The 72,089-nt window shown below is 35.5% G+C and overlaps 2 protein-coding genes across 14 annotated transcripts; one reads left to right on the top strand and one right to left on the bottom strand.

Annotated features, from left to right (window-relative positions):
- Window positions 1-28,759: 28,759 nt before the first annotated feature.
- On the bottom strand, window positions 28,760-47,253 carry LOC127877749 (S-acyl fatty acid synthase thioesterase, medium chain-like). Of its 5 annotated transcripts, none has more exons than XM_052423955.1 (8): window positions 47,172-47,253; window positions 42,128-42,292; window positions 41,627-41,765; window positions 41,216-41,315; window positions 39,953-40,028; window positions 39,153-39,246; window positions 32,057-32,145; window positions 28,760-29,185 (listed from the first exon to the last, which is right to left on the bottom strand). In XM_052423955.1, the coding sequence occupies exons 2-8, from the start codon at window positions 42,258-42,260 to the stop codon at window positions 29,061-29,063; spliced, it is 756 nt and encodes a 251-aa protein (XP_052279915.1). In that variant the 5' UTR covers window positions 42,261-42,292; window positions 47,172-47,253; the 3' UTR covers window positions 28,760-29,060. The 5 variants fall into 5 exon arrangements, with proteins under 5 accessions (XP_052279915.1, XP_052279911.1, XP_052279914.1 ...); XM_052423951.1 differs by lacking the exon at window positions 47,172-47,253 and adding an exon at window positions 44,101-44,236; XM_052423954.1 differs by lacking the exon at window positions 47,172-47,253 and adding an exon at window positions 43,917-44,013.
- On the top strand, window positions 43,466-68,798 carry LOC127877748 (nucleoside diphosphate-linked moiety X motif 6-like). 9 transcript variants are annotated; one of them, XM_052423947.1, is made up of 8 exons: window positions 44,153-44,291; window positions 47,414-47,570; window positions 49,449-49,653; window positions 50,334-50,540; window positions 51,088-51,146; window positions 51,354-51,405; window positions 57,096-57,143; window positions 68,424-68,798. In XM_052423947.1, the coding sequence occupies exons 3-8, from the start codon at window positions 49,461-49,463 to the stop codon at window positions 68,756-68,758; spliced, it is 894 nt and encodes a 297-aa protein (XP_052279907.1). In that variant the 5' UTR covers window positions 44,153-44,291; window positions 47,414-47,570; window positions 49,449-49,460; the 3' UTR covers window positions 68,759-68,798. The 9 variants fall into 9 exon arrangements, with proteins under 9 accessions (XP_052279910.1, XP_052279909.1, XP_052279908.1 ...); XM_052423945.1 differs by having other exon boundaries at window positions 44,166-44,297; XM_052423946.1 differs by having other exon boundaries at window positions 44,195-44,332.
- Window positions 68,799-72,089: the final 3,291 nt, after the last annotated feature.

The raw sequence follows: 72,089 nt of genomic DNA, 5'->3' as shown, positions 1-72,089 counted from the left end.
TCAGCATATGTATAGTTATAAAAAATATAATAAATGAAAACACATATACACTTCTCAAACATTATCTTGCACAATTTTTATACTTGATTATCTGCGAAATATTTGTATCAGTGTATGATTCGTAGACGACTTCCAAAAATGAAACGCTTTTTCAATGACCGAAATTTACTATAACGATACAAGCATTATAGTTATCAAAATGTTTTATAGTGGGGTCATATGGTGAAATGATTGTTGACTTTTTGATAAAAGCAACAAACTTGGTACATTTGTAGATTTAAGTATTTTGTTCAATTTTAGCTATGGACCTATCTCCAATTTTCAAGATGGCCAGCATTTTCAAGATGGCCGCCAAAATTTAGGAAATTACATGTTTCTGCCACATATGATTAAAATATTCTGTTTTTGGCATTGAACTTAGCTGTTTTATGTTATTAATTAATTAAAATATGTTTCTACATGAAAAAAAAATAATTAAATATTGCATATCATTCAAAATGGCTTCCAAAATGGCCGCCTAAAGTACAAAATATAGGATTTTCCTACTCAAATCGATTATTTCAATTCTCATTGAACGTATGTTATGTGAGCAAGTGTTTTTCTTTCTTTTTTTTGTATTTACAGAAACCTTCATTTGTATAATATTCTCAACATATTGTGTCAGTCCTTAAAAACAGAAATAACTGCATTCAACGAGCTCACACTTCCAGACCTTAAAGCTGCCTTTAAATCTAACCGCGGTCATCGCGGTCACATCCTCCACCACATATGGTGCTTGTATTCAGTGTGATTGTTCACTTTTTGATTAACGCAATACACTTTGCTCATTGGTAGTTTAAAGTATTTAAGACAAAATAGGCTATGGACCCCAATTCATATTTTTTTCAAAATGGCCGCCATTTTCAAAATGACGGCCAACCTATCAAAAAAAAGAGAAAATATCGAGGTGCGCATTTTTTGTTGCGATCTTTTACAAATCGAATGAAATATTACAATACTTTATTAATTATGCTGAAATTGAGGAGTGATGTTCGGCTGATCGCAGCTCTGTGTAAATTGCCTTTTATTATAGGAAATAGTGACATAAAATAGTGAAAATCGGTACTAAGCAGTGGGTAATTGTGTCAATAATACATGGAATAAGTTATTGACCTCTTAAAGTGGACGTAAATAGTGATTGTTAGCAAAATTGTGGAATATTCTGTATCAACAAATTGGATCTTTTAGTGCATTGAGAAGACCCCCGGTCACATTGAAACTATTAGAGCTATTGGACCTATTCAACAAACACAGTAACAAATTGGATTAACATTTTACCTGTTGGCAGTGAACCGTTTAATAAACGCAATAGTTACTTTGTTTACCTACCATAATGATTGGATTTTAAAATACTATAATCTGCAATACAGTTACAGTGAAAATATAACAATACCCCATTAACTATGAGTAGTAACGGTAAACTTGAGCAAACCAAACTTAATTTCAAGGGAAAAAAGCCCGAGACTAAACCAGCTAACAAAAACCATCGCGCCGACTCAAGTAATAGTACCAATACGAGCATGTACGACCTGTCCAATATAAATACACTGCTCGAAAATATGACTGAGGGGTTAGCGGAATTGAGGGAAAATTTATTTCAAAAGTATGCTAAAAAGAGAAGAGATAGAAGATCTTATAAAGAACACAGTCTCCACCATAATGAACAAAATAGAAATAAAAATGATTTAAACAATCGAAACTGAAGTCATGAATAGGACCAAAATATTAAATGAAAAAATAACAGGTTTGGAATTTGAAAATGAACAGTTGAAGCAAACGATGTCTGATCTAGAGAAAAAAAACACCAAGTCAATAACTGATAAACAAATTCAAATTGAGAAATACTATGAAACTAGCAGAGAAGCCCTTAAACTGGCAAATTATAACGAACAGTACTCAAGAAAGAACAATGTCAAAATCATGAACATTAAGGAAACATCCGAGGAATCTGAAACAAATCTCATTCAAACAGTCTCAAACATCTTGAAGACTACAGCTGACGTTGACCTGAAACACGAAGACATAATTGCAATACATCGCATTCAATCCAAAAAGGGGATACAAATTTAATTAAAAAACAACAATGCGAAATCAGCCATCATGAAGAAACGTACTCCAATGAAAACAAAAGGGTACAAGCTTGTAGATGATGTTACGAAACGAAACCAAGGACTAATTAGCAGGCTTCTCCTTCATCCGGACATCAAAAACGCCTGGTTCTTCAATGGTGCGGTATTCGGGCAAACCACCGCAGAGGAAAGAATCAAGTTCGACATATTTGACAATATAAACGACACTATCAGTGATTTCCGGAACAGGACCAGGACATTGTAGACGGCAGTCAGTGCTTGAAAACGGTTGGAAACTATGACATTATGTTCACAGAAGGGTATCCTACACAACTTTGGAATTTTTACTTGTCTACCTTTTATGCGGTATGAAATGTATTTATTATCCAGCTGTCTACTATACTATCTCTTACAACGATATTAAGCATTGTTTTTTTGTTCCTTACGCAAAATAAACTAACTTACCGTTCTATAGTAGAGTGGAACCAACTTGGCTGTTGTATTACATTTTTTAATATATAATCTCTATTTACAACCTTATATAGTAAATACAAACATTGGTTTTGGTCCTAATTAGAAATAATATTTTATTGTATATATCGAACCTATTTGTGACCGATCGATACAATTTGTAACGTATCTTCTTTTCTTTCAAAACCTAATATAGATAATAAAAATAAAGACGTTCAGTTTTCTACGTAAGAGGTTGTATTTTATGTGTCGTATATTCCATCGCATGTTCGTCAAAAAGTCAATTATTGTTAAAACTATTGCAGACTCTTACCTTTTATCTTGACTTATATATCTATTATCTAATTGAACTATAAAAGACGTAAACTGACGAGAAATTCATGGCACACGGCGTTTTCCTTTTTAGCACAACCTTCTGTTTTCTCAACGCATTATATTCTTTAGATGTTAATCCCAATTGTTATAAACTAAATGACTTGCTAATCTCTCGGTTAACTCCTTTTTCCCCGTGGCGCACGTGCATAGCTGGTCAGTTTAATAACAGTTAAATTATGGCTGTTTTAAACGATTTATACTTAACATGCTTATTAAGTACCACAACGTCTAGAACATTAAAATACATACTTAATCATTAATTCTTTTTAAGCTAGACAATATTAAATATCGCTTGTTAAAAACAATATTGTCAAATCGTGATTCTTAATTATCTGCAAGCATTATGTATCCGTGTATGTTTTCTCAACGAATTACGAAATGGAACACCTCCTCAATCACCACAATTTATAATAACAGTAAAAATATAGGGCGGGAAATCAATAGTTTGAGCTGTTCAATTAGTTATGCTTGTTTTCTCACTTCAATGCTAAAGTGCTTTTTGATAGCTTTTGTTTTCTTCTCTGTTTAATTTTTGCTTAATTTGTCTGAAAATTTTTCTCAATAAATATTGAAATTATACAGCCTCTAGATAAAGTCTCCATACCCAAAACGCACTATTGACGACAACTGACAGTCTGACACTTATTATTAGAATAGGATAGATGGTATAAACAGAAGGGACTGGTTTCTATATGAAAACGTATTTCTAATCTGAGAAAAATAGCTCGAGATCGATGCGACGTATACTGAGTTTCTTTATTCAAAGTCACAATGCATGCCCACCTGAATAGTATAGAGTGTTCCAACTAGTTGAAAGCAAAATAACACCTATTAATAGTATGTGGTACGTGTATACATGTGTTTTGTTTGATGTATAGCTTAGTTATGATTTTAAACATGTACTTTTGTCGCTAGTCGTTTGCATACCTAAGCTTTCACTTTATCTGTGTTACTTTGTATTTTCCGATGTAAGCCAAAAAGCCGAATTAAACTAAAAAGCTATTTTAAGGACTTAAAACATGTTTTTTGTCACTAGCCGTTTGCATACCTAAGCAATTACTTTATCTGTGTTACTTTGTATTTCTGATGTTAGCCAAAAAAGCTGAATTTAAATAAAAAGCTATTTTAAGGATTAATGTTTGCCACAAAAGCGCGATATTAATTATCTATAAAATAATGGTAATGATATTTTATCTGAACAATATAACCTGTTTCAACAAGCTGAAAGCAAATAGCACCTATAAACAGTATGTGGTACGTGTTTACATGTTTTTGTTTGATGTATAACTTAGTAATGATTTAATACATGTCTTTTTGTCGCTAGTCATATGCATACCTAGGAATTTACTTTATCTGTGTTACTTTGTATTTCTGATGTAAGCGAAAAAACTGAATTTGACTAAAAAGCTATTTTAAGGATTTATATTTGCCATAAAAGCGCGATTTTAATAATAAATGTAATGATATTTTACTTTTTGTTAAAACTTAGCACTGTTTCTAAACAAATTAAACAAATTAATTCATGCGGACAGTCTATGATATATACACAGTTTATTTTGACATTGTGTTGAACCAATACTTATTAAACAGAATCTGACATACCACAAAATGCAATGATATTACTTTATTGTCTAATGTGTATGTTGTTTACACTTACATTGATATTATGTTTTGACAAACACCTGTTTAAACACGATCAGGTATATCAACAGCTGTATTTGTATTGTTTTCATGTTTTAACTCTTTTATCTATACAAACTAACACTGATATTGGGTTTATAAATACTGGCAAACCAGAACCCGGCTTATCACCAAATACATTGTTTGCTTTTTCTTTTTAACGTTTTCTGTAACGGATATAGCATAAATATGTATATTCAAATTATGTATAATCCCTTAAATATGCTATATAGCTAAAACATAGAATATCCATATTACTTTTCTATGTATACATAGTTAACATTGATATTTTGTTTATCAATATTTGTTAATCGAAACCCGGCTTATCATTTGCACTTGCATTGTGTGTGTGTGTGTGCGTGCGTGCGTGCGTGCGTGCGTGTGTGTTTTTAAACTTTTATGTAATGGATATAGTACAAATATGTACATACATTTTATGTATAAATCCTCAAGTGTGTTCCTTTGTTAAAACATATCATATACCTATTATAATATCACCTTTATTATGTATATCCATAAACCTAAAAAATACTGTGTGCATTTTCAAATCGTACATACCGAAAAGTAACGTCTTATACATTTGAGTGACTTAATTACTCAAACTTATATAATACATACTCCAGTGAAATCATTCGTTTAACTCATATCCATATTTTTTGTTTTAAATTCCATTTTGAGAACATTAGATACCGATAATTTATGTCTCATATTTAGGGCAATTTACCTTGCACAGGCACATTTGCTTGTTGTTGTTTTTTTTCACATGGTGTATTTTTTATTTTCTCTGTTTGTATGTTTCTTTGTTTATTTGTATGAAGACACAATGTATTTTGTACATCTTTTGTGTATATGTATATATATTTACAGTAGAGGAACCAACTGGGCATGTTTTAAAACAGAAACTAACTGGACAAGCACACACAAATTAGCATTTACATCACCCTTCACCTCTTTAAATGATTAAATTATGTACTTTGAATGTAAAATGGCTAAACAATAAAGACAAACGCATAAAAATCTTCAAATGGTTAGACGAAAAAAAATATAGTATATGCCCATTACAAGAAATTCACTTGACACATACTTTAGCAAAAACCTTAAAAGATGAATGGGACGGAGACATCTATCTCAGTGGACAACATACTAATAAACAAGGCATTGCCTTTCTGATAAAAAATAATGTAGGGATCACAGTCGATAACTTTAACGAAATAATAATTGGCAGACAAGCAAGTATAGATATCAAAATACACGAAACACAAATAAAATTAATCAACGTTTACGGCCCTAACATAGATGATTCCACTTTTTACGAAACATTACAATCCTTTATAATCAATAACCAAGATAAAAACATTATAGTCGGTGGTGACTTGAATACTGTTCTTAACCCATTATTAGATAAAAAGAAGGGAAACCTTTATACTCATCCTAAAAATAGAAACATTTTAAATAACATTATTCAAAACTACAATATGATAGACATCTGGCGTACACTATATCCAAACGAAAGCAAATTCACCTGGCACTCAAACACAAAACCAACAATATTTTGTAGATTAGACTATTTTTTAATATCTGAGTCTCTTTGCAACATTATTGACACATGTAACATAAAACCAGGATTTATGACTGACCACTCTCTAGTTGAACTTAAACTGCACAATATACAACCTGATAGAGGCCCAGGATACTTTAAAATTAACAAGAGCATCTTATTAGATACACAATATCAAACACAAATAAAACAAGAAATATTAAATACAGTTCAAAATAATAAAGATGCAAACCTAAACACCTTATGGGAAGTAATTAAAGGAAATATACGTAACACAACAATCAGATACACATCATTTAAACAAAAAGAAACACACAAACTTGAAAATGAAACCATCAAAACCATTGAAACACTTGGAAAACAATTGCATCAAACAAACACAAATGATACCACCGACATTGAAAATGAAATAAAATTTAAAAAAACAAATATTAGATAAAATCTATCATACACATCTCAATGGAATAATACTAAGAGCGCGTGCACAGCAAGTTGAACACAATGTAAAAAATACAAAATACTTCGCAAACATTGAAAAACGTAGAAGTGACCAAAAAACTGTACACAAATTAGTAGTCAATGGCAAAGATATAACAAACAGAACTCAAATACTAGAAGAACAACGTTTATTTTTCGAAACCCTCTATAAACGAAAAAATGTTGAAAATAACACCCTTTTTAAAAATGCACATCACGCTTTAAATCAAGAAGAAAAACTATTGTGTGACGGATTACTAAATGAATATGAATGTGAATTAGCACTAAAAGAAATGCAAAATAACAAAAGTCCAGGATCTGATGGCATCACCATTGAGTTTTATAAAATATTTTGGAATGATATCAAAACACATTTAATTAATTCACTAAACTATTCATATAATAATGAAAACCTAACTACGCTTCTAAAACAAGGTATAATATCACTCATTCCAAAATCTGGAAAAAAATTAAAATCCTTATCGAACTGGCGCTTAACTAGTTCACTAAACAATGATTATAACATTGCAACTAAAATATAGCAAACAGAATTTTAAAAAATATACCATCAATCATTTCAAAATCTCAATCTGGTTTTATAAAAGGACATTACATTGGTGAAAACGTTCGTCTTATCCAAGAATGCATAAACTATTTCAACAATTCAAATAATCCTGGTCTAATATTCTTTGCAGACTTTGAAAAGGCATTCGATTCGCTCGATCATTCATTTATGTTCTCTTGCTTAGAAAATATGAACTTTGGTGAAAGTCTCATTCAATGGGTCAAACTATTTTATACCGATATTAACAGTATAATCATTAACAATGGCTTCTTTTCAAACAGTTTTAACATCAAACGAGGGGTTCGACAAGGATGTCCACTCTCATCATCGCTATTTATTATTTGCATCGAGTATCTATCACATCACATCCAAACAAATAAATACATAAAAGGAATATCACTAGAACCTGACGAAGAAATCAAACATTCCCTATTAGCTGACGATACAAATTTTTTTTTAAACGACAATTACGATTCTTTCCATAACCTAATAGAGTCGCTAACCCTTTACGGAATGACATCGGGTCTTAAACTAAACAAAAGTAAATTTACTGTACTACGAGTAGGTAAATTAAAACAAAGTAATGTCCAATATAAAAAAGAAATGAAATTTATTTGGACATCCGATGAAGCCACAACGTTAGGAATTACTTTCACAAATAATGAAAAGGATACAGTTCTTAAAAACATACTACCTAAATTACAGAATTTTAAAAACTGCTTAAAATCATGACATCACCGTAAACTTACACTAATCGGAAAAACACAGTATTGAAAACGTTTGCACTTCCTAAATTAATTTATGTATTAACAGTTCTCCCAAATCCACCAAATGATGTTATTAACGATATAAAATCAGCAATATTTAATTTCATATGGGACGGTAAGCCTGATAAAATAAAACGAAATCAGTTAATTCAATCTTTAGAAAATGGAGGTATCCAATTAACGAACATTGACTCATTCTTAAATGCAATCAAATGCAGCTGGGTTAAAAGATACCAATACGAGTACATGGAAATTATTCTACCAGAAAATCCTAAAAAAATATGGTGACTCCTTTCTCTTTGAATGTAACATCAGCAATACTATCTTACATGAAATGCAAACGAAAACATATTTCTGTCTGACGTTCTATCAGCATGGAGTGATGTCACTCACAACCTAGAAACCCAAACCAGCAGTAAAACTATTTTATGGAACAATAAAGACATAACTTCAAACAATAAGACGTTTTTCTATAAAGATTGGTTTGAACGAAGCATTAAATATGTCGACCAGTTATATGACTACAGAATTAAGGATTTCTACTCTTTTGATGATATATGCTACATATACGGAATACCTTCAAATAATTTTCTGAAGTACTACACACTAATCAAAAGCATACCCATACATATTAAATCTGAAATCAATACAAATAATACACCATGTACTCAAACAACATTCGTAGAAAACATACTTGGAAGAAAAAACAAAACGAATAAAATATTTTACACACTAGAAATTAAAAACCCTACAGAAAACTCCAAAACCCAAAACAAATGGCAAGTCCTTTTCGGAGAACATGAACTTAATTGGAAACACATATTTACCGTGCCATATAAAGCAACTTTTGAAAGCACACTGAGAAACTTTCAATATAAATACATCCATAGAATTATAGCTACAAATAAATACCTCTTTAAATGCAAATTATCTAACTCAAATCTGTGTGACTTCTGCGGTGAAAACATCGAAACCATAGAACATCATTTTTGACGATGCTGGAACAGCAGCGTCCAAGGTTTGATAACCAGTAAAAAAAATCTTCACAATGGCGACCTATGTAAAAGACCGAGCCAGTCCGATTGAGAAAACTCGATTTTCAGTTACTTCCCTTGGCATTCGCCACTGCGTAGGAGATTGCTCGTTGATTTTCATTGATAACATTCTCCTAGCAGAGTTGTCGTTCGTGTTGATAAAGGTAAATATTAATAGAACAGCATATCCTGGGGAAACAGATTCAATAAGTGTATCAGAACGTTAATTTCAAATTAGTAATTTTACATCCATTTTATTTTATGGACCAATGAAACAACTATATATTTTCTCTATTTTGTTTGATATTTGTTCTCGATTTAGTAAATAAATTGCGAATAAAAACATGTAAAATTAACTTTTTACGTGATCACAAAACTAAAGAATGCGAACGATTTCGAACCTGCAAATTGAAAACGCTGCACTGCTATGATATATATAGATAAAACAACATTTTTTTGCGTAATTGTCCCTCCCGCTAGCGCAGTGGTAAGGACGTTCGCTTTTTCACCTTTACGACACCGGTTCGATTACCGCTCCCGGCGCAACGTTATATTTTGTATGTTTTGTGGTCACCATTTCGGACAGGTGTTTTTTTTCCGGATAATCTCATCCTCCCCCCCCGCAGCATTTGACCATATAAAAAAATTAAAAAAGTATTTCAGTACAAAACAAATAGCTGGAAATTGCAGCTTTCATTCAAAATACGTCCCAACTGTCGTCAATCTAATCTTATTAGGTAGGAGTGCTGGACACACTCCGGGTCCCAACATTATGCAGCCTCAGCGCGGAGGTAACTCATTACCTTGGAAAAACACAAGTACACACACTGGGTGCAGCCTAGGCGCGTATAGACTCAAACAAGGCAACAAACTCAAGTGCGGGCACAATCATTTAAAATTTACATATTGAATACGAACAGAAATTACACAACCACCTAAGTGTACATACCATGTTTGATATTTCGTTCGATTGTTAGATTTCAGCATATACATGTATAAGGTCATTTCGCTATTAGTTAACTTATCCATATGTTCGTGGGCGAACTCGGATAGTCAAGTGCTCATACGAATGAGCTCACATGGTCCGGCTATGTGCTCATACCTACTTTCGAGAATCATCATGAAGGTATTGCCATACTTAATGAACAAGAATGTGACCCGCCTCCCAGTTTCGCTCAATGGGTCAAGTTACCCACGGGTACTACTTCCCCGTACCCCTAAACTTTTTTTCGTACCAAAATTGTTTCGTACGCAAATTTTTTTCGTACCAAATTTTTTTTCGTACCCAAAATTTTCGTACCCAAATTTTTTATCGTACCCAAATGTTCGTATCAACATACACAATTGTGGTGATATAGATAAACTTAAATTGATGTTTTATATCCATCCTCTTCAAAAGCATCGTCACACCAGTACTGCCAGTACTTTGCTTGGGAGTGCAAACACATCCAGGCTATTTGGAATCAATTAGTATCTTTTCTTGAACAACAGCAACTAAACGTTAAACTATCTTTCTTAAATGTAAGTTTCGGAATGTACTCATCGAAATCAATAGACTGTAATAATATTGTGAATTTTATTCTTATATTGATGAAATATTTTATCTTTAACATGAAGTACAAAAAACAAGTACCAAATTTTAATTGTTTTGTCCATAGTCTTAAACTAGAAATCCAGATTGAGAAAGAAATAGCACTCAGTAATGACACATTACAAATCTTTGAACAAAAATTGAATCGGATTAAATTCTCATAATGTTTGTCCACTTATATACATTTCACTCTAATGTTAGTTTATCTTTCTAAAATATTTTTGTATATTTTTTTCAATCTTATAAGATCATTGTGAATATACAACAAAACACACAAGTCCAGTATGCTTTCTTCCCACTTTATACAACTCATCATTTTTATAACTATTCTTCTGTTGTTTTTTTCTTTCCTCTTTTAAAAAAAACACCTATCACAAACAACCAAAGAAAAAACATATTAACCCAGTTTTTTTTGTTTTTTTTGTTTTTTTCTTAATCTTAAGGACACCAAAAAAAGTATATATATTAGCATATCTTGTATAACATGTCTGAACTTTATTGCTTTGTACAATCACTTTGTTGTATGATCATATACATGTATACATTGTATGTATTATATTGAATAAAAAACATAATTATGCTGATAATCAAAAATCTTTGCATGATAAACATTTATTAACAAAGTATTTTGTTAATTTTGTACTTTTTGTAAGGTCAAAAGGTCATTTTTGGGGAGAGAAATTATGCTTTTTTGGCAAATATTCATTTACTTTAATAATAAAGCAGATTATCATGGTCGAGAGTCCACTGGTGTTTATTGCAAGTTTTGAGGTCAAGAATTGTTGTGTATATTTGAAAAGAGAATTTTATATCCTTCCAGAAAACCCATTTCTTAAGTGTCACTGCCGTGCACAGCTATGATTTGTTTGAGTAAAATCACTCAAAATCGAAAGTTTTCCCCCTGATTTCTGGAATAATTAAATAAATATATATTTCAGTCATGGGAATTAACCCAGGGTTTCAGTTTTGGGGTATGTAATAGGTATCAGAAACCCTTCTGATAATTCAGTAAAAATAAATTAATTTTCCATGTATTTTTTTTTAAGTGAAAAACCACCAAATTTCTCATTTTATTTTTGCAAATTTGCCCATTTTTCAAATTTTAATTCTGCGAATTCTTTTACCAAGTTAACAATTTCCAACATATTTGTCTAATCAGCGTTTTAAAAACACACATATGGCCTCCTTGTTTCACTCCAACAACGACTTTTTTTATCAACATCTATTAGTGATTTTGGGTGGAAATGAATAAAATCACACACTGCTGATTTCTGGAACAATTTGATTTAATTACATTTATAAGACATGTTGTCATTATAATAATCAAATATTGTTCGCATATATACACTTGCATATAAGATCACTCTAAACAAACAATGCAAATAAGATCACTCTAAACAAACAATGAAATGACCGCAGTGTTATAATAGGTCAAAACCACTATTTGTTACAGTTCATGTAAGTTAAAAACCACTAACTTTTAACTATTTTAGCTGTTTTAGTCCATTTTTCAGGTTTTAGTTCCTCGAATTTTACTCAACTGAAATAATTTTCGAAATAAAAATCTAACTATTGTATTAAAAACACACAAAAGGGTTTCCTGATTTAACTGAAACATGTACATTTTTGAATGACGACTTTTAGTGAGATTTCAGGAACAATATACGAAATTAAACACAAAACTGCTGATTTCTGGAATAATTTGATATGGTTAGATTTATAACACATGTGATCACGATAATAGTAAAAACTGTTCGTCTTTGTACATATGCGAATAACATAGCTCAAAACAAAACATTCCAATGAGTACAGTGTACTTGTAGGTTTAAAACCACTAACTTTTTTACATTTTCTTGCTTTTTGAGTCATTTCACCTGATTTATTTGTGCGGTTTTCATACAACAATTGCAAATGTCGATATCTATAGATTGGAGTAGGAAAATCCTATTTTTGGTACTTTGGGCGGCCATTTTGGAAGCCATTTTGACTTATATGCAATATTAAATTCATTTTTTTCATGTAGAAACATATTTTAATTAATTTATTACATAAAACAGCTAATTTTAATGCCAAAAACAGAATATTTAAATCAAATATGGCAGTAACATGTAATTTCCAAAATTTTGGCGGCCATCTTGAAAATTGGAGATGGGTCCATAGCTAAAATTGAATAAAATACTTTTATCTACAAATTCGCCAAGTTTGTTGCTTTTATCAAAAAGTGAACAATTCCACTGAATACAAGCACCATATGATCCCGCTATTAATGATACACGAGGGGTGGGGATTTTACTTTCAAACAGATAGGATGTCAAGGCCAACCAAATTTGTACAGATGAGAATCGTAATTAGTTGATCTTGAATCTTAATTTACATGGACAACAACTTAAATTTATAAATGTGTATGGACCAAATAATGGTTGCGCCGTTTTTTATCAGCACATTTTTCTCTATTAAAAATATATGGAACGGTTTATTTATATATGGTGTGGTGATTTTTATTAGTGCACCGTCGCACATATGCTCATAGCTACCATGTGTGTAAGGTTCGAGGTTCTAGTGCTAATAGTGTAGGAGGAGATAGTGGAGAACCACGACCACCCACAATTTTGTTTTAACATAACTTCTTCATTTATTCACCAATTGACTTCAAATTATTACTGAACATCTCTTATGACAACACGGTCTATCTCGACCATCCATTTCCACATTACCCACCCATGGCCCCACCAACATAGGCCTTGCTTACCAAAAATTGCCTTTTAATATAACATCTTGGCGGCGTGGGGATACGCGTCGGCCTCTGCCGCGCCATTTTCTAGTTATCGTTGTATTATGTGACACGACGAGGGTTGCTTATATAAAGTATAAGGTTACAGTATACTTTTGGTGTTCAATCCTATACCCTGTTAAAAATGGAACGTCATTAATTTGAAGACACAATTCTCTGTATGTGCACTTGCCATGACTTTATTTTTGAATATTTCTGTGTGCATGTGGTAGGGAAAACATTGTTGTATACCACAAATTCAGTGTTTTGCTTTTAGGTTGGAGACTACATGAGATTTTGACAGATGGTGGGAAACCATCATCAACTGGAGTTAAGCCGGTAAAAAGATGGCCTTAAAACAGTGACCGCTGATTCGCGTCGAGTTCTTTCTAACATATCACATGACCTAATTTTGTTATTGTTTAAATCAATTCGGCTTGGAATGCTCTTTAAGAAAATGTATGGTTATGAGGGTGTCTACGCGCAAAATTTTGACTTTATTTTTCGTTGAAATTGTTGGTTTTACATTGAATTTGTGAAGGAAATCTGTTGGTATATTGTGACCATAAAATAAACCACTCTCTGAATGAGCACGGATGGCCGAGCGGTGTAAATGCTAGACTTTTACTCCAAGGGTCAGTGATTTGAAGACAGTAAATGATTACTTGGTTCTGTTTCTTTTTTTAATCACTTTTTTACCAGATCAATTGTAGGTACCAATTTTTACATTTATCAATTTAAAGCATTTACTGACAAAATTAAATACATTAAAAAATCTGTGAAAGGGTCCCTTTAACAAACTTTCTCGCTGATAAAAACAAACATGATCCGTTCAGTCAAATACATGGGGATCGACGACAATCTTCCTGGCGTTGAGCAAATCCTTTGCAACAGACAATTCTTGAATTGTTTTTGGGCACGCAAGACTTGGTTCCCAATAAAAGAGATTCAGGGTACAGGATCAGGTGACTTTGTGGGGTTCCCATTTAAACGTTAATGGACGTAAACACACCGGTAAGTGGTGCCTTTTTATCAAATAACGTTTTAAAACAATCTTTCTTAAGAATTTCAACTAGTGCATTAAAGACAGATTTTCATGCTGCGTATGGCAATGTGAAATACATCGGAATTACTTTATTTAATAAGCCTGTGCTCTTGTTCAAAAGTTCATTGTGTACTGCACGGTTATGCTTCAAGCAACGTGAAATGTCGTCACCGATTTCATACGTATTCAAGGATTTATTCTTATACCTTAAGATATCCAAACAAACTGCTAGATAAACTGTCTTTTATGCACTTAACATTTTTGCAAATGCATTTCAATAACTTGAGATTAATGAAAAAAAGTTCTTAACGGTTTGTTTACATTCTGCCCAGCCCGTTTGTGAAACCATATAAACCCCGTTGATTCTGCACCCTGAGATTGTAAAATCGGAAAAAGTTATCCTTCGGACCACACCGTTTTCAATCTCATCTTAGACTATGAAAATATCCCACATGGTACAGGGCTTTGAACATTTAACAAAACCTTTCTTTTAGACAAAGACTATCTTGATAACATAAATAGTAACATTTAACAAATTCAAATACAGTATGCTCTACCAGCGTATAACTTCAAAAATATAATCAGTCTGATATGCGGATATACGGTTTCGAATTGACGACCAGCTTTTTTTCGAAACACTATTAATGGAAATCAGAGGCTCGACGATTTCAAGTTCATTGTTTAAAGTTAAATGCCAAATTAATAATGAACACGAGGTTATACAAAAATGAAATTATTGAGAATAATTTGAATTATAATGAAGAGTTATTGATCACTCTCCAAAATGAATAGCTCTTAATTATACTAGTGCATTACGAGAAAATACGAGCGATAGACGCTGATATAACATCTATTTGTGAAACCCACTTAAGTGATCGAAATGTGATACAAATCAACGACTATATATGGTGTGATTATAACAGGGCTGATATCCATATTAATGCTCCAAAGGCTTCCGGTGGAGTTGGCTTACTTGTAAAATCAAAACTGTGCTACTTATATGATATCCATATTGTTGATAAGTCTTTTGATGGTATTCTATGTATGTGTTAAATTCTGTCACAAAATAACAGGTTCGGATTTTGTTGTATTTACCTGTTATTTGCCTCGAAAACACTCTAAGAGAGGCCGTGATGCTCAATCTTTCTATGCTCTTTCTATTACTTACACAAAAATATACTCTCAGTAATTGTGATGCTATGTTCATGCCGCTGATTTTAATGCTAGACTCGGAAACTTATCAGATATTTTGTTTGAACGTGATTTGATACCCACACGCACCATTATTGATAAGTCTATTAACCAACATGGTCATGAATTTGTTTACTTTTTGAATGAAGCAAAATGTTGTTGTTTAAATGGTAGACTAAATGCCGATCTTGATCATTTAACATCCATCTAAAGAAAAGGAAAGCCTGTGGTTGATTATATTTGTGTTCCACATGATATATATGAATCTTGCAAAACATTTAAAGTGCTGACTATGCAATCACTGGTTGATTCATTTCAATTGCACGGGTTAATCGGCAATGGGTCGCGGCTCCCTGATCATTCTGTTTTGATAACGGAATATGCGACGGACTATAATGATCACCGCCCTACGAAAGAGACGACCACCAGCAAGTACCGTTATAAACCTGAGAAAAAATACCTTCTGACTTAATGACCAGTGACTTAATATCTTGGCGAGCCATTTCAAATTTAATTACAACTATAGAAACCACTAGAGAAAATCAGATAAAGTGTGGACTGTGATTGTTTATCACAAAACAAATGCGCGCGAAACTGCCGGTTATGGCTCTACGAAAAATACGCAAAAGCGTTTTAAACACCAGAAACAATACTGGGAAGACGCACTTCAAAATCTTTGGAAAGAAATGCGGGACAAAGAAAATGCATTTTTAAATTGCCAGAAGGGATGTAGCAGGAAGGTTTAGAGCCGAATATATACGAGCGAAAAATAACTTCGGAAAGTTGCTAAAGCAAAGTGAACGCTCATATAAACGGGCATTTGCATTTGAAATAGAAGATATGTCAACATCAAACCCAAATGAATGTTGGCGGAAAATAAAAAAGTTGGGACCGCGGAACTCAAAGACGATACTTGTTCAAAGTGTAAATTAGAGTGGGTCAACTGTGCGAGACGAAAACTTGGTCTTTGAAAAGTGGGAACGGGACTGTCACAATCTAAATAATTGTGATGACACGTCTGATTTCGATGAAATTGTGTATGAACGTGCAAAAGTACAAAAACTGCTAATCGAAAAAAATATTGAGGACCCTTTGTACACGCCAAACCCTGTACTGAACTCCAATATTACGCTTGAGGATATAACCGTTATCGTTCAAAAAGCAAAAACCGGATCGGCGGTGGGATTTGATCAAATACCGTATGATGTAATGAATCAAAGCGCTGAAGGCACTGAATTTGTTCGCTGTTGTATAATTTAGACGCAACTCAGTTTTCAAAATTATGTTATAGCTTTTTATATCGCAAGTTTGAAATTACCACAACCCATTCAAATTTATAAAGAGTGTGTCTTAAAGATGTGTGTTGTTGTTTTTTTCAAATCATTGATACAACTAATCAGTGTGCACAGGCTAATCTTATTTGACGTGCATTAAGCCCCGTTTTTCCTGAAAGCAGCCAATATGTACAGATTTCAATGATAAACACTAGACTGGCCAACGTTGTCTTACAAGCTGTTAAATACACTGTGTTGTGTACCAGTGAGAACAGGCAGATGAGGTGGTTAAACCAAACGCTTTAAGCATTTGTCGTCTGCTAAATTTAACTAGAGTTATCCACACAGGCAGTCATGGGTTACGGGCCCTACCGTAGCTAATGCATACTGATTTGCTAAATTGCGTCTGCATTATTTGTGAGCTTCGCTCACAAATAAAAACAAGGCTGCAACCTGTCGCCGACCTTATTTGCAATTTTCGCGAACGACCTTGTGCAAGGGGTTAATGACTTGACATTGGTATGAAGGTTGAAGAACGTAAACTGTCAATTCTGATGTATGCAGATGATATAGTACTAAAGAGCGACTCGGAAGAAAAACTTCAAACTGTGCTTTACACAGTGAAAAATTTGTGTAAGCGTTGGAGAGTGTTTATAAACTGCGACAAATAAAAATTGCATGCATTTTCGTCAAGGTAGAATGCAAATAACTAATTTTGCCTTCAAAATAGGAGACACTATTCTTAAAACAGTCGACAAATACAAATACCTTTTTATACTTTTCCACGAGAAAAGGACTTTACCCATAATTGTGACATTTTAGGTTAAGCAGCTGGACGCGCACTTGGTGGAATTATTAATAAAGTGCATCACCTTAAGGGCTTGAGTTTCAAAACGTTTGATAAACTATACAGCTATTGTGTCATACTGATTATTGATTACTGCTCTTCAGTTTGGGGTTATGAACAGTATTGGCAACGTCCAACACAGAGCCATGCGATATTTTCTCGACGTTAACCGTTTCACGCCGAGTCTAGGAATGATTGGAGACACCGGATGGATTCCAAGTGTATAACGACGTTGGCTTTCCATGCTAGAACAAGCTCGTGGAAATGGACGATCACAGAATCACCAAGAAAATGTTTATTGCTGACTATAAAAGTCACAAGGAAAACATAACTGGACAAAAGATTTGAAAAAGATACTTAGTACTCGGTCTCTCAAACAACTTCGTTGATAAAACAGTGGTAAATATTTCACAAGCAAAAGATCAGATTCATCTTTATTATGCCAATAAATGGAGCCAGGATATCCAGCATGTTCCCAAATTAAGGACTAACCGACTCTTTAAGAGTACATTCAAGACAGAGAAATACATTGAACTTAACCTTAAAAAGAATGAACGACCAATGGTGTGCCAAATAAGAGTGGGTATTCTGCAATTAAGGCTTGAAACTTGACGATTTGTTGGAGAACCTTTAGAACAGAGGATTTGTAGATTGTGCCACGATGATCGTATAAAAGATGAAGTACACTTTCTGTTTGACTGTGATACTTACAATTATTAACGGCGCATACACTTGGCAGATATATCAACTGAGCTGACGAACAACAATTCTATCAGTTAACTTAATATACTAATGTCTTCGTGTCCATGTAAACTTGCTTAATTTATTGTTAAAGCGAATTTTAAAAGACGTGATGTTATATATGCCTAGTTCTGAATGAGTATATCATCAACATCAAGTCTTTTACTTGTCTTTTTCTTTCTTTTTTCATATTCATATTCGTAATATATTTTTCACAAGTATGTGTGTATGTGATGCTATTGTATATAATTTGAAATATTATGTTTTGGTGACTCTTAGGCACATCGGGTCGGGTGCAAAACACTTGTATATATATTATTATGATGTTTTGTTATATTGCACATGTCACTATAATAAACAATTTACATACTTACTTACTTACTTATAGATGAAAGAAAAGGGAATATAATTCGTTCAATAGCGTATTGGAAAGAAAATACAGAAAGAAACGAATGTATTTTGCAACTTTGAAATGTACAATTACACTTATAATTTTTTACAATTTATCGAAACTTTTGATGGCAAGTTTATATGAGCAATCAGAGATTTTAAAGAAACGGAATCATTTTTTAAATATATACTAGGTCAATAGTAATTAATAATCTTGATGTTTTTAGCTTTTTTAAATATGCTTTCACAAATAAATTTAGCCCGGAACAATTTTCATCTTTCGAAAGTCTTCTTTTATTTTTAGAGGTTTCCAACACTTAAAAAAATGAAAAATGACAAAAGTCCCGACTCAGATGGATTAACCTCTAACTTTTTAAGAGTATTCTGGGCAAAATGGGCTATTTTGTAGTAAGACCTTTGAATTTTCCTTTTATAAAGGGAGAACTGTCAATAAATCAAAAGCAATGAATTATTATATATATTCACAAAGAAAACCGACCAAACCAGTTTTTTAATTATTGGAGACTCATCATCTTGTTAAATATTGTATATAAATTAGACTCTTGAACTATTGCTTCAACACTTAAGTCTGATTTTGAATATATGACAAATAAAGATCCAACAGGTTTTGTAAAAGGAAGATTTACTGGAGAAAACATTCGCCTCATATATGATATTATGCAATTCACAGAAAAACATAATATACATGATATTGACGAGTATTGACTTTGAAAAGCATGTGATACTCTATCTTTTGATTTTATTATTAAAACGCTTTCTTTTTTAAATTGTCCCAATTTCATCAACTTGATATCACTGATTCATCATAATACTTCTACTGCTGTGCAAGGGAATAGTTTGTTTGTCTAAATTCTTTAACATATGCCGTGGCTGGATACAGGGGGATCCCATCAGTCCATATTTATTTATTTATTTATTTATGTACTGAAATTGTATCTTTTAAGATAAGAAATAACAAAAGCATCACATGTATTTTATCAATGGCATTGAATATAAAATAACACAGTATGCAGATGACACATCATTACTGCTAGATGGAAGTGAAGACGCAAGTAATATAAAAGAAACCCTTGATATCCGTCATCAATGTTCTCAATACTAAAAGGTAAATTTCGATAGAAACCATGTTATTTGGATAGGCGCCTTAAAATATTGCACTCGTTCGATAAAACGATAGAAACGAAATGAAAATGTTTTTGGGGTATCAATAATTTGAAATTAATTGGTATACAGTTTCATATTGACTTGGAGAACATGGTGCCCTTGAATTTTAACTGTAAAATACACAATATTGGAAAATGTATAAAGTTAAAGTAAGGCGAATAAAACAACGCTAATGCCTATTGGTAGAATAACAGTTGTAAAATCACTTTTATCACCGCTTCTAACTAGTTGCAATAATTCAACTCTCATCTTTTTAACCCAATGGGTTGCTGAGAGTTGCAATGCGCTCTCTCTTGTCCATGGGTGCAAAATGTTATCAACAATGCAATGGTTAAGGAACACTGAAACTACAAGAACTTATTAAAGTTTACCTGTCTAAACCACAAACTCATCCAAATGGTACCATTAAAGCAAGAAATAATTTCTTTTTATTGACTTAGTTTTTATTTCGTACGCTGTATCCGCCATATTGGAAAATTGACCAGTACACCAATATTCTGCACGTCGGGTTATGTGATGGAGCCTATTAAAGCCTATTAAAGTCGATAACGATGTGGTATTCGATACAGAATACACTGTTTCAAATTTAAACATAAAAATGTCAGCGAGAAAAGTGTGTTGAAACATCGTCGTGTTTTTATAGGGTGCATGCAAATGATAACATCCGTAGGTTGCCATTCATGTAAATTTAACATGTTTATGAAGTTTATTCATTATTTTCCTCAATTTGTCTCGAACGACGTCTGTTTAGTGAAGCGCACGGATTCCGTGCGCTGAACTGCACCCATGTTTATGAAGGGGTGCATATGGACTCACAGAGCCGCCATAGCAAAAATTAGCAAAGGCTCTGGGAGTCCGTTTATATGGACTACGCTTCTAACTTACTTAGATGCACCAGTGTGGGGCCTCTTAAGATATGTATTATGTAGCACAATATTTCTTTTTTGTGTTATCGGGCCTCTGATTTATATCCAATAGTAGCGGAGCCAATCACTGGCTTCTTTCTGTTTTTTAAAACCGTGTCACGTTTTCAAGCTCAAATTACCGTATGTTTATACCCTGCACAATTGTGTTCACGCAAAACAGTCTACTTCGATAAGTCTACGGACAAATAACTTCACTAACCTATAGGATATTTCACTGACTTATCAGATTACTGACACGAGCCACAAGGGTATCTCACAATTCCAGTTATTAACTGTGAAAGTGAGAGGTCATCTTCAACATTATCACGCGTGAAAAACTATCTGTGTCAGGAAAGGTTGACAGCATTGGGGCTACTGTCTATTGAATGTAAAGCCTCCGAGAACTATACTTCACACAGTTTATTTATGACTTTGACCAGCTGAAGTGTCGTAGAAGAGACTGGAATCTGTTACATGTAACATGTGTGTTTTAGTTCAGTTTATAAAATAACTATACATGGTTTAACTTGTTTTGCTATATATATTATGTGTCTGTCAACTGTGAACAAATGCAAGTTTTCTTATTTTTGTAGTATCAACTGTGCTTTTTAATATACAGAAGGGGACCAGAGGGAAGGGAGTCCCCCGTAACATGTGCAGCCTTGGGCCCCAAAACAACTTAATCCGGCCCTAAACATTAATACAATCAAAGGTTCCAAGTTAGACTTATTCACAATATACTAAATAATTTGTTTAAAAATGAAAATGTGTGACTCTGACAAATGTACTAATCTTAAACAGAAACAGAATTATTGTTCATTTATTTTGGAGTTGCAATGCCATGCAAGGGTTTTGAACAACACATTACAACACACACATTAGTGTTATTGCGTTAAATGTTTAAGCTTTGGCAAGCACTGTTTTATCATTACTACTTGCACTTTCTGACTGTTCCAGGGAAGATTGTATGATAATATAACATGCATATTGGAGGATAGAAAGAATTCAGGAAAAAATAAGTACGTGCATTATATTGATAAATAAAGAATGTAGCTTCGTCACTAGCATTGATATGAATGTTCATTTATTATAAGACGATTTGCACCAAGTGTGGGACACTGCTTGAATCACTTTTTGCGTTGGTTGTGGTATTGTTAGGTAAGGGCATTTTGAAGGATAGAAACGTTCCGCGCGTTTTATGATCTTGTAGAAGCATCTCTATCTTTTTAGATATGGAAGAGTATACAAAAAATTACTATTTTGTCACTGGAAATATACATGTATATAAAAATTATTTACTACCTTTGCTTTACATGGTTGTGAGAATCATTCATATTTATAATAATGTCATTGGATTTAACAGGCTAGATACTTGGCATTTTCCATGTTCACTTTGCTGCCAATGGATAACCATGAAATACTGGCAATGGATAAGGCTCGATAACATGGCAATTGGCGAAACATGTATACAGACATATTCGATACATATGAAGATTTAGCACATTTAAATATATAAATATGCATATCGTTTGTGCAAATGTTTACAGCGTATATTTGGAACTCATGTGCGTATTAATAGTATATTCTTATTGTTTTACAAGAACACTCGCCGTGTTTTGTTATGTTCTCCGTCCTAAAGGACTAATATCAAGCAACAGCAGCATATTGAAAGTTACACGATTATTTTCAGTCCATCTCTTTAATATGTTGGTTTCTTTGAATAGGTTCGAAAAAAGACATAGGACATACGTTGGGTGTTTTAGCTCATGAACCTTTCACCTACCAACTTTATTGTGAATTTTGGTTAACAATTATAATAAAATACACGATATGCCTTATAGTTTGCATGGGGCTGTCTCTTGGGGTCGGGGTGGTGGAATGTTTTAGCTATCCTCCATCAACCAACGCCAAGCTTTAAAGAGTGTGAATGTGGACATACTTAGTCACTACGCCGCAAGTAAGCTTTGTTTGAAGTGGTATACGAATACGGTGTTTTCATGAATCTAGACATATTTCCTGGTACGGCACTAGAATATTCAACTAGAATAATACATGTACATCAACTTTAAAAAGAAATCATAAAATATGCGACTCATGCGAAAGACGTTATATATTAGACTCTATATAACGGTAATATTTCTGGAATGTTCGGACCTTGTCTCGGACAAAAAATGTAAACCTTTGGTTAAAACTGAACAAAAATCTACAATAACGTATATGTTTCTTTTAAATAGATAGAATATTTAACTTTAAAATAAAACGGATTTTTACAACCAGTCTTATCTTCGCTGGTGACGTAAATATCTCCAAGCGCGATTCTTAGAACCAATCAAATAATGCACAGTTGTTTCACATACATTACTTGTAATGTAACCAAATGTATAAAAAAAAATCAAACGTTGTCAGCACTTTCAATTAAAAGTTATTTTTTCCATACGTTATCATGAAATTAGTTTTTATTAAGTTGTTATGTTATTGCATTTAGAATTGGTTTACATTGTGAACGTGCTAATAATATAATTAAACGCTATATAATGTATTGTTCTTGTTAACGTAGAACGAGGTCCGGTAACAAATCAAGTGAGGGCCGGTAAGTTTTAAAGTGATATTATGGACATTTTTCACTGTTGATTTGAGCTGAAAAGAATTAATAGGTCAAAAGAGTAGGTTAAAATATGGTAACTGACCAATTATCTGCAACTCATCTTGCTACCAGTTGTTTATAAAAATATATATTATATTAGATATTTTACATGACTCACCCAGTCCTCTAAGCCGAAATGATCCGTAAAACAAAAGTGTGTCTTTGTGTCGTATGAACGAATGCACTAAAACTAAATTAAGATTCACATCGTACATCGAATCATTTATGTCGTCAATTGTCGAAAAGAAGTACGCTTGATATTCAAATAAATTATTTTTCTCTCTCCGGGATATTGTTTTAGTATGTTGATGCTGCATTAAAAAATATAAGTGTATATGAAGTGAAAACACCAAAAATAAACAACGGTTGCGATAGACACTTATAAACATAGCATATACTTTAAGATGCACATAATAGAATTTGTTGCCTTTCGCATAGCCTGAATTATGTCATTATGTCATAAAAATCACCATGTTAATGACCCTTTTCCTGATAAGGTCGAGAAATTTTTATCTGGGCACTCGTATTGACAGAGTGGCCGAATATGATGGGCGTTAATAACAATCCCACTCAATTAACAAACATCATTGATGGATTTGACGTTGAACGAGCAACCGGTTTTTTGTATGGTTAATCTCGGTCGAAATTGCTACATACATTCATGGTAATGGCTACATACATTCATGGTAATGGCTACATACATTCATTGTAATTCGATAACGATCTTAATGTACGTTCCAATGATTTTCGTCACTTATTCCATAAGTAATATGTTAAAACATATTTATTTTAGCTCAATTGCAGTTTAAGTACTAACTACTTATTAACAACGCTTGAAGTCCGTTTTCAGGCCTTAGCACCAGTAATTGGTATCTTTAGGCGAGATCTAACGAATGATCCCACATTTGGTATCGAAGCCGTTACCTCCCGGTCGCTAGGCGGACACCATATATATTTCACCACGGCGACCTCCGATTAATCAGTAGTACAATTATTAATGTGTTTTGCGTAGTGATATACTAGAAGTCCGAATAAAAAAAATTGTTTAAAGTAAAACCTAAAACAACTATATGAACGGTTAAATGAATTGTATAAAAAAAAATTAACTAGTATGGGCAAGACATGTTTCGTATTTTGTATAAGTAATGCTGGAAATTATTAAATGAACTTATTTTTAATGACATGTAGCATTAAGACGTAACAATGATAAACAACAAGCTTGGTTTGATTTAAACTTAAGTGTGAATCAATACTCTGTCTTAAAGCAAGAACATGTTCGTTGTTCTCTATTTTTGGTATACAGTTGGTCTCATGATTCATTATCGAGACCCTTATGTAAAAAACCAGTACTTCAACGCCGAAATTGTCTGTTTTTGCATACTGTCCACCTCGTATATATACCGTGACATCACTACCTTTGTGTCACCTGTACACGGATAAGTCAGCACACTTCTACATCTTCATCCACTCAGTGTAGTCCGCGATTGAATGAAATCGTTTCTAAACAAACTGTACTTTAATTTGTAAAGTGGCATGTTTGAAACACAGGTGGTTAGCGTGTGACTATGCTATTAATTAGTGAAAACATCATTTTGAATGATAAATAATCATATTATAACAAAAAATTAACTTTTCTGAAAAAAAAAATTTCACTATCAAATATATATATAACAAGGTATGCAACTCAAAATCAGCCCAAAACGGGGTGCATCGCTTTGAACAGCCATATCTTCATCAATTTTGCAGCGATTTTCACGATCTCGGTCTTATTCAACGCAGAAATGAATTTCCTTTCTGGAAATGTATATGTCTTGCAATATTTTTACAAATGCTGGGTCAACTTTTAAGAAATAACACGATACACAACACGCATGACCCAGTTGACAGTGATCATGTATTCTTTATGAATGAAATCTCCAGTTGTAAAGACACACCTCCGCATTGGACCAATGAAATCACTCGTATGTTTAAAATGTCAGTTAGTTGAAATGTATGTAAACAAAGGTTTCAAACGGCGCTGGACAGTTAGTCTTGATGCAGAATGTTACGACAAGAACGGTAATAATGTTTTTTCATACGTTTTATTGAATTATGGTATCGAACTACATGAACTTTATAGGGAAGTTGCCCTTTACTCCGTGAAGATTTCAGTCTTAAAGACAGCATGATCACTGTCAACTGGGTCATGCGTGTTGTGTATCGTGTTATTTCTTAAAAGTTGACCCAGCATTTGTAAAAATATTGCAAGACATATACATTTCCAGAAAGGAAATTCATTTCTGCGTTGAATAAGACCGAAATCGTGAAAATCGCTGCAAAATTGATAAAGATATGGCTGTTCAAAGCGATACACCCCGTTTTGGGCTGATTTTGAGTTGCATACCTTGTTATATATATATATTTGATAGTGAAATATTTTTTTTCGGAAAAGTTAATTTTTCGTTATAATATGATTATTTATCATTCAAAATGATGTTTTCACTAATTAATATCATAGCCACGCGCTAACCACCTGTGGTTTGAAATTGGCATCGTTGTATATACTTCAAAATACCAAACACAATATCTGTGTGTATGTTCGATCAACAAAGAGGGTGTGTACTTGCGTTATCATGTAATGTGTGATTGTGTCATACCTACAAGGATTGGTGTGCTATTTCTAAGGTAAATATGTTGAGTAACAACGCATATAACTTATTTAAATGCTGTTGTTGTGGTGTGTTTTTGTTCACACGTTTGTGGCTTTAACTTACCAACAAAGTATAGTGATGTATTAAGAGTTAGTATTGAGTTACCCCTTTCATAAGTCTGCTTTATATATAATTATTTATTACTATAGAAAAAGTTCATATTGTTCATTGTTATAGAGCATCTAAGTTTTTTACGTTGTGTACCGTTTAGCACGTGATGTTATATACATGTTTTCGAATAGCTATTAAGGGCGTGTTGTTACCGTCCATTAAAATGACTGTCCAACAGATTAACACGTCGTTCGACGCGAATCGATATTTGGTGAAACTACGAGAATTGCTTATATAGCTGGGAAATACCTCCACCTATGACGTGAGCGTGGATGGTCGAGCGGTAAAGTCGGGTGACAATTTACTCCAAGCTTCCATGACTCTAGGGGTCAGTGGTTCGAGCCCTGTGCAGGTTAACGTTTTTTCTTCTTTTTTTTATTTTATAATCTTATTTTTTACTGGAGATTTTTAGTTCCAATGTTTAAATTTACCAATATAAAGCATTTAAAGCAGTTAATGACAACCTTTAACACATGCCAAAATCTGTTGGCGGCCCCTTTAAGCAATTCAGTAAAATATATGTTCTATTACAATATATTTTTAGAATATTAACATAAATGCCATTTTTAAACTACCGTATTCTATGTGTTATTTTCTTCATGACATACCAGTCCATAGCATATTTCCATCGTATTATGTGTGTGTATTTCGAAAATTATTATGTCTTTCCGCACCTGAGACTGGCTTATGTGAGGACTAGAATGTGTCCCCGCATTACATATTACCTATTTGATTCACGAAATTTGGGACGCGTTAAGAACTAAAGCCACAATATCTAGTCATTAGCGTTTTACTTAATGGTTTTTTTTTTTTTTTGGTCTTGCTTTGTTGGTGGAAGCCGGATTTACCGAAGAAAACCCCGCATGCCCGGTATGAAGACCATCAATCGGACAGCCACCTTCTTATTTCCACCTAGTTCAGTTAATAATAATTGTGTTGTTTTTTTTTCATATGTAATCCAGTTTGGTGCCGAATTTCCCGTCTTTGTTGTAGATTATATCCACGCGTGTGTAGTTCGGCAATTACAAATGTGTGTGTGTGTGTGTGTTTGTTTGTGCAAACAAATTGTTTATAATCTATTTATTTATTAACTTCATAAATGGTATGAAAAGTCATGATATGGTTGTCACATGTTTTGCAAAATTAGCAGAAGTTAAACAATTGTATATGTCTTCCAACATGTTCTATTACACAAGTACACTTCATAACTCAAAACTTGAATAAAATATAAATCCGACGAATTAACTAGTATGACATCGAGATTCGTACATGTATTATGCATGTATTTTATAGACGACGATAATTGTACAAATACAAAGTTGCAAGTCATATTGTATTGTCATTTTATGTAAGAATTCGATAATCGTATATGTTCATTTTATAGGGGCTCTAAAATCTCCATCGTGACTTTTAATTGGTTATCATTATCAATTTAACTTTTTCCAAGTGAAAACAAGAGAGTGCCAAACTGTCACAAGACACGCCTGTTTGAAGGTTTTGGACAACTTGATAACTTTACCATGACCCATATTTGAACTTGACCTACATATCATCTAGACACAACTTCTGACCAAATTTGGTGAAGATCAGATGAAAACTACTTCAATTAGAGAGCGGACACCATGCTGAATGCTTGAAATGCACTAAGTGACCCCGTGATCTAGTTTTTGACCCGGCATGACCCATATTTGAACTTGTCCTAGATATTGTCTAGACACAACTTCTGACCAAATGTGGTGAAGATTGGATGAAAACTATTGCAATTAGAGAGCGGACACCATGCTTAATGCTTGAAATGTACTAAGTGACCCTGTGACCTAGTTTTTGACCCGGCATAACCCATTTTCGAACTTTATCTAGATATTGTCTAGATAAAACTTCTGATCAAGTATGGTGAAGATCGGATGAAAACTATTTGAATTAGAGAGCGGACACTGCTGTGGACGCCGCCCGCCCGCCCGCCCACCCGCCGCCAAGGTAAAACTATAATACGTCCCGTTTTTTTTAAAACGGGCGTATAAAAACACACAGTTGTAAACATTCTAAAATGATTTATACGTTAACACAATGTTATTTTTAATTATAAATAAAAACGATCTGGTACGCTGACGTACAAAACATGAATATAAAATCAGTTGAAGAACATAAGCTATTGTTTAAACCAAAAACCATTGTGAACGTGACAAATGTACGGTTGCGCTTACCCAGGCCTTTTGATTGCATAAAACAACAGTTCATAATGAGAGCAAATAAGTATACATAAAAAAAGTTCAGCTAATAACAATGTAAGACGAAAGTTGTATAAGAAAAATAAGTTTGGCTGCTTTATAAAAAAAAAAATTTTAATTTATAAATGTTGTTAATTATTTGAATACAGTTTACTAAAATTAAACAGAAAAGTATGAATTCATTACGGATCATTTAACGTCACAAATACTTGCCAATGTCATGAGTGGCGAAAAGGTCTATGAGTAAACTGTCGTCCCTGATTAGCCTGTGCAGAATGCATTCTATAATCTGTCACGACACTTTAGGAACATTCATAAGGCTAAGTTATCACAGAACTAGGCTCACGTTACACATCCGTTTACTATTTCAACAAATACAACAAATAATGCAAAGAAAACTCTATGCTTCCTTTTTAAAGCATTAGCGTTTCAGAAAATATGTTCAGTAGGCGCATAGAGCTAGAATCATCTTTAAAGTAAAAATGTCCGCCAGGAAAGAATGTTTTCTTCAACGGGCCTGTGGTGACATCAGCCCATGCTGAAATAAACAAGCCATGTGTCCAAAGGCGAACTCCACTTAATATGCCAAGAAGAGCTGTCCCAAGACAGCACGCTCGATTATTCCTATGCATTGATAGACTTATGTAAATGTTCTGTCAGTCACCTGATGTAATGTTATAAAAAATATACACGAATAATTACAATTTCGATATAAATAACTCACGCGAGAACAAAGCGAAAAACAAGTTTTTGTGTACATATTTTTTAACATTCAGTCAAGTCTATGCGGTTTATTAAACAAAATAGTGCATTTTAAACTATTAACTATGTATCGAAAAATAAAAAGTCTAGGTTTTAACTTATGAATGCTTAACGAAATTTAATATGAAAAAACGCTATTTTTTTAAATAAATTGGATAAGGGGCAGTATTGCACATACGGGCATAACACAAACTTACAACATTTTGTTTAATTTAACGAATGTTAGATGCGGCAATGCCGAGTCGCCGACCATCTGATACATTTGTTGTGGCCTTATAGCACAGTTCCGTAAGAGAGCAAAAATCATCATAAATAATATACCGGTATTTATATTCAAAGGACCATAACCCTAAGGTACCTTCAGAGAGTTGACTGGTATTGAAATAAGCTTCTATTTGATGCTTATTATCATTTTCTAAAAGTTTGAGGGTAATCCTTTGAAAAATGGTTGAGTAACATAGCGGAAATCATCCCGAATCCCTTTTTCAGAAATCAAAGGGCAATAACTACAAATTATACCTCAGTCACAAATAGACACCGATCACCGTCCGATCAGCGGCCGACGTATTTTTCCGCTCATCGGGCTGGCGACTGGCCGATGATCGCACGGAAACCGGGCCAATTTGACGCATCTGGCGGCGTCCGGATTAATTATAAGTCTCACTTAAAATTTTACCCGACGTCGGACCCGGGAAGGAATCGAGTTGAGATCGAAACAAGATCGTACGATCAACGCACGGGTATCGCCCGGCGATCGCCCGACATCGGATTCATTGAACGAGTATCGGCAAAAGTAAAGGTATTTCTCAGAGGCATATACATCGGCCGGCGACCGTCTGATTGCCGGAGGGCCTCTGCACGATGCCCGACGACGCCGGACGATGCTCGTTATGATAAACGTACACGGAATCCGATGTCGGGCGCACGCCGGGCGATAACCTGTCGTTGATCGTCAGATCTTTTTTCGATCTCAACTCGATTCCTTCCCGGGCCCTATGTCGGGTAAAACAAACTGTGATATAAAAAAATTAATCCGGACGCCGCCCGATGCTACAAAATGACCCGATGTGCGCGCGATCATTGGCCGGCGTCAGCCCGATGAGCGGAAAAAAACGTCGGCGGCTGATCGATGTCTATTTGTGACTGAAGTTTTTAACTTTGTCACTCATCGGACGGCGGACGGCTCGGAAGTGTCCAGTCTTCCCGATGCCTGGAGATCGGACACATCGGCCGGCGACCGGATTATTTGTGACTGAGGCATTACCAGGTGCGATATGACTGTTTATTGTTATTGGTCTTTATTTGGTGTGTATTTACATTTTCAGAAAGTTAAGTGACACTTGGCATCCATAAACATTTAAAGAAAGATTGAAGACCATAAGATGAAAACTGGTTGAAACAGCGTAAACCAAAACTTATGGGCGTACTGACGTATGGATTAACAAATCGGAAACGCGATGCGATGCTTCTGGGCTGGAAAAAAATTACATTGGTGAAACTCCGGTTTTCAATATCAATAAATATCACGATTATAAACTGTTCGGCTCCAAAGCTTTTTGGTAAAATATGCATAGCATAATACCATCCATTCAGTGGCATTTCAGTTTTTTGTGTTTGCGTAAAGTCAAAACATGAGTTGGCACACAAATGAAGCATGCCCAGTTGATCCTGCAAATCAACTTGCGTTAACATTTAACTTTTAAAGTGACACATAGTTTTACACACACATTTTCATTTATATTTAAACAAGTGAAAGAACACATCTCACTAAGCAAATAGTGATTAAAATATCGGTTCGTTTATTGATTAAAACTTCAAAATCGGCAAATTAATATAGCCTATGTAACACTTTTCATCGATACTGTTGGCAAACACTGTTTTACTAACATAGCGTTTACAATTCGCTAAATATTTGAAAAGCATTTGTTTTTAAACGAAGCAGGTTAGATTTTGGTCCCAGAGGTTCAAGATCGATTTCCGGAAAAGGAAAGATATATTATTTCTTTGTTGTGGTTGTTTGTTTGTTTGCTTGTTAGTTTAAATATTCCAAATATAACATAATTGTGATTAAATAAAGCAAATAACCTCTTATCAAAATGAACATACGAAAACAAGTCCTTTTTAGTGACTATAGTAATATATTAAGTTTTATACTCGACTGATGGGTCATACAATCGCATCATTGTAATAAACCCGTTTGATGCGTTAGATACTCTTTATTATGAATACATTATGAAAATAAAGTGTCTAAGTAAGGGATCAGCCCTGGGTTACAGATGGTGGTGATCACTTGTGAAAGAAGACTGCAAGGTTATTTGTTAATGCTATTATCTTTATTAAACGCAAAACGACGAAGCGCTTGCCAGCGCAAAATTACTTTCCCGACAATATATTTCAATCTGCATCGGTCATTTCATTTTAATTCAATCTTTACACGAATTAATTAATAAACAAGCTGTGACCACCACCAGCACTTATACAAGAAATAACTAATTAAATGGTCACCTTTGACACTTTTGCCTATCAATTAAAAAAAAGAATATATTTAATGAACTTGCAAATGATTTCTTGACGCTATGTTTACGTTTTGAAATAGTATGCTTTTAATGCTATATTTACATATCTAACCCAAACAATGCTACATTACCGTCAAGATCGTGCTGGTTATCGGCCTCTCCGTCGAAGGCATCCACAGGGCAGGTCAGTTCCCGTGCACACGAGCTTCCAATTTTAGCCCTTGTAAAGGTGAAAATAATAATCGTCAGTCATTTTATCAGCTATCTTTCTGATAGTAGCTATATTCAATATTTGTATTCCAGAAGTTAAAATATTGTACAATTTTGTTTTCGGTTCTTATGTCGTTTTCCAACGGTATAGCTTGATTTTAAAAATGTGCTTGTATATTGAACTTAAATGAAAATTGCGTATAATTGTATTATATCAAACGAATGTCCAATGCAGATTTTTTTGTATCAAGTGTTTATATTATGATTTTATGTTTGCCTATTATGTGAATATATGTGTAAAAATTAATTTAAAGTATTTTTGAAACAGAACTTCTTAAATAGTTTCAAGTTTAATTATTACTCTTGAACCATCTGGGCATGATAGATAGCAAGAAACCTTGATCAACAAAGTTAACCAAGTCACAAAATTACAAGTGGCACGATCTACCCGGTATACAAAATACTGACCTTAACACGTGTAAGAACAATGTGAATGTTAAATAGCAAAGGACGAAAACGCGTTTTTTGTGAGCATAATACCTTTGACCAAGAGAGACAATTGTACTGAAGTTTTATCACTACTTTTTATCAAACTTGTTATGACTGTATTCCTACAGACATACCTGCTCTGATTTTTGAAAACAATATGTTCAGCTCGTTCCAATGCCGATTTTGCAAAAACAACAATCAAAATTATACAGTTTGCGTATGGATTAGAAATCAATGGTCGAGATGACTTAATTTGTTTACACTTTGAATAACGGGATAGTAAACGTGAGTACTTATCAGGCAATAATTGTATAGACCCTTTCAGTTATTGCCGGTTTTTAATTATCTCCCTTGTGTGACGTCATGCGATGATAATCGAGTGTATCGATTGTAAAGGAGAACACAAATCTTGTTAGAACATGTGTTTTTTTCAACGATGTTAATGAACTGAACATATGCACGAAAAGATTTGTACTTACCTAATTGTTAATAATGTATTATTTTCTAATGAAATTTTGATGTTCGGTTTAAAATGCTGATAGAGCAGCGGTATTGTTCATCAGAGAACGTGATCGGAAGACTAAATACTGAAAATCCCACAAAATAAAACAACTAAATAAGCCGTAGTCTTTCTTATAGTAAGACTTTTATAAATGATGTTTAAAAAATAATGAAACATATATTTATTTGATCACAATTATAAGTGGTGTGGATATTGGTGTTGTTCATCAGCGATCAAACGTGTAAGAGATGCATTTAATCAATCGTAAAACAAAGCCCTTAAAAAAGCGGAATATATAACAATTGTTAAATTGTATCATTTTCTTTTCCATTGAATGGATTTTCGTTTCGTTTCCATTGAATGACAATTTTAATAAATGTTAGCATACATACGGAAAAGAACTCTGCATATCGTGCAAATTGAACTGTCTTTGCATGTATATTGAAATATCTTTACTAATGATAAGGAGCGATACAAATCTAGCTTTTTATGATCAATAAATCTATATATTTAATTTATTTAACGCAAGTATTGTTTACCCTATTGTGATTGCTTGTTTTCATGAGGGTGTTTCGTACACTGAAATAACGTACTACCGGGTATACACGTAATAGCGGAGTTTACATTTGCCGGTACCCGTTAAATACCTCATTTGCGTAGCAGTTAAATTGCACAATATTTTTAATTTGTTTATAGTTATTAAACACTGTATTATTATGATTAAACTGGCTAATATATATACACTTGTTCCTGTAAATCCATTTTCGATAATGTCTTCATTCTTGTTAATGTTAAAATATTTTATTGAAGCAAATGTTCAGTATTTTGGCTTTAAAATTTGGCTAAATTGACGGCTTAATATGGCAAGGGGGGGTGACATGGGGGTATCATAAATTGTGTTTAATTACCAGGCACTAGGCTGCAACATGTGATTTATGCAGGGACCCAAGTATCGGTCCCTGGGTTTATGACACCTTGTTTTCTTTGTAATTGTCTGGGCAATATCCGATCATAACGAGATAATCGGGTTGCGATGAACAAAGGTGCAATAAAACACATGGATAAAAATGCTGCACCAAAGAGTGTCAACATTGGTGTGAACAATTAAATCAAACAATTACATTATTCAAGAGAACTTATTTATGTGTAACAAGGTACGTTTTTTCAGACAAATAAAGTTTCAAATCAGGTACAATATGTTGCGTACATTTAATCGATCTATTTAATTTTTGTTTGTTTTCATCATTACTTGTTTTCGTTCGTTAAATTTAATTTATTCTGAAATAAGTTCAATTGATGAGAATTTTTAAAAAAAAAATGGTCGCGAAGAAGTGCCAAGTATGGAGATTTTTGTCATAACCACATACCGAGCTCTTACATTGTGTTCTACTCCCGAGTTCGTGTTAGTAAAAACAAATAATAACAACAATATAATCGTTTCAAAAATGCATTTCCTTGCATGCAAATGTTTTATTCAGACATAACTAGTAAAATTTTATTTGATATGTTGCATGATTATCATTACAAACGATGATTTTGTCAGCCTTCCCTTTATATGCTTATATGAATTCCACCTCTTTTTGCCAACCAGTGGGCGGAGTCTAAACATTGCAGGTGGGGTGAATTGACACTTCAATTCCCATTTTCAATGGTAAAGGTCATGTTCCCAAGTGGTAAAAAAGCGCTCAAATCATATGCCAATGATCAATTCCATTAGAATATAAACGTTCGGCGCTTTTTTCAATATTTGGCATTTTAATAAAATATTTACGTTACAAATTTAGTGGTAACAGTGCGGGATTTGGCTTGCGACACACAGGGTTATTGAACGGAATGTTTAATGTATTTTCACGCTTGAATGTACTAAAAAAACGACTTCACTTGCGATAACCGTTTTGCGTACTGTGTCGATTTTTTGCGATGAACAATTATTTTAGTCGGTTTGTGAACGGAATTTCAGTGACAGTCATGTACTTTTCTATTCATTAGCAATCATTTTATCTTTATACCATGCCCCATATGAAACTACTGAAAACTAATAACAAGAGCACCGCATAACGGGTGCCACGCTCGGCTGCGAAAGCTTGTCAGAATTTTTTTAGAGGTCACAGTGACCTTGACCTTTGACCTAGTGATCCAAAAATGGGTGTGGCGTGTAAAACTCATCAAGGTACATCTACATATGAAGTTTCAAAGTTGTAGGTGGAAGCACTTTGATGTTAGAGGAAAATGTCAAGGTTTTAGCACGGCGGACGACGAGCTGGCTATGAAAATACCTCGGGTTTTCTCCGAAAACAGCCGAGCTAAAATAACAGCGACCTAATAAGTTCTAAAACAAAATGTGTTTTGACGCACTGATGTTCAAAGACTATCATCGCAATTCTGTACAATATGCCACTTGTACAAAGGATGCAAATAATGGTTTCGAAAAAGTGACAAACACATACATTGTGAGAACTTTTGTGAATTTATATAATCTGGCTTTTAAAAATGCATTTTGTTGGAATTCACTAAATAGGTTATGACATGTTATGAAAATAATCAATACACTTGATTTATTAACAAATGTCCAAAATCGATGTCAAGGCCTCAAACATACACATTTTCATTGCTTCGTCAATAGTAGGCATATAGTCCCCAACCACATGTTTACAGTAGTAACCATAAAGTATATCAATCATCTTTTGTACGCAAGTGATCCTTACCCTTTCAGATACAGCATGTCAAAGTCGGCCTTTAGAGGTGGCACAAACAGCGCTATGTAGTCCATACTAACCCTACCAGAAACAGCATGTCGAAGTAGGCCTTTAGAGGTGGCCCTAACAGTGCTATGTAGTCCATACTCGCCCTATATGATACAGCATGTCGAAGTAGGCCTTTAGAGGTGGCCATAACAGCGCTATGTAGTTCATACTCGCCCTATATGATACAGCATGTCGAAGTAGGCCTTTAGAGGTGGCCATAACAGCGCTATGTAGTCCATACTTACCCTATATGATACAGCATGTCGAAGTAGGCCTTTAGAGGTGGCCATAACAGCGCTATGTAGTCCATACTCGCCCTATATGATACAGCATGTCGAAGTAGGCCTTTAGAGGTGGCCATAACAGCGCTATGTAGTTCATACTTACTCTATCTGATACAGCATATCGAAGTCGGCCGTTAGAGGTGGCAAAAACAGCGCTATGTAGTCCATACTTACCCTATCTGATACAGCATGTCGAAGTAGGCCTTAAGAGGTGGCCATAACAGCGCTATGTAGTCCATACTCGCCCTATATGATACAGCATGTCGAAGTAGGCCTTTAGAGGTGGCCATAACAGCGCTATGTAGTCCATACTCGCCCTATATGATACAGCATGTCGAAGTAGGCCTTAAGAGGTGGCCATAACAGCGCTATGTAGTTCATACTTACTCTATCTGATACAGCATATCGAAGTCGGCCGTTAGAGGTGGCCATAACAGCGCTATGTAGTTCATACTTACTCTATCTGATACAGCATATCGAAGTCGGCCGTTAGAGGTGGCCATAACAGCGCTATGTAGTCCATACTTACCCTTTCTGATACAGCATATCGAAGTAGGCCTTTAGAGGTGGTACAAACAGCGCTATGTAGTCCATACTTACCCTATCTGATACAGCATGTCGAAGTAGGCCTTTAGAGGTGGCCCTAACAGCGCTATGTAGTCCATACTAACCCTATATGATACAGCATGTCGAAGTAGGCCTTTAGAGGTGGCCCAAACAGCGCTATGTAGTCCATACTTACCCTATCTGATACAGCATGTCGAAGTAGGCCTTTAGAGGTGGCCATAACAGCGCTATGTAGTCCATACTCGCCCTATATGATACAGCATGTCGAAGTAGGCCTTTAGAGGTGGCCATAACAGCGCTATGTAGTTCATACTTACTCTATCTGATACAGCATATCGAAGTCGGCCGTTAGAGGTGGCAAAAACAGCGCTATGTAGTCCATACTTACCCTATCTGATACAGCATGTCGAAGTAGGCCTTTAGAGGTGGCCCTAACAGTGCTATGTAGTCCATACTCGCCCTATATGATACAGCATGTCGAAGTAGGCCTTTAGAGGTGGCCCAAACAGCGCTATGTAGTCCATACTTACCCTATCTGATACAGCATGTCGAAGTAGGCCTTTAGAGGTGGCCATAACAGCGCTATGTAGTCCATACTCGCCCTATATGATACAGCATGTCGAAGTAGGCCTTTAGAGGTGGCAATAACAGCGCTATGTAGTTCATACTTACTCTATCTGATACAGCATATCGAAGTCGGCCGTTAGAGGTGGCAAAAACAGCGCTATGTAGTCCATACTCGCCCTATATGATACAGCATGTCGAAGTAGGCCTTTAGAGGTGGCCATAACAGCGCTATGTAGTCCATACTTACCCTATATGATACAGCATGTCGAAGTAGGCCTTTAGAGGTGGCCATAACAGCGCTATGTAGTTCATACTTACCCTATCTGATACAGCATATCGAAGTCGGCCGTTAGAGGTGGCAAAAACAGCGCTATGTAGTCCATACTTACCCTATATGATACAGCATGTCGAAGTCGGCCGTTAGAGGTGGCAAAAACAGCGCTATGTAGTTCATACTTACTCTATCTGATACAGCATGTCGAAGTAGGCCTTTAGAGGTGGTACAAACAGCGCTATGTAGTCCATACTTACCCTATATGATACAGCATATCGAAGTCGGCCTTTAGAGGTGGCCATAACAGCGCTATGTAGTCCATACTTACCCTATCTGATACAGCATGTCGAAGTAGGCCTTTAGAGGTGGCCATAACAGCGCTATGTAGTTCATACTTACCCTATCTGATACAGCATATCGAAGTCGGCCGTTAGAGGTGGCAAAAACAGCGCTATGTAGTCCATACTTACCCTATATGATACAGCATGTCGAAGTAGGCCTTTAGAGGCAGCCCTAACAGTGCTATGTAGTCCATACTTTAAAGGCCCCTTTAGAGGTGGCAAAAACAGCGCTATGTAGTCCATACTTACCCTATCTGATACAGCATGTCGAAGTAGGCCTTTAAAAAGGAATCTTTTCACGGTTTGGTAAATTGTCAAAATTGAAAAAAGTTGTTTCTGATTCGCAAAATTTCGGTTTAGTTATGATATTTGTGAGGAAACAGTATTATTGAACATTTGCCATGGTCTAATATAGCCATTATATGCATCTTTTGACGATTTAAAAGGCTAAAAAATTATAAAGCGTTGCAACGCGAAACGTTTGAATAATTTGGAGAGTTCTGTTGTTGTCGTTTAAATTTGTGAAACTACGAAGATTGGTCATATAACGTATAAAATATGCATTTTATGTATCCTTGGCAGGATAGCTCAGTTGGCTAATGCGTTTTTACTTCAGGATTCCGGGGGTCACTGGTTCGAGCCCTGCTGCGGATTACTTTTTTTCCTTTTTTAAATTTTATTTTTGATTTTTACTGAAGCTTTTAAAATTTAATGTTTACATTTATCAATATAAAGCATTTAATGACAAACTTCAAAACATGCCAAAATCTGTGAAAAGGCCCCTTTAGAGGTGGCACAAACAGCGCTATGTAGTCCATACTTACCCTATCTGATACAGCATGTCGAAGTAGGCCTTTAGAGGTGGCCATAACAGCGCTATGTAGTTCATACTTACCCTATCTGATACAGCATGTCGAAGTAGGCCTTTAGAGGTTGCAAAACAGCTCTATGTAGTCCATACTAACCCTATCAGAAAAAGCATGTCAAAGTCGGCCTTTAGATGTGACAAAATCAGCGCTATGTAGTTCATACTTACCCTATTTGATACAACATGTCGAAGTCGGCCTTTAGAGGTGGCAAAAACAGCGATATGTAGTCCATACTTACCCTATCTGATACAACATGTCGAAGTAGGCCTTTAGAGGTGGCAAAAACAGCGCTATGTAGTTCATACTTACTCTATCTGATACAACATGTCGAAGTCGGCCTTTAGAGGTGGCAAAAACAGCGCTATGTAGTCCATACTTACCCTATTTGATACAACATGTCGAAGTCGGCCTTTAGAGGTGGCAAAAACAGCGATATGTAGTCCTTATTGTCAAGAATCTCAGGAGGTGTACCACCTACACGACAAAATACACAAAAAATATATGAAAGAACCCAATCAAACATGGAATAAAGAGGGACATTTACACCAGAAAACGCTCACTTAAGTTAGTTGCTTGTCAAAAATTTAACCTGTGTTTTTTTTAAAGCACGTAGTCCAGTATTAAATTTGGTCTAGTTGTGATCAACAACAAAAATCAGAATAAGTTTCATCAAAAATACATTACAAATGACGAATTATGATTGTTAGTTGTTTTGCGATGATTTGACCTGGCTGTCAAGTGTTTGAACCGTCTCAATACAGATTCGAACTTGGTCTCTTTTTATATTTAAACATTCTGACAAAGGTTCATTAAGATAGACTCATACACATTATAACGAGCCTTTGGCTAGTATTGTACTTAGTTTATAACCCAAATGACCCAGATTGGAACTCACACATATAGTGTTACAATATTCTCACCATCGTTCATAAACATTAAGCCGCAAATGTGGTCTTTAGTTCAACGATGACAACAAAGACCACCCCACAAACGACGACGAAGCCCAGACGTTTACAGATCACAAAAGCTCACATTAAGCAAATGAGTTTAACTATATTATATATAAAAATTATTTCGAAAAAAAGTTTGATATACGAGTCTCATTTGTTTTATATTCCGTCACAAAAGTTCTCTATTTCTATTAAGTTGTTTTAGTGTCGACATTTCCACTGAAACTTACCTATTTTTCTGAGGAATTCAATAAACTGCTCATCGGTATAATCACGTACGTCTATAGTCACTTTTCTTTGGGCTGACTAAAATGTAAACTTATTTTGCGTTATGTTATATACATGCAACAAACAGAAAGGCATTTTTTATTCTGTCACCGTATTAACAGTATTTTCCGATATATCAAGGATGAAACTTTAGCTTCTCTAATTAAATTAACATCTATCCTTATATATGTCACTTACACTTGGCTAGGTTGAAAAACAAGTAATGAGTATGTGGCTGTACAAAATAAATATTCGGTAAATCGATCTTCATATCATGTGTATGATGCATACTACATTATCATGAAACGCTTGTTAAAAGTTTTAATTGAAGCTGAAGTCTTAATATATATATATATATATATATATATATATATATATATATATATATATATATATATATCGATATCGCATCAATTTTACAATTTCTAAATGAAACACGGATAAATCGATGACGTATCAATGACATATTCGTGTTTCCATTTGTCCGGTCCAATCGTCCAGACTATTACCCATACTCATTAACTAATCGTATTGCTCTCCTTAAAAATTAATGTACGGGGACTCAATGTTAACTATTTTTGCGTCGCAAATGTTTAAAAGATCAGTGTCCTGTGCGTAGTTGGTAAATGTTTGTGTACGTTTTGTATTACTCATGCTTTAAAGAGAATGTTTCTCCAGGGAAGAGGACAACGACAACGAGCGAAGCCTAGTATAGGGGAGATAACCGTGGGTTATGGTTAGGTTAGGCTTAGGGGTCGGGTTAGGGCTAAGGTTAGGGTTAAGGCTAACCATAACCCAAACCCGACCCCTAACCCTAACCCTTACTCTTACCCTCTAACCTCCCCATGCGCATTACAATACCAGGCCTCGCTCGTTGTCGTTGTCCGCTGCCCGTTTCTCCACAGTATGGGTTGTGAGAAATTATTATCATTTAAAACCGATAATTACCTGATCCATAATAAAGGTGCATTCACAACATGACAAATGTCTGTTATTTATAATACCTTATTGATTGGCATGTAACTATTTTAAATATATGAACGCGTAATACATCCAAAATTGCATGATATTAAGACGTAAAAAGCTTAACAGACAAAACTAGCCATAAAAGTATTGTGTTTAAGATAAATTTTCCGAACCCTAAACTTCAAAGTTGTCCCATTAAGTCATATACTGGAATGGTGAATACTGACAGGCTTGAAGTTGAAGTGCAAACCAGAACTCACGTGCGGCGGGGATGCCCCGGAGACGAACAGGCGGACAGGCTCGCGTCCGCTGGTGGTTTTTAGTCGAAGTGCAGTGACCAAGGCCATGTGAGATCCGAAACTGCAATATGCTTTATAGTTTAAAAGCAGTAATCAATAAATGGATAATGTAAAGCTTTAAACTTCTACCTATAATACGTTTGGTGAATATAATTGATCAGAAGGAAAATTATATATGTTTAAACTTGAAAAAATATTAACAACAAATGAAACCACTCTCATGTAGTCACTTTTCAAAGTTTGGTTTTCCTATTTATGTAAATAATGACTATTCAAACTATTGTGCTAAGTATCTTGATAGAAATTTAGATAACATTTTTTGCACAACAAGTATTACATTAATAATCTATTTTACAACAAATATCCCCGTACCTGTGACCCCAAAACGCAAACGGGGTATCTTGAGTTTCCTTTTGAATGGCTGAGACTATTTCTTCGACGACTTCATCTATATTGGCTGGGACAGGATCTTTAAACCTGTTTTCACGCCCGGTTAGACATACACCATGGACTGAAATTCCATCAGTTGTTCATTTGATAAACGAAATAATTGTTGTAAAACAATTGCATAGCAAAGACTACATTTACATACATTATATTACTGAAAAACCTGATTTAATAAGTTACTAATCGGTTGAAAATAGTGTATACTAATAAGAAAACGTCGCTTTAGAGAATTGACAAAATAACCTTTACAGCATTCTAATTTCGGGTAAACATCTACCGGTTCTCCGCTCACAATTATTTTAGGAATGTTTACAGAAACAATACGTCAACAAATTAAACACACTTTTCGTATTATAAATGCTAGAAGTGATTCAGACAATGTTTCCAGCTTATCTGGACATAGAAATTATATATACCGCACAATACCTTCAATATTTGGCTGCAAGGTTTTGCCCCAGTTTGCATAGAACACAGCACCGCCTCCTGCCCATGGGAAGCAGAAGAGCTTCACTGCACAGTCTGGACACCGGAAGCGGCTGTTTAAAACCTTGCTGCACATTTGACTTGTTGGCACATTTAACTGACCTCACCCTTCATAATTGATCAATAGTCAATTGATGAGTCACGTTCTGAGAAAACTGGGCTTAATGCATGTGCGTAAAGTGTCGTCCCAGATTAGCCTGTGCAGTCCGCACAGGCTAATCAGAGACGACACTTTCCGCTTTTATGGTATTTTTAGTTTCAAGGAAGTCCCTCCTTACCGAAAATCAAGTTTAGGCGGAAAGTGTGCAGTCCTCACAGGCTAATCTGGGATGACACTTTACGCACATGCATTAAGCCCAGTTTTCTCAGAACACGACTCTCATTTATGTTTTGATGAATTGAAGTCAATCGGTACTAACGACGTAGATACTTAAACGTCGCCAACTGTGAAAAGCAGGTCGCGAATTGAAACGTCTGCTCCTTTTAAGCCCTCTAATTTTATTTAGTTCATGCGTTTGACAATATATACGTCAAAATGCTGAATTGGAGTTTGTCATTTGACGGTCGCTTTGCATTAAGGCCCAGTCTCAATATGATGCCGGCGTAGCCCCAGTGCGTGATCCGGGATCTACCGGGATGAACCGAGGCTCTACCGGGATGAACCGGGGCTCCACCGGGGACGACAGGGATGAATCGGGGACGACCCGGGACAACCGGGGCTCCACAGGGAAAGTATTAAAATGTTTAATACCTCCGGGATGAACCGGGAGTCACCGGGAAGGACCGGCAACGACCGGCGCGGCACCGTGAATAACCGGAACGGCACCGGGAACAACCGGGATGACAACGTAGCTCCACCGGAGCCCATACAGACCACGGCAGTGCTACGGCAACGCCCCGGTGGAGCTCCGGTGAATGCCGGCATAGTCTTGGTACATACGTAAACCGGCCCTCTGCCGGGACGCCACCGGCATTCACCGAGGCTCCGCCGGGGCATTACCGGCGACGACCGGGATTAAACCGGGGCGTTGCCGCAGCTCTGCTGGGGTCTGATGTCGGTATAGCCCCGGTGAGTGCCGGCGGAGTTACGGTACACCGGGGCTCTGCCGGGACGCTGCTGGCTTTCACCGGGACTCAACCGGGTCATTACCGACGACAACCGGGGCTCGGCCGGGGCTTCACCGGGATAAACCGTAGCCAGTCCGGGGTTTACCGAGACTCTGCCGGGCTGTTGACCGGCTTCACCCGGGGCGGCACCGGGAAATAGTGTGACCGCGTTAAAAAAATCTACGAATCATCCCGGTTCTCGCCGTTAGCAAACCGGGATGGACCGGGGCTCTACCGGCATAAGTGAGACTTGGGCGGAGACTAGGGCTTTAGAAAGGTCACACGTAAACAAACTAGGAGTCAAAGGCAATGAATAGGTAAATAGATGAGATTGTTTATGTGAACATGTCCGCATTTAACGAGCACAAAGGAAATAATAACATCCAGATTATTTGCACTCAAGTTTGCGGATATGACATATAAACTTCATGCTCCGCATGTCAATTTACATCCTTATCACTACACGTTGTATGTATCCATATCGCGTTTATGTACACACGGACACACCTATGTCGGAGTCGTTTACAATATAGTTGAACAAACACTATTTATGAGGCGTGTTATAAAACACTTATGTTTTAATACTTATTAATATCTGAAGTTAACGTTTAATCGTTTTTCATACAATGACCATTCCTACATTTGGATATGGTTTATTGACGTTCGTTCTAAACCGTGAGTGATGTGACACATGTTTATCCGAAAGTATAAAATTAGAAGTGTTTTATCAAAACGATCAATTAATCTTAAACTGGTATTATGTTAATGGTTCGTGGAAAAGACGTGTGAATCAAGAAGTCAACCCTTACCGTTTAGTTTCTGTTTCGATTATCGTCTAGTCGAATAAACAGCAAGTAACAACGCCAATATGTTAGTTGGCAAATAGTGTATGTTAACCTATGAAAAAGTTATCTCCCTTGCAGAAAACTTTAAATCGTCAGCTGATCCAGAGTGTTTACATCGGTGATTTTCTACATGACACTGACAGTTAATGACTTATGTAAATGTGTGTGTTTTCATTATCATTTGCTTCAAGTGAAGGTATTTTTATGTATCCGAAGGACGGCATATAGTGATCGCACTGTCTGTCTGTCCGTCACACTGTTTTGATAAATGCTCATAACTTCTATGACTCGCTTCAGATGTAACCTTCATATTTAGTATGCATGTGTATATGGACAAGGCCTTTCCATATGCAAACAAATTTTAACCCCTTGAACTTAGGGTCTGCGTTTAGGTTTCGAAATCTGCGTAAGAGCATTTAGGTTTCGAAATCTGCGTTTAGGTTTCGAAAAATGTTCATAACTTCTATGTTGCTTCAGATGTAACCATCATATTTGGTATGCATGTGTATATGGACAAGGCCCTTTCCATACGCTCACAAATTTTGACCCCTTTGACGACTTTAGGGTCCACGTTAAGGTTTCAAAATTTGCGTTTAGGTTTTCAAAAATGCTCATAACTTCTCAGCAGACACACAACGTTGAATCAATGTTGAAACAACGTTGAATGTTAGTCGTGACGTCGATAAACCTTATTTCAACCAATATACAACTACGTGGATGTCTGCATTCTGCTTGGTTGATACTCGACGTTGTATCAACTTTGATATTTGGTTTAGGTCGAAATTATTTTTTCAACTGATAGATAAATAAATTCATATTTTCAAACACTTTGTGTATATAGTGATATTAAGCAGTCTGTCAACATTGAATATACATTAGCGTGTTAATTACCATTTAAATGTTGTGAAAATGCATCTGATCAAATTTGACAATTTATGCTATGCTGTGCAATGTTATGTTATGGTTTGGTATGGTATGAGTGTTATGTTATGTAGTGTTGATTGCTTATTGATTTTCATCCTTTTTTTGGCTGGAGTGTCCCACACTGCCATTAATTATACCTTTGGTGTGGATGCTGGATCTGATATCTGATATTGTTCAAGAGAGAGAAAGTTTGTTTGTTTAAGATTAAATGTGCTCTGTTGCAAGAGAGATTACATTTTCGGCTGTGCTTATCAGCTTTTTATGTTGTGAATGTTGATAAGTGTGGGTATGTTTGGCGAGAGTGGACAAATTTGTAGCTTAATAACGTGTCTGGAAAGAGTTTACTTAGTTAGAATTTAGGCGTTAAATTAGTAACATTGAAACATCTTTCATTGTGGATTATAGTTGTATTAAGATCAGTCATTAGTAGACAATAGTTGCTTTTTGACCAGCAATATTGAAAATAACTAAATATTAAGTGTAAAAGTAAAAACTGCTTATTTTGGAATATTATGAAACTTGTGTTAAAATAAAATTAAAATACAATCTCAAATATAAATAAAGTGTTGTGTTATTAATGAACTCAATGTAGTGATTAAATTGTTTACAGTCCTAACAGGTATTCTAATAGAACGATTGGAAAACCTCGCTACATTGAATGGAAATTCATGAAAATTCAACCAAATATTGACGTTAAGTCAACATTGTTTGAACGTTGAATCAACGTTATTTTCATCGTTGAAACAACGTTGATTCAACATTGATATCGACGTTGATTTTAGGTTGATGCCTCAACGTTGTCTCAACTTTCAAAATCAAATATAAATCCAACCGATTTTCAACGTTGAATCTGACGCTGATTCAACGTTGAATCAATGTTACTGTGTCTGCTGGGTTCTATGTCACGTCAGATGTAACCTTCATATTTGGTATGCATGTGTATATGGACAAGGCCTTTCCATAAGCACACAAATTTTGACCCCTTTGATCTTGACCTTGAACTTTGGGTCCGCGTTTAGTTTTCGAAATTTGCGATTAGGTCTCGAAAAATGCTCATAACTTCTATGTCGCTTCATATGTAACCTTCATAACTATTTAGTATGCATGTGTATATGGACAAGGCCTTTCAATGGGCACACACTTTTTTACCCCTTTCACCTTGACCTAAGGGTCCGCACTTAGGTTTTGGAAATCTGCGTTTAGGTTTCCAAAAATGCTCATAACTTCTTTGTTGCTTCAGATGTAACCTTCATATTTGGTATGCATGTGTATATGGACAAGGCTATTTCATACGCGCACACATTTTGACCCCCTTGACCTTGAACTTAGGGTCTGCGTTCATAGGTGGAATTAACGTACCCTGGATAGTATTTTTTTAGGAGCCCAATATATTCAAATCAATACATAAAATCATGTTTAATGAGAAAAAAATTGACAAAGAGCCATGAACAAAAAATCCCCACCCTCTGATATTGGAATCATAACTGATTTCAATATCAGAAGGTGTTTTTTTTCATGGCTCTTTGTCAATTTTTTATTCTCATTAAACATGATCTTATATATTTATTTGAATATATTGGGCTCCTTAAAATAAATAAATAAAAAAAATACTATCCTGGGAACGTTACTTCCACCTGTGTCTGCGTTTAGGTTTCGAAAAATGCTCATAACTTTTATCCAAGCGTTTTTCAGGGGCATATGTCATCCTATGGAGACAGCTCTTGTTATTATGTGAAATCGTTAGATTTCTGTGTTAGATTTCCGGGATTGATTTGATAAAAGATGACACATAGCCTCTGGGTACCAATTCTGGAATGGAACCAATTATCGAACGATATTTATAAATTATAAAATTTACTCACGGTGGAATAGTTGAATTCAAAATAGGGTCCTATTTTAAGTAAGACCAACATGAATACATTCTATTAGCAAACTTACAACTTGACAGTCTGTTCTTTGTAAACGCAATTGCAGACAAAGATATATTGAACCAAGTAAAATTTTAATACGTGACCAGGTAAATGTGTGGTTAATTTAGTTAGATCATTATAAGTCATCAAAATGTTTTGTTTTATAACATTCTAACAATATGAGCGATGTTTTTAATTTACCTTTAAGGCTTTTTACTACCATTCACTTTGTTTACAACTGTCAAAATAAGCGATTACATTCTTGGCCTTGCCCTGTTTTCAATTTTTATTTTAATAGATTAGGTTGCAAACAACTAAGCTGTTTTATGGTCAATTAGTACTGAAGCCAACTCCAACTCAGTAACATTCAGCCACATTTATTGAGAAACATTTTATTCATAAGTATAATACATCAATTTACATTTTCTTTTTCTTTCTTTTAGACAAATGACAAGAAACAATTCAAATAAATACTCAGTCTGTGCTCTACGAGCAGCAGTTAGAGAAGTCAAAAAAGGAAAATGTTTGTCCAAAGTATCAAGAAAGTTTGGAATACCAAAGTCGACACTGCACGATCACAGTTGGGGAAAGTTATAAGGGGTAAGAAAAAAAGCCAGGGATTGATCCTTCTTTAAATGAAGCCGAAGAGCAGGCCCTTACTAACTATATTAAGTACATGGCCTGTAGAGGAATGCCTATCACCATTCTCTCATGAGAATTTTTGCACGTGCCATAGTCAAACGTAGCGGCCGACCAACCCGTATGAATCTTGTACATGGACCCAGTAAGAAATGGTGTCGCAAGTTCTTTGCCCACATCCCGTATTTTCAGAAAAGAAGGCCAGACCGTGCTGATTCAGGCAGGATGAATTTAAGCGCCCAAGCAGTTGCTGACTATTTTAAATTACTGTCCAGTACAATCAAGTCTCTCGGTCTTCAAAATCAGTCAAACATGTATTGATAGATCTTTGATTACTTTTTTTTATAAAACTAGTGACCACTAACAATCTAAGCAGAGAAGATCTTATAGTAAGACTAAATGTAAGATCAATTCGAAAACAGAAATGTTAACTATTATCGTTGGTTCTTGTTGAATCATGGGTTCCTTTGGAGTCATGGATATTTACATCCCATGAAGCCCATTGATAAAACATTTGCACATGATGCAGTTGGTTACTGAAAAAAATGACAGTCACCATCATTTTGCTGATCAAAAATGTTACAAAGTAGGCAACTATATTGTAATTTATTATAATTCGATACATTCACATACAATTTTCTCCTTTATGTATTGTTTAAGAATGTTTCTATGTTAGGCAAAATAGTTTATTTATGAGTAGTTTCCTTGCTACATTTTCTATTGACATTTTTCACAAGAAATTAACTTCCCTGCAATGTAAGTTTTAAGGCTTATGTATTTATAGCATGCAAATCTTGAAATTGGGACAGCCAATCAGAATCCACAGCTCAAAAGTACCATTATTTTTAAGATGGCAGTTTGACACTATCAACAAAATCAATTACAGTCAAAACAGAGAACAGCGGTCAGTCAGGATTAATGGTCAGTTTGAAAGTGACCGCTGTCAAAGAGTGAAAGCTGTTCTCGGATCATCACTTTTTAAATAGTTTGTCAGTTGGTAGTATTGCCACGTTGTTGCCTCAACCAGTCATTCACACACAGTGTAAAACAAAGGCTCATTTCCAATAACTACATGTAGGCCTAAGCAGAATAGCAAACAATTTCTAATTAATAATACAGAAAAATGTCTTATAAATTGATTTAATTTCATAACTATTTTTAAACTGAATCTATGACTTTACCAACAATATAATTGTTGTTTACTTATGCATCTTGTTCATTCAATTAATCGGAGTGTTCGTTTTACATTCATTGGGACGTATTTTTTAAGTAAATATTGTCACGTGTCATTGACGTCACGTCCTAACAAATATAAAACGGATTCGCTGTCATAAAATGAAAGTTCAGGTCGAACCTCAAAGACCTCGTGAAGAGGCCGGTAGGACCTGTAAATAAACTCTGATTCAAAAAAAAAAAATGAAAGTACGTTATAACTGTATCGTTCAAATTCAAAGAAAAAGACACCGACATCTTGTTAAAAATATTAAATATATTAGGTCAAGGTCACACTTGGAGTTCAAAAGTCAAAAAGAGCTTGTCAGGGCCATAACTATGTCATTCATTGTCAGATTTTAAAATGACTCTGTACATTTTTTTTTTCACAGTCATTGGATGGCGTGTCATGCGAAAGAATTCAAGAGTTCAAAGGTCAAAATGGCCATAAATGATAATGGCATAATAATTCTTAAAAAAATCACCATAAATTAGCTTCTCTTGTTTTGTGAAGACAGCATGCAAAATATTCTGTGTCAATACAGCATGTGGGGGTATACGTCACGTCTGTGACAATGCTCTTGTTTGGTATTTCAGTCATACAAAATATCCGTTCTTTGTTTTCAGAATTCTCCCGCAATGCATCTATCACGACTACTTCAAAGGCTTAAATGTGTACCAGTGTCATGCGATATGTTATTTGGCAGCAATAGTTGCAGACATAAGTCTACTCTTCAAGGCACAATGGACCGTTACCATGGTATCACAGTAGACGTGATTCAGCAGATCGAACCAACCACCTCCACTGCAAATTTCTACCGTGTTCTTGAAAGTAAGCAAGTTTTATGCCAAATTATGATACGTCGATGGTCTGCGGAATCCTGCCACAGGTTAAGTATTTTAATTTATTCAACGAAATTGCATATTCACCTACAGTTCCTGATTGCTAGTTCAACCTCGCAAATTTGCCCTATGCAGAAAAGAGTTCACATGTATTCTTACAATCTGCGCGTAGAAATAGATGATGCCATGTAGATGAATGGAATGTTTTGTTAAATATGTATTATTGAGTTGTTACATGAAAAAGCTTGAGATAAAAAAAGGCACATAGAATTAGATTTTTTACGACTTGTGATTTATTATGAACGAACGATGTTTGACTGAATGACTGTATTTTCAAAGTATATCAATTATTATTATGATTTATATGTATTTACAGATTTCCCCTGTGAACTTTTTGAAATTAGAACACTTTTTAAAGAAATCAAACATAACATGAATATGAAAATTTAACTTGTCAATGCAAGATGAGTGTTTATGCCAATTGGTAACGCAAGCATCCGGAAAATGAAAGTGAGCTTTTAATGCATGTATGGCATCCTTATAAGATTGCAAGCGGACAACTTCTATCCCAGTTATCGGGGGAGGGGTTACATACGAAAGTCGGCTGGAGATATTGCCTAATATAAATATCAGATTAAAACTGAAACATTTACTGTTTACGTCCTGTAGCCTCGGTTCGGCAATGGCGAAGCGAGCAAGTGTCAGCAGCCTGGCTCAAGTTCCCCATTCATTACAGCCGATACATAGAGGCGGCCGCCGGGCTTGGGTTTGAGTTTCACCACGCAGAAGGCAGCACATGCCTGCTGAAACGCTGGCTGAGGGAGGACAGGGAGGACGCCACGCCGAGGTTTGCAACACATCAACTGGGCGTCTGCGGTAACTATTAAGTCTAAATCTGGGAAAACTTTGATTTATGCATTTGCGTATTTTGTCATCCCAGCTAAGCCTGTGCAGTCTGCACACGCTAATCTGGGACGATTCTTCTTGCTTAAATGGAATTGTTTGTTAAAAGGAAGTCTTTTCTTACCAAGAGGCCAGTTGAGGCTGAAAGTGTTAAACCTGATTAGCCTGCGCAGACTGCACAGGCTGATCTCGGGCAATACTTTAGGCCAATGCATTAAGCCCAGTTTTCTCAAAACTCTATTATGTTTATTGTGTGGTGATGACGTGAACTCATACAGGTCGCGTCGGGATGTATCTCTTTCGTTTGAGGAGGTGTTGTATTTAGCAATCTTTCTTGCTATGTAAACCATAAATATCATAAGATTTAAATGGATTGATGAAGAACAGCTCGCGTGTTTTGCTGCATCTTTATTCTTGGAATGCACATTATGTGCAGATAATAATATATACTGCAGCTTTAGCTTACCTAACTTTATACTAGTATATGTCAAATTTGTAAGTATATGTTTACATGTCTTAGGTGTTGTATTAAGGGAGGATACAAATGAGCTACTGATGATGCAAGAAAAGAAAACACAGGTAATTACATTGAATATCGCGCTGATGTACACACAATTTAATAAATTGTGTTATAAGGCATTCATTGAAAATCCCAAATCTGGATTGACCTATTCATATTTAGTAAACAAGTTATGTTAACAATTACATTGTGAATATGGACACATTCAATATAAACTTGAGAAATTAATGTGTGACATATTTGGGGTTTCACAATTGCTTTTTCAGTTTCGAAATTGGAAGTTTCCAGGCGGACTGGCCGACCTTGGTGAAGATATAGGTATTGGTTACATTTTTTAAAAGGGTCGCAAGTCTTGTCGACTTTCTGTTTCTGTGCCTGAACTGCATTACCTCCCTTACGTGAGCGTCGTTAAATGCATGTTATTTCCTCTTTCTAGTAGTTACATCGTCAAACATTTCAACTTTGCTCTCAATATGATATCATCCCCACCCCATTATCAATAATGTAAGGCGTTGTTTTCATGTTAACGTGTTGCTGCACAGGCGTTGTGGATCGATCTGATCTTAAAATGCAAAATACTTCATTGTACCATTTAAGATAGTACATATGCATTAATTGCAATACTACTGGTATCAGATTTGCGACCATAAAGAAACAATAACGATATAATTAAATACTTAAGTAAACGAGGGAATGTGTAGAACGGCCTGAACATGTGAGCGTTTCGAATCCTGCCCTTGTCACAAAGCTCAGTGGCATTTGTGTTGTTTATTATATAAAAAAGGACGAAAAAATAACAGTCAATATATTTCTTTCAATAATCGAATTTAACCATTTATAAACGCGGCGATCACTATGATATGAGTGTTTGTAGTAAGATATAAAAACAAACGATGAACCCGTCCCAGACACTCCACGTGTGTTAAGCAGTTAACGTCTTTATCAAATACTGTACTAGCCACCCCACGTGTGTTAAGCCGTTAACGTCCTTATCAAATACTGTACTAGCGATAGGTATATGACTATCGAGGTCCGAGCTCTGATTCGATTCACAGTTGCACCGTGCCAATGTTGTTTTTGGTATATCGTAACATAACGAATGCGTATTGTTCACTATATGACCAAATTTCGAAATTGAAACAGGGCTCGAAATTAACACTCGCACACTCGCAAAATGCGAGTGAAAAATACCGATTGCGAGTTAAGTTTTCAGCCACTAGTAATTTTTTGCGAGTAGAGAAATAGTGAAAAAAAAACAGTATTATTGCTAAATGCGTTCGACGTCCTGAACGCTAAACCATAGGTCATAGAACGTCCTAATACCCGTATGCGGAAACGCGCACCTTGTATATAGACTGGTATACTTATAGTACAGATACGAGGATGGTATTGGTACAAAGAACGTTAAACAGTCGACTAATTCACACGTGTTCATTGAACTTGAACATACATGGCGTCGAAGCGAAAAATAACATGTAGTTTCTTTTTGCCCACAGATGGAAATAACAATACGATAGATAAAGCAAAGTTAACTGTTGAATAAAAAAAACGATATTAAATTATGTGTCCAGCAAAATTTGCGAGAATGTTTTTGATTTTGCGAGTCGGTATTAAAGCTGCTCGCAATGTTTTGCAAGTAGAAAAAAAAAATAAATTCGAGCCCTGTTGAAACGTTTAAAGGGATCTTTTCACGCTTTGGTAAATTGACAAAATTGAAAAAAGTTGTTTCAGATTCGCAAATTTTCGTTTTAGTTATGATATTTGTGAGGAAACAGTAATACTGAACATTTACCATGGTCTAATATAGCCATTATATGCATCTTTTGACGATTTGAAAACCTAAAAATTATAAAGCGTTGCAACGCGAAACGATTGAATAATTTGGAGAGTTCTGTTTTTGTCGTTAAATTTTGTGAAACTACGAAGATTGCTTATATAACGTATAAAATACGACAAGTATGTGTACTTGGCGGAATAGCTCAGTAGGCTTGAGCGTTTTTACTTCAGGACTCTGGCAGGACTCCAGGGGTCACTGGTTCGAAACCAGCTCCGGGCAATGTTCTTTTCCTTTTTTTAATTTTATTTTTGATTTTTTACTGGAGCTTTTACGATCCAATGTTTACATTTATCAATATAAAGCATTTAATGAATAAGTAAAAAAATGCCAACATCTGTGAAAAGGCCCCTTTAATAGCACACCCAATTTAATACCTGTAGTATACTTTAAGGTCGTTAGTGTATATTATGGTATATTCAGTACAAGCTTCTTATAATCACCCTACTACGTCATTTTCATCTCGCGGTATTACACTAGACAGCCGTTAAACGGTTCAGAAGTCGAACACTTATTCTAGGATTAATTGGCGCGTTTGATTGTATATATCGTACCACAAGTGACAGACTGGTTTGTGTACTGTTCAGCGCACCTTTGATCTACGTGGATACATAAGTATGTACCAGTCCTCAATGGGCGGGGGTTTCGAGTATCGGAGGAGCGCAAAGAAATTAGAAATCTACCTACAGGAGATATGAAAGTAAACAGTAGGGTGGTCTCATTTGATTATTAAGTGCTAAATAAATACGCTTAATAACAATACAGCCAAAGTGTTGGCTGGTCTGAATGCGTTCGGCTTCAATTGTCTGGGAAATGAAAACTGCATGTAAACGGGTTTAATGCAATTTAGCAAGTTATAACATTCCAAATGTAATTAATCATGTTTGGTTTACCGATCTTTGAATGACGTCATGCCATGCTGTGGGTTTAGCGCGAGTTTGTTGACCAAATGTTTTGATTTGTTGCATTGAACCATAATGATGTATTTATTTATTATTAGCATTAATATATTTTTGCAACTTATTTGTGTTGTCTATATGGTACAGATAAGCGCACGTGTTTTGCATTTTATTTGAATAAACATGATTCTTGGTACAATTAGTGTTAAGTTTAAGATCGTAAGCGCCTGATTAATTGTTACTTAGGCAATGTTACGTGCGCTTTCATGGTACAACCAGTTCCGTTTTTTGGAAAAATCGTTTGATACTGTGCTGAGTAGGTATCGAAAACTCTGCCAAACATTTGGTTTGGTACTGTTATGGCACTAGAGGTCTCAATGCATGGTGCAGTCACTGAGTCCACTACGAGTCGAACATCCAGGGTTTGATCGATGCTGAGGTAGCGTTGTTGGTATCTTGCTAACGACAACCAATCAACTACTGGTGTTGCCTTTGCAACACACACGGAAGTGACTTTGTTGTTTGCCCAATGGTTTCGAGCTTGTGTTCCCAGCTGAGCTCACTTAAATATGCTTTAACTAATTGCATAAATCGGACAGTGTAGCTCCTGACCAAACTGCGCGATATACTGCGCGAGGTCTGATACATTCATATGCTAAACTACCAGATATTTGAAACTGTATCACCACGTACATCATGTTATACAACGCTACGTAATTAACATGAAAACATATATTGGAGTTATTAGCGCATTAATAGTCTTACCATATTAGACCTTAAGCCTGCGAGGGACATTTTAGAGTTTTTAAAACAGCCTGCTGACCATGCGTATGCGACTTTCAATCTCAATAATGGGTCAACTTGACTGGAACCCGTCCAACAAATGGGTCGCATTGCCCTCCGAAATGCTTTGAGGAGAGATTTCGACGCGGTCACGTATCGAATTATTCACCAATCTATCAGCACTCGAGATAAAAGCCGATGATTCAGTATGAACTCTAGCCAGACTGATGGTTCTTGTCTACATTATACAAGTTTACATGCGACACATTGCAGACCATTAAATCACCGTATTTTACCAGAGTTGATATATATTTGCCAGACTATGGCTTTGCAAGTATGTTAACAAGTATTAGTCTGCGAAAATGAGTTATGCTTTTATATTTACTCAAGACTCAAGCAATTTTTTATTAAGAGTTAGACGGAACATTTAATTGTACATTATACTGACAAATGGTATAATTTTCACACGCCTTTATTAATAAAATAATTATGTCAACGTGAATAATGTTTGTAGTGTCTTGTAAATGGGACATTAATCAGCACCATGATTATGCAATCTTTCCGTGGTATTAACACTTACCAAAAGTCAAGGATCTTCGAGTATAAAGCTTTCTTTTTACGTTAACACGATTTATTTTATGCTTTCCGATGGTGAAAATATGTTTGTCTCATCCGGTGAATTGTCCCCTACCGGTTTCACCGGAACGGACTTATGGTTTGCGCTCTGTGTGTCAGTGAGTCCGTCAGTCTGTCACACTTTTCTGGATCCTGCGATAACTTTTAAAGTTCTTCATGTCTTTTCAAGAAACTTGAAACATGGACAGATGGTAATATGGAGATTATGCATGTCACTTCATTGTTTTCATACGTCAAGAATTCTGGTTGCAATGGCAACAAATAGACTAGAAATACTGCCGAAAATGGTGGATCCTGCAAACTTTTCTGGATCCTGCGATAACTTTAAAAGTTCTTCATATTTTTCATGAAACTTGAAACATGGATAGATGGCAATATGGACATTATGCATGTCATTTCATTTTCTTCATATGTCAAAAATTCTGGTTGCTATGGCAACAAATAACTTTCTGACAATGGTGGAGCCGGTAGGGGACATATATTGCTTGGCAATAGTCTTGTTATTTTTATTATAGCGAGTAAAAAAAATTCGATATTTCACCAACTCCAACAAATATCCTATTATGTATTATTTTATCTCAAATCTTTTAAATGAAGCTTTAGCATATAGTGTGTTTTGTTTTCGTTCGTATTCTCTTGTAATAAAAAGATCAAAAGTCTAGTTTTAAATGTACCGGTACGTAATGTATTTTAAATTATTGCTCTTTGCACAAAAGTACGTGTAGTTGTAATACAATAATAGTATAATTAAAATCAAAGGGTGCTTTGTAATTATTGCATTACTGTAACAGTCTTCACACATGTATTGACAACATCGCGTACATGCCGAAAGTGTCGTCCCTGCTTATCCTGTGCGGACTGCACATGCTTATATAGAATGACACTTTAAGAACATGCATTAAGCCCCGTTTTCCCAGAGCGAGACTCAATTATTTATGCAATCATGTTCCATCACACTCGACTCGTATTCGCTCCACATTTATGTCGACATAACCCTCAATGCGGTCTCAAGTGATGACTTGACTGCGAACGAGTTACGTGACCTCCTTTGGGTCCCTCCCGACTGTGCTTAATGATAGACACCAGGCGGCTAATCATAGGCTACAACAGGTTCACAAAAGTTCACTGACGTATTGGGGAATAAATTATATTAAACTGGCATTCCACAGTTATGTCATGTACTTAACTACGATCGAAATTGCCCCGTTCGGATATTCGATTTCTGAAATATATCTACAACAAAGTAATGGTAACTGCTGAAAACACATTTCGTTGATGGATCCGAAACCATACGTTTATTCTTTACCAGATGCATACCCGTGTTGATTTGTGTGTACATCAACGCTTTGTAATGAGTTCATTACATTTTTCTGCATGTTAAAATATCGTTCTGTTGTTCTAAGTTACATGGAAAAATCCGCAAATTTCACATGTTGGACTACATATGCTAGAACATTATATGATAATTATTATTATAACTGACATAACCATTGTATTGACATATACAATTTGCTTAGAGGAATTTCTGTAATTAATATTCTTAATATAGAAATAAATATACCAGACATCCCTAATTTGGAAAATAAATTGATCCAATTTAGAAGGATGGGAGAGTCCACTAGGCATAAATTGTTTAATGAATATGCGTTTAGTGTCGTTACACTTCGCACAGGATTATCGCTGACTTTTTCCCCCTAAACTTTCAGAAAAGACTTCTTTTGAACAAAGGATACTATAAAAGCGGAAAGTTTCGTCCCTTATAAGCCTGTGCGACACTTTCTGCACATTCATTAATCCGCGTGTTCCAAGATCGATGCTATTATTATTTTTTAAACAATCTCTTGTTTTATATTCAGGTGCGGCAGCTGTGCGTGAAGTACAAGAGGAGACCGGAATTAGAACAGGTAAGCCACTTCTGCTGTCCGAATTCACAGCATACGCCCATTTTTAGAAACCACTTTAAGGACATGAAGCTGTCCTGATGCTTTCGGGTCATTAACGGTGCTATTGCAAATACATCCAATGGTGTTCTTAGTGTATCTTATATGGTAAAAATATTATCGCTATTAATCGTAGTCCACGGAACGTAAGTATGTAGGTGCAATGTAAGTATGTAGGTGCAATGTAAGTATGTAGGTGCAATGTAAGTATGTAGGTGCAATGTAAGTATGTAGGTGCAATGTAAGTATGTAGGTGCAATGACTGTTTTCGGCAGATTCTTACCCTGTTAACCACTCAATCCAATTCGGCAAAGTGTTACATTGTTATCGCGAAATCAAATGCTACAAGATGGAAAACAAAACATTGTCATTGTATGCATAAAAATGTGGAAATTGTGTTAAACCAAAATAGCATAACAGACGAACTCTTTACATCAAAAAAATTATCTCTTATTCAAATTAATGTTAAAACATCATCTGGGTTTTTTGACATTCAAGCAGTTCCAATTAATGTTGGCAATTTGTTTTAACTAGAAGCATATTTGTTATGTAAACATATTCTCGTGCTACTAGGTAGTTGTTCCATGCGTTATTTTAGTTTTCTGTTTTCTTTTTAGCTCACCTGAGCACAACGTACTCATGGTGAGCTTTTGTGATCGCCTTTTGTCAACATTTGCCTTGTTAACTCTCTAGAGGCCACATTTATTGTCCAATCTTCATGAAATTTTAAATATGGACAGAAGATTGGTCTCAGTGATATCTTGGATGAGTTCGAAAATAATTATGTTTGCTTGAAAAACATGGCTTCCAAGGGGCGGTGCATTTTTCCTTAAAGTAAAATCTTGTTAATACTAGAGGCCACATTTACTGTCCGATCTTCATGAAACTTGGTCAGAAGATTCATCCCGATAATATCTTGGACGAGTTCGAAAATGATGCCGTTGGTTTAAAAACATGGCTGCCAGGGGGCGGGGCATTTTTCCTTATATGGCTATAGTAAAACCTTCTTAACACTCTAGAGGCCACATTTATTTTCCGATCTTCGTGAAACTTGGTCAGAAGATTTGTCCCAAAAATATCTTGTTATCTCTGGTGAGCGACTTTGGGCCTTTCAGGCCCTCTTGTTTATTATCACGTGCATTTATAAGGATAATAACTGAGCCTGGTTCTGGTAAAACTGGGCTTAATGAATGTGCGTAAAGTGTCGTCTCCGATAAGCCTGCGTTGTCTGCCTAAACTGGATTTTCGCTAAGAAGAGACTTCCTTTGAACGAAAAAATCCATGACGGCGAGAATTGTCTCTGATAAGCCTGTGCGAAATTCTCACGCCAATCTCGGATGGCACTTTACGCCACATTATTAAGTCCAGATTTCCCAGAACGAGGCTCAAATGAAAGACATTGTACAATTGGCTGAAGTATACGTGTCTGAAGCATTTGCGTTACAGACATATTTTTATTCAACTTAAACTTATAATAAGCGTCAATAATTGCAAAATAAGCTTGTTACTGGTTTTACTCAACTGAAAACATTCATCATAATTTTTTCGCGCGATCTTAAGAACTAAATGCACAGTTAGTTGACGGTTTACGGATACTTATATTTCAGATATTTAGAGTATACAGGTTCAAACACCTCTGTCATATAAGAACTAGTTTGTAACATAAGAAAGCAGATGCTAATCGCACTTAGGTATGAACATGTTCTCTTTTAAATTGCATACGCATTTGTTATCATAATTGTTGCGTTTATTTCGCTGGACTGCATTGACAAATTGGACTGAATAGTGTACCTGTTTCGATGCGAAATTTAATGCAATTTAAACGCAAATAAGTGCAAGTCGAGGTCATGTGATATCCGCAAATGAGTCTGGGGTTGTACTTACTTGCACATTTACCGTTACGACAATGACCTGCAACATGCAGAAAAGAAATCTAATGTCGCTAACCAAGGGGGTCTGAGGTTGGGTGGTAGATGGATCGCTTTCATGCTATGCAGATAAATGTATTTTTAATATTCATAAGTCACAGGTTAATTGCAGTAACAGGGCAGGTTCTGAATTGTTTTACAACAAAACGGATTTTTATGTCAGGTGACACTTTCATTGATCCAATCTATATACTTATTTATTTAAGGGTTTGTTTATTATTTGTGTTCCATTATGGAGAATCGTTGTATTGTTCATAAAGCAGTAGGTCAAAATAACGCATGTAAAATCACAACTTCAGAGAAATCATGTCGTCACATATTTTGAATCAAAATACACACAAAAATGAAATCGGTACAATAATAGCGGTTTCATGAGCTTTAAATGTTTATGTTCTGTCTGCGATAAGCTGTATTCAATAATGCTTATTTGAAACGCGAATCGTAGACAATTTATGCTGGGAAGTTTGTTAGCCGCGTCATATAATCAAAGCGCTGAATGCACTGAATTTGTTCGCTGTTTTATAATCTTAGACGCAACCCATTTTTCAAAATTATGTTATAGCTTTTTATGTCGCAAGTTTGAAATGACCTCAACCCATTAAAATAAATAAAGAATGTGTCTTAAACACAGGTCAAGATGTGTGGGGTTTTTTCCAAATCATTGATACAGCTAATCAGTGTGATATAAAGGAGCTAACTGGCCAATAAATCCTATTCAGCTAGCAACATTATTTGTGTTCATTTTAACCCATTTATGCCTCCCATCCTTCTAAATTGGATCAATTTATTTCCGAAATTACCGCAAGTTCTCACATAGATGCGACTTTACGACGATCATCCCGATCAAGCCACGATCTGAAGAAAAGGATCGAGGCCGATCGGAGTCTTAATCGAGCAATTTGGAAAATTATGGTCTTCATTTCGACCGTTCTACGATGCCCCTACGTCAAACGCTTATTGCGTTTACTGCCGCGACATTCAAGATCATACTACGACGCTACTCAGAGCTTTTACTGCGCTTTTACTACGATCATGAAGATCTATCCACGATGCTTCCGCACTGCCTGTACGATTACGGCGCTTCTACTACGCTCTTTTTACGACTCTACACCGATTATTGTTGGCCACGATCCCGGTACGCTTGTTTTGAGCATGTTCAAAATAAGCGTGGCGAGAGCGTAGAGCTCTCTGATCATGAAGACTCTACCGTGATCATACTGGGCTTATGAAGACTCTACTACGTTTCTCCTGTGATTTGTCACGACCGACCACGGCCACACTTAGATCGTAGTAGAAGCGGCGTCTATGTGTAAACGGGGGGTTGGGGATGTCTAGTATATTTATTTCTATATTTAGAATATTTCTTAAAGAAATTCCTTTAAGCAAACAGCGCAGACCCTGATGAGACGTCGCATCATGCGTCGTCTCGTCTGCGTCTACGCTGTTTGCCAAGGCCTTTTTTCTAGACGCTAGGCATAAATGGGTTAATTGTAATAAAAACAGGTTGAAATAAATATCCAAAGCTGTTGAATTAGCGTTCTTTTGAAGTCGTTAATGGAAATGCACGAATGCACCGATTTTAGCTTTAATTGTAACCGGTTGTTTTCGCGATTGCTACGTTCAAATTTAATACGTATTTATTAATTAATGAAAATAAATTATAAGCTCATCTATTTTTTGAAAAAAAATGAGCTATTGTCATCACCTTGGCGTCGGCGTCGGCGTTGGCGTCCGGTTAAGTTATGCGTTTAGGTCCACTTTTCTCAATAAATATCAATGCTATTGCATTCAAACTTGGTACAGTTACTTACTATAATGAGGGGACTGGGCAGGCAAAGTTAGATAACTCTGGCGTGCATTTTGACAGAATTATGTGCCCTTTTTATACTTAGAAAATTGAAAATTTTGGTTAAGTTTTGTGTTTAGGTCCATTTTATTCCTTAAGTATCAAAGCTATTGCTTTCATACTTGCAACACTTACTAACTATCATAAGGGGACTGTGCAGGCAAAGTTATGTAACTCTGACTGGCATTTTGACAGAATTATGTGCCTTTTTTATACTTAGAAAATTGAAAATTTGGTAAAGTTTTGTGTTTAGGTCCCTTTTATTCCTACAGTATCAAAGCTATTGATTTCATACTTGCAACACTTATTAACTATCATAAGGGGACTGTGCAGGCAAAGTTATGTAACTCTGACTGGCATTTGGACGGAATTATGGGCCCTTTATACTTAGAAAATTGAAAATTTGGTTAAGTTTTGTGTTTTGGTCCACTTTACCCCTAAAGTATCATAGATATTGTTTTCATACTTAAAACACTCGCAAACTATCATGAGGTTACAGTAAAAGGACAAGTTGCATTACTCTGGTTGTCATTTTTACGGCATTATGGCCCTTTTTTGACTTAGTAACTTTGAATATATGGTTAAATTCTGTGTTTCGATCCACTTTACTTCTGAAGTATCAAGGCTATTGCTTTCAATCTTCAAATACTTGCATGCTATCATAAGGTTACTGTACCTGGCAAGTTGAATTTTACCTTGACCTTTGAATGACCTTGACTCTCAAGGTCAAATTATTAAATTTTGCTAAAATTGCCATAACTTCTTTATTTATGATTAGATTTGATTGATACTTTGACAAAACTACTCTTACCTGACATACCACAATAGACTCCACCCAACCATCCCCCGTGCCCTCCCCCCCCCCGAATCCCCCCCCAATTTTTTAAGAGTATCTCACAAATGACCACCACACCCTCACACTATACCCCCCCCCCACCCCCCACCCCCAAATTTTTTTTTGAAACGGTTAAAAAAAATAAATTATTTTTATTATTTTATTTTTGAAAAACCGTCCAACCATCGCACCCAAGAATCCCCTCCCCCCCCCCCCCCCCCCCCCCCCACCCACCCCCCCCCACCCTCAATTTTTTTTTTTTTGCATTTTTTTTTCGCATTTTGGAAGATATTGTAATAAATGTCCACACCCCCACACTATACACCCCTCTTCACTCCACCCCTGTGATTGAAATTAAAAGTCCCTTCACCTTTAAAAAGAAAATAGATGAGCGGTCTGCACCCGCAAGGCGGTGCTCTTGTTTATATATATGTGTCGATGCAAACTTAAACCACTGAATCAAGTTTAATTTCGATTGTTATCTAGTGCTTCCATCATTTTTTTAACACGGAGACTTTAAACAGGTTTAGATTGAGAGTGTCGTTCTTGTTTCCAACCACTCACATTTAAAACTGTGTGAGTGACCTAAAATTCTGTGTGCTACCAACCGCATCGCTATCAAAGAGTTTCTCATGCACTCGGATTACTCGCAAAAACATTAATTTTATCTACTCTTCGGCTTCATTTAACTAATTAGTAACATGTTATGGTCCGTTATGAATGGTTTAGTTAACTCCTGTGATTTGTCGAGGTTCGAATCTGGGTTAAATGTTTCGCCGGTGTCACTGTGTCATTTAGTTGTGAATCAGCGTTTTCAATGGCCATTGAACGTTCAGTGTTAAAGGCCACTACATGACCGGATTGTACTTTAGTACCATGAAATCGACCGAAAACGTCTGTTCAGTAAAATGTACGAGTATTTGTGGGGTTGTGTATTGTGCACGATGCGAATTGAGTGTTCATCGTAAATTTTCATGAATCAGCAACCATTTGACTAGTTAAAAATTTAGTCTTAAAATGTTGCCGTTTGTGAAATATTTGGCTCATATATAGTATAAGCTAAGGAAACGATTGCTTCCATATGACACCGCGTCATGAGAACATGGATCTTATGTTATATCTATGCTGACGGGCTTTGGTAGGCGTTAAGAGATTTTATGCTGCAAAATGGCTTTTTCTTTGTGCGGTTTATATACGCGATTTTGGCGTACAATTTCGCCAATAATTTGTTGAAAAAAACAATCTGTCAATCTCAGATTAAATACTGTCCGGTCCGAAATGTGTGTGGTTTAATCCAAATTGGTTTTATTCAATTTTGGATGATCGATTACCAAAATATTTGAAAACCTAATGAAAATCTAAACTTGTCATTTTGCGATTCTGATCACCATGTAACTGTATACTTTCGTCTGTTGACTGAAGATAACGTATATTATCATCACCCCATCAAGCTTTTTAAGACAGCTCGAGTAGCAACTTGAGCCACCCAATATATTGGATTAATGAAGGAATTTATAAGTTTTTACTTTAACAGGCACTTAATATTGGAAGATGCAAAAATATCGCTCACATATATTGCAAAATAATGTAAGATGGTTGAGAAAAAGTGTAAAATGTTACAAACCCTAAATGATAACAAGAATTCAAGGAATCGCACTATATTATAAATACTCATCGTACTGAGATTTCATAGCATAGCACCTCATAGCACCTCTTAGTTACCAACAGTGGCTGAATAGGAGCCTACAAAAATAATCAAGCTATTAAAAACAATGCAAATGAAAATAATAAGTAGAGAAACGTTGAGCAAACACGCCTGTGTGTTTGTCGAAGGCCCTTAGATTGAACAAAAATAATATTAGTCAACGGCGTGCTTTTGTTTACGCTGAACTATTTAGAAAACTCACCCATTTGTTGTTTTCACTGTACAAGTATCTGCAGTCAATTTGTCTGGACAAAATTGATGATATTGTCTGTGAGTTGGTTGATCAAGTTCGGAGCTCGCATTTTAAGTCTACCCTAAATAACTGTCTGGGTTTCTTAAACTGTCTATGGGATGAAAGGTCCATGCACGGGCGCTGAAATAAATGAATGAACAGAGACTAGTAGTTGAGTTAACAATGAGTCCATTCACAACGCCGTGTGACTTCCACCGCAAGTCGTTTGTTAGATTAAACCATTGCCGTATTAATGAATCACAGTCATATAACGTGTTTGTTTAACTATACTATGTGAACCGGGCGATAGCGCTATCGAATGGTATCAGTTTTTTAAACGAATTGTTTGTTTTTTCGGTCCATTTTATCGTCTTCATTCTTTTAAAGTGATTACTTGGACAATGTTGCGGATTGTATTAGCACTATGAAGCTCCAATTTCACATTATTGTTATTTTGCACTCGTTTTGAGCAAGTGTGGGAATGTCTGTTTTGTCATCAAAGAAACCATTATCAAGGCCAACTTTCGTTAGAGTTGCGTGTGGTTTAACAGGTATTTGTCTTAAAATGTCTGGTAAATAATAAGCTTTATACTAATGCGGATTAATTCGTGAGTTTTTTAAATGCCTTCTATGTCTTTGAATAATACGAAGTGGATAACATTGATAATGTCGATTGCGTTATTGCCATCGAGTTTGCCGTAACTTTTCTCTTTTAATCTGACAGTCTTAGTCATCAATGTTTTGGCTCAGATAATCAAAATACAAATGTGCATTCACAATAAAGGCAGACACAGTTTAATACCCAGTTTTGCATCATACATTAGTCTCTTAAATGTAAGAATCGGTGCAAACGCGGTTTCACAAAACTTAAATGCCGACATAACTTACAGACGATGCAGTGCAAAGACAGTATCACTCTTGTTCTTACACAATGGCTGCAATGGTTTTTGGAGATAGGTGGCATATACATATGATAAGTGGCATATATATATATGACTTAAACATGGGAGTTTCGTTTTTTAATAGGTGATTTATTTATAATTGTGTATGCTTCCACAATAAATTTATTGTCAGAAAAGGAAGATCACCAACGCCTTACTTGTGTAATTCATGAATGAGAACAGAATAGCTATTATAGTGGTTTCCTTTTCGACGTAAATGACAACCAGGATAATTGCATGCGAGAGAAGTGACACAGTTTTGCATTCTTCTGAAATTTATCTTTCTAGTTTCCGTATGTTACGGTATGCGTCTTACTCCTCCATCTGTCTAGAAATAGTCATAAATTATTAACGCGCTCGCCTGTTACCATATCTTTAAAAAATGCCATACTTTGTGTACGTTGTATTAAATGACAAGCGCGTCGCGCCGGGAAATGGTTTCGTACTTGTTTATAATTTATGGTCGCAGATATAAAATGGTGTAAGCAACACACTAGTTTTTGGTATCATATTTCCGTCGCGTGTTACAGTCACTTGTTAGACTTTTTTAAGGAAACTGTAAAATATTTTGAAAAAATGTTGCCAGAACTGTGAGAAATAGTATCGCCAGTCTTTTGTACAAGAAAGGAAGTTACTTAACGCAGCTTTGGATGTGCTATATTCTTATTATTGTTGAATACAACGAAAATCTGCTCACATTTTGTCCACGACATGCAAAGTATTGCACGTTGCCTTTGACAGCTTATTTAAATAACTAATAGATACAAAGACAAAACATGTTTTAAACGCCTGATATATGAACGCTTTAGTTGTTACTGTGTTGATAAAGAATATTGAATGTCAAATAATCTGTCGTTCTCAATTATTTTTCATGATATGACATGGTCTGAACAAATTCCATCACTAGTTATTCGGGTTTTGCATATCGAATGGAAACACTTAAAATAGAAGGACAGAAAGTTCAACAGTGTATATGATTTATTTCCATTACACAACACGCACACATTGTAACAATAAATCTAAATGTTGTGTCACCTGAACACAACGTACTCATGACGAGCTTTTCTGATCTCTTTTTCCGCCATGCGTCGTCAACATTACCTTGCTAACACTCTAGGTGCAACATGTATGTACAATCTTCTTGAAACTTGGTCGGGACATTCGTCGTCCAAATGATATATTGTCCGAGTTCGAAACTGGGTCGCGTTAGGTCAAAAACTAAGTCACTAGGTCAAATAAAAACATACGTGCTAACACTCTAGAAGTCATATTATAGTTGATGAAACATGGCCATTGTGATTCTCGGCTGAGTTTGAAAATTGTTCCGGTTCGTTGAAAAACGTAGCCACCAGCGGCGTGGCAGTTTTTTATGCTCCCCCCAATTTATTTTGGGGGAAGCATATAGTCGCCGCTTCGTCTGTCCGTCCGTGTGTCCGTCCGTGCTCAATTTTTGTCCGGGCTATTTGTCAGCAACTAATGACCGGAATTCAATGAAACTTTATGGGAAGCTTCACTACCAAGAGGAGATGTGCATATTATCAGCGAGTTCTGGTCGGATGATTTTTCACAGAGTTATGGCCCTTTGAAATTTTCTATAAAAAAATTTGTCCCCCCAACTAATGTGCCCTCAAGACATTTCCTTTTATCTGAATATATAGTGCAATATTGTGACAAAAAAAAACTTTGGGGAGCATCACCCGTCTCCGACGGTTTCTTGTCTTATATGGCCATAGTGAAATCTTGTAAACACTCACGATGTCGTGTTGTTGTTTTTTGTCCAATCTTAAAGAAACTTGGTTAAAAAATAAACAACATTTGCTTCAATGATATTTTGGACGAGTTCGAAAATGGTTCCGGTCGGTTGAAAAACATGGCCGTCAGAGGAGGGGAATGTCCTCTTTTTATGACAAAGTTATTTATTGTTAAACATACGTGTCAAGTGAAACCTTATTAACATCCCATTGGCCAAATTTATGTTACAATCTTTACGAAACTTTGGCAGAACATTTGTTCCGATGAAATCTCGGCCGAGTACATTACTGGGTCACGTGAGATCAAACCCTAGGTCACTACGTCAATTATTTTAAAGCTTGGTAACACTCTAGAAGTCACATTTTAGTCACCCTAACATGTCTTTAAAACATTTCTTCTTATGATTTCTCAGACATTGTTCCGGCCCGTTGAAAAATATAGCCGCCAGCTGTTGGGCAGTTGTCCGTAAATGGTGAAACATTTTTAACACTGTAGAAGTTTTCGCCAATCATCATGATAGTTTGTTTCATTTGAACGTTTGTTTGAATGATACCGAGTTCAAAAAGGGTTCCGGGAAGTTAAAAAAAACATGGCACGGGACTTTTTTAAGTGAAATATTGTTAACACGCATGAAGTCACATAATTAGTCCGATCTTCATAAAACTTGTTCAGAATATTTGTCCTATTGATATCTCTGTCGAGTTCGAAACTGAGTAAAAAAAAACTAAGTCAATAGGTCAAATTGAATAAACTTTTTTAATTCTCTAGATGTCACATGTCACAGGACATCATTCTTCGTCCATTTTTCATCGTTCGCACCGGATTGTGGAGAAGTTTTCCTTATTTTGCTATAGTCATACCTTTGCTACAAGCTAAAGCGTCATGAAACTTGCTGAGATGATTTTTTTAATGATATCTAGGCCGAGTAAAAAAAATAGTTCAAGTCTGTTAAAAAACATGGACGTCAGGGGTCTGGGAAGTTGTTATTATATAGCTGTATTTAAACCTAGTTAACTCTCTTGAAGTCACATGGTTTGCCCGATCTTTGTGAAACTTGTCCAGAATGTTAGTTTTAATAATATCTCAATTGAGTTCATAAAGCAGGTCTGTTGAAAAATATGGATGCCACGGATTGTGTTCGTTTAGCTTTTAATTAAAGCTTAAGTGAAACCTTTTAACACAGTTTGGTGTTGATATCTTTGGTAGTGTGATGTTGAATTTGTTATTGATGATGAGGATTATTATTATTATTATTATTATTATTATTACAATAAAGTGTCTTTTTCCGACTTCAAGGACAACAACTAATTTCTAAGCTCATTGCAACATATTGTTCCTTGTGTATGTAATACATAATTCAGCGACTATAATCAAGTGGAAGAAACTTTCTTTAACATTCAACCTAAAATATAAAATGTCGAGTTACTGGAAATGCCTAACAAGCAGCATCGTGGGTCGAGTTTAGAGCATCGTCTTTCTATGATTAAACTACCTCTTTCGGCAAATGCCCTAAGTTGAAAATGTTAATAAATTCTCCATTTCGCATAAATACATCGTCTTTTGACATAGTATGATTAACGAAGAAAAGGACGTCATCTGTCACCAGTTATCTTGCGTTACCTGTTGTTAGTTTCCATTCATTTGCCTCGTGTTGAAAACACTCCAAATTTCCTGTTAGTATTTGCCGTCTGGGTCGAACACAGTGTTATTCCGTTTAAGGCTAATGGCCGTTACGTTGACATATGTTGTTTGCGTCTAAAGCAATTTGAATGTTTTCTCTGTCTCGGTAGATATTTATGGCCATATACGTTTTGGTAAAATTTCAACTGCTGACAATTATTTCTAAAGCTTGTATGCATTCATATCATAATGCAGAGATACGCAATACGACAACTATTTTTTTAAACATGAGTTTGCAGAATATACGTGTAAAAATTGAGATGAAATGACTCAAGTTTAACAAAAATACTAAATAGATTTTATAGTGATGTGTTTGGTATTTCAGATTTTAAGTCAGTCATCGCCTATCGACAACAACACGAACACCCTAGCGCCTTTGGTCGTTCGGACATGTACGTCGTCTGCAGATTGGCGCCATCTTCGTTCGACATAGTACCGTGCGATCACGAGGTTCTCCAGTGCCAATGGATGTCAATCAAAGCGCTAAAAGGGCAAATGGAGATCGCGCCAATCACGAACCGGATTATTTCCCTTGTTTTGTACGGTTTAGAACACGGATTTGATCATGTGGACGTGTGCGGTGAACGGATGAAATCCGTGTACAAAGGCCAGCATTTCAAATTGTTTCATCGTCCGCTACCATCGGAGTACCGCAAATAGTTATATCGTCGTCGTGTAGAAATAAATTAACGTTATATTGTGTGTTGTTTATTTTTTACTCTCATAAGAGCAAATTGCTCATGATAAGCTTTTGCGATCGCAATTTGTCTCTGTTGCGCCGTGCACAACGTTTTTCATTCAAAGGCCATTATGTTCTTAAGAAATTTGAAGATTTTCTCAACATAACTTCCCAAGAAGGATCATTTGATGATCCTTTTTCCCCACTTATTCATCTCGTTCTGGCCCTCTCCATACGTAGGTTAACAGAGAGAAATAGAAGACGGAATACTGTATATAATACCGATTTTAAAATACAATGCCTTAAAGTTTTTTGTTTTATTTTAAACATCGAAAACGTGTCCTCGATAAAGTTTTAATCGTTAATTATTTAAATGTAATACATCGAGCATGGCACAAAGGAAGGCATTCAGGTTTGTTTGTTGTTGTTTTTAAAGAAATTTCATTTTAATTAATTGATATATATATATATATATATATATATGTATACAACAAATAATTTTGTTACGAATAAATAATATGCGTGATTTAAGTATGCGTCATCAATACAAACTAGTGTTTTATAGAATAATTCATAGTTTCAACGGTGACATTTATGCACTGATTTGATATGCTATGCATAATCTGTTTACGAAACGAAATGGCTATCATAAGTTGAAGGCTCTTGTAATGTATATCGGATTAAAATATTCAAATTACGGCGTTTCAATAAAAGGGGTGCATATATGTAAATATGTGTAAGTTATGAGTTTATGAGTGACAACGCACATTTATACTATAAAAAGTTACGAAAATAGTGTGTAATTTATTTTTCGAATTCCTTTTAAGAATTAACATTTATATTTTATTAACAAAAGTTAATTTTTATATTTAACAATAAGACACAATACACAAGACACAATAATAATAATTTTTAATTAAAAGCATGATTAAACGACCATATTGGTTTACAATTTGCCTTTGATTAGCTTAAATTGATAACATAGACATCATATTAGCTGTATATTCAATACAGTTTTACCCTTGTGCTCAATAATAGTAGCATCAAATTCTAGTTCCAGTAGGATCTGTTAGCCTCTGTGTTTGTGTTCGAAGTCTCATTCAACTGATTGTTTCATAGAAATAAATTGTATTTCTCAAAAACGGCGAGTGCTGTAAAGAATCAATTCCAGATATTCTATTGTCAGCTTCGTTAAACCTCACGTATGTAATAATATATGCTCTTAAATCAGCGCAATCGCAAATTCATAAAATCGTTATAAGTGTTACACAAAATTAAGAAAAACATCTACATAGCAAACAATAGAGCACACGATAAACCCGTATTATACTCATAAAATATTATAGACGTATGGTATTGACTTGCATAGACGTATGGAATCCATATTAATCCATTTATGCCTAATGGACCTTCCCTTCTAAATTGGATCAATTTATTTCCAAAATCATGCGGCGTCTCATCTGGGTCTACGCTATATGCCAACGCCTTTTTTCTAGACGCTAGGCATAAATGGGTTAATACTACTACCTCATCGAAACTGTAATCGCAAATGAAAATACGTCCACAGCCAATGACATGGGCCATGAAGTGATTGAATATGTTCAGAATACGTTTAGCCACCTGCGCGGGATCGCCGCCCATGCGACCTCCGATTTAAATGATGTAGACTGTTTTTTAAATAAAGAACTTAAATTACAGTTAAAAGTTTTCATACACTTTTTGCTTAAGAATGTTAAGACACATAATTTGAGCAATTAAACGACAATAATATCATCGGCACGCGAGTGCTGTTGAATTATGTTGTTCAAACTGCTTATTAATGGTTTGTGTCTCAATAGCTTGTTCACTATATTGTGTTGCAATTCGATTTACGCGTCGCATGCCGTTGAAATATTAGCCTGCTCTTATTTCCGCTAATAGAATTATTACCATAGTTGAGGCTAAACGTCTTTGTGCTATTATTTTGTGCGTAGACAGAAGGACACTGACTTTTGACTCATTCATATTTCCGATTCTAGCCAATTATTGAATCAGCTGTATAGAAACATTTGGGATTGGTGCACCGTTTGTATCTAAATTGTTGAAAAGCCATAGTGATAAATTCCGTCGCATCAGAACCCCAAATGTCGTGTATTAGTCGATAAACAAACCGTCAATCACCAGTACAATTATTCGTAAATAAACTGATATTGTTTCGATGCGCAAGTATGTAATTGTTCTGAATGGTAATATGGACAGAATATGCTATGAGTAAACGATGTACCACTGTCTTCTTCGTATTACTCATATCCTTTGATTCACAATTACCATTATCTATCATGTACTCCGCTCGGGTCTAAAGCTTTAATAGCGTTCAGTGCTTACGCTAACGATGAGTTGCTGCTTTTAATTGTAATGGATAATTGGCCGTGGCAATATGAAGATGGATTGTATGATTGGCCATGACAGTAGTAACCTCAACAACAGTTCTTCGTGAGAACGATTTTGGACTTACCTTTTTACACGAAAGAGTAATAAAATGACAAGTTTAAAAAAATGTATACGAATTTTTAGTTATTTATTAGATTTTTTTCTGTATTTTAATAAGCCATTTTATTTTCTGTAATATAAAAAACACATACAAGACAACAATTGTAAATAATAACCTAGTGTTCTCCATGTCTTATGATACAAACAAACTTCTTCATGGATTTTATTTTTTTGGAGAATGTCATTGAATATGTTTACGTAAGAATCTGTATTGCTTTGATTGCTATTAACTAATTACGATAGCAAGAAAACAACTTAGTGAAACATATTTCCTTCCCAAGGATTCAAACCAGGGTCGTCTGGAAGCAACAGCTAATGCGCTATCAGCGACGCAACCTTTCGTGTTTATGATCGGAACATATCTGCTATTATTATACTCGGCGTAGCTTCCAAATTATCAAGGAAAAGTGTTACAAACTCGTTACTACTTTACCGATTTCTTATGATGATTCCGTAAACGAACCTTTTTTCTTATTCAGGAGTGCCAATACAGTATTCAATGCCTCCAATTCTTTAAGTCATAAAATAATGTGCACGTACCTGATGCTTATGATTGCATATTGTCAACTACTCAATGTCATCGGTCTCGTGTAATACACTCTAATGAAACTCGTATCGTGAAGTACACACGCAGGACTCTGACGATCAAGCGTATCTTTAGTATTTCTTTTCTGAGGTTATTTGTTGTGGCTCAGCCAACAGTGATCAGCTAATAGTGCGTGACCATGTTCACCCTGATGGCTCCTTTAACAATAAATTTAGAAAAGAACCTCGCATATTTTA

Source organism: Dreissena polymorpha, chromosome 4, assembly GCF_020536995.1.
Source record: "Dreissena polymorpha isolate Duluth1 chromosome 4, UMN_Dpol_1.0, whole genome shotgun sequence".
Taxonomy (NCBI): Eukaryota; Metazoa; Mollusca; class Bivalvia; order Myida; family Dreissenidae; genus Dreissena; species Dreissena polymorpha.
Note: the sequence above shows the minus strand (reverse complement) of the source record. Positions and strands in the feature narration are given on the sequence as shown.

Excerpts from the sequence above, each read along its gene's own strand:
- LOC127877749 (XM_052423955.1), bottom strand. The coding sequence starts at position 42,260 with ATGTGCAGCAAGGTTTTAAACAGCCGCTTCCGGTGTCCAGACTGTGCA. Across the intron at positions 41,766-42,127 it reads CTTGCAGCCAAATATTGAAG|TCCATGGTGTATGTCTAACC; the intron begins GTATTGTGCGGT and ends ATGGAATTTCAG. Across the intron at positions 32,146-39,152 it reads GACATGTTGTATCAAATAGG|GGCTAAAATTGGAAGCTCGT; the intron begins GTAAGTATGGAC and ends CACCTTTACAAG.
- LOC127877748 (XM_052423942.1), top strand. The coding sequence starts at position 44,267 with ATGACACTGACAGTTAATGACTTATGTAAATGTGTGTGTTTTCATTAT. Across the intron at positions 51,147-51,353 it reads TGCAAGAAAAGAAAACACAG|TTTCGAAATTGGAAGTTTCC; the intron begins GTAATTACATTG and ends TTGCTTTTTCAG. Across the intron at positions 51,406-57,095 it reads CGACCTTGGTGAAGATATAG|GTGCGGCAGCTGTGCGTGAA; the intron begins GTATTGGTTACA and ends TTTTATATTCAG.